The sequence below is a fragment of the Dendropsophus ebraccatus genome, chromosome 1 (genome assembly GCF_027789765.1).
Source record: "Dendropsophus ebraccatus isolate aDenEbr1 chromosome 1, aDenEbr1.pat, whole genome shotgun sequence".
Taxonomy (NCBI): Eukaryota; Metazoa; Chordata; class Amphibia; order Anura; family Hylidae; genus Dendropsophus; species Dendropsophus ebraccatus.
The window spans coordinates 47395761-47467849 of record NC_091454.1 but is presented as its reverse complement, the minus strand read 5'-3'; the positions used below and the strand labels follow the sequence as shown (position 1 = coordinate 47467849).

The window sequence follows — 72089 nt, the reverse complement described above, 5'->3', positions numbered from 1 at the left end:
TGCAGTGCATTGCATAGCGTCGGCGCCGGGGGCGGGGCTTACCGCGATGGAGGCGGGGCTTACCGGCTTAAGCCCGGTACAGTCGGCAACTTGCAGTGCATTGCATAGCGTCGGCGCCGGGGGCGGGGCTTACCGCGATGGGGGCGGGGCTTACCGGCTTAAGCCCGGTACAGTCGGCAACTTGCAGTGCGTTGCGTAGCGTAAGTGCCGGGGGGCGGGGCTTACCGCGATGGGGCGGGGCTTACCGGCTTAAGCCCGGTACAGTCGGCAACTTGCAGTGCGTTGCGTAGCGTCGGTGCCGGGGGGCGGGGCTTACCGGCTTAAGCCCGATACAGATGGAAACATGCAGTGCATTGCATAGCGTCGGCGCCGGGGGCGGGGCTTACCGCGATGGGGCGGGGCTTACCGGCTTAAGCCCTGTACAGTCGGCAACATACAGTGCATTGCGTGGCGTCGGTGCCGGGGGCGGGGCTTACCGCCATGGGGGCGGGGCTTACCGCGTCATGCCAGGTACAGTGTGCAACTATGGCAACATGCAATGCTTACTGTCACCTTTTCAGCAGACGCAACCCATCATTTCCTTTGGCGCTGAAGCGGCTGCTACTTTTCATGACATAGCACCGCCACTTGTTTTTCAAACATGCCCTCATTTAAATTGCTTTGGAGTAGAGGCAGCACGGTGGCTCAGTGGTTAGCACAGTAGCCTTGCAGCGCTGGGGTCCTGGGTTCAACTCCCACTAAGGGCAAAAAACCAATTGCATTGCAGTGAATTACATAGCATTGGGTCGGCGCAGGGGGCGTGGCTCGCCGGCTTAAGCCTGGTATGATTGGCCACGTCCATTGGGTGGGGGCGGGGCTTACCGGCTTTAGCCTGGTACAGTTGACAACACGCAATGCTTACTGCCACCTCTTCAGCAGACGCAACACTTCGTTACCTTTTGCGCTGGGGCCGCTGTTACTTCTCATGGCATAGCACCGCCATTTGTTTTATTGAACATGCCCGCGCGATGGGGGCGTGGCTTACCGGCTTAAGCCCGGTACAGTCGGCAACTTGCAGTGCGTTGCGTAGCGTCGGTGCCGGGGGGCGGGGCTTACCGAGATGGGGGCGGGGCTTACCGGCTTAAGCCCGGTACAGTCGGCAACTTGCAGTGCATTGCGTAGCGTCGGTGCCGGGGGCGGGGCTTACCGCGATGGGGGCGGGGCTTACCGGCTTAAGCCCGGTACAGTCGGCAACTTGCAGTGCATTGCATAGCGTCGGCGCCGGGGGCGGGGCTTACCGCGATGGGGGCGGGGCTTACCGGCTTAAGCCCGGTACAGTCGGCAACTTGCAGTGCATTGCGTAGCGTCGGTGCCGGGGGGCGGGGCTTACCGCGATGGGGCGGGGCTTACCGGCTTAAGCCCGGTACAGATGGAAACATGCAGTGCATTGCATAGCGTCGGCGCCGGGGGCGGGGCTTACCGCGATGGGGCGGGGCTTACCGGCTTAAGCCCTGTACAGTCGGCAACATACAGTGCATTGCGTAGCGTCGGTGCCGGGGGCGGGGCTTACCGCCATGGGGGCGGGGCTTACCGCGTCATGCCAGGTACAGTGTGCAACTATGGCAACATGCAATGCTTACTGTCACCTTTTCAGCAGACGCAACCCATCATTTCCTTTGGCGCTGAAGCGGCTGCTACTTTTCATGACATAGCACCGCCACTTGTTTTTCAAACATGCCCTCATTTAAATTGCTTTGGAGTAGAGGCAGCACGGTGGCTCAGTGGTTAGCACAGTAGCCTTGCAGCGCTGGGGTCCTGGGTTCAACTCCCACTAAGGGCAACATCTGTAAAGAATGTGTATGTTCTCTCTGCGTTTGCGTGGGTTCCGTCTGGGTACTCCTAATTCCTCCTCCACCCAAAAACAAACATTAAACAAAGGAAAACTGCATTGCATTGAATTACATGGCTTTGAGTAGGGGGAGGGACTTACCGCGATGGGGTTGGGGCTTACCGGTATAATCCCGGTACAGTTGGCAACATGCAACGCTTACTGCCACCTCTTCAGCAGACGCAACACTTTATTTCCTTTGGCGGTGGGGGCGGCTGTTACTTCTCATGCACAGCACCGCCATTTTTTTTATCATGCCCCCATTCAAATTGCATTGGAGTTACTTGCATAGCATTGGGTCGGTTATGGGGGCGGGGCTTACCGCGATGGGGGCGGGGCTTACCGGCTTAAGCCCGGTACACTCGGCAACATGCATTGCATAGCATTGGGTCAGCGCCGGAAGGCGGGGCTTACCGGCTTAAGCCGGTAAAGTTGGTCACATGCATCGCAGTTCATTGCATAGGATATGGTGGGCGCCGGGGGCGGGGCTTACCGGCTTAAGCCCGGTACAGTCGGCAACATGCATCGCAGTGTATTGCATAGCATTGGGTCAGCGCCGGGGGGCGGGGCTTACCGCGATGGGGGCGGGGCTAACCGCGTCATGGCCGGTACAGTGTGCAACTATGGCAACATGCAATGCTTACTGCCACCTCTTCAGCAGACGCAACGCTTCATTTCCTTTAGCGCTTGGTCAGCTCTTGCTTCTCATGGCATAGCAACGAAATTTTTTTTACACATGCCCCCATTAAAATTGCATTGCAGTAGAGGCAGCACGGTGGCTCAGTGGTTAGCACAGTAGCCTTGCAGCGCTGGGTTCAAATCCCATTAAGGGCAACATCTGTAAAGAATGTGTATGTTCTCTCTGCGTTTGCGTGGGTTCCGTCTGGGTACTCCTAATTCCTCCTCCACCCAAAAACAAACATTAAACAAAAGAAAACTGCATTGCAGTGAATTACATGGCTTTGAGTAGGGGGAGGGACTTACCGCGATGGGGTTGGGGCTTACCGGTATAATCCCGGTACAGTTGGCAACATGCAATGCTTACTGCCACCTCTTCAGCAGACGCAACGCTTCATTTCCTTTAGCGCTGGGTCGGCTCATGCTTCTCATGTCGGCAACATGCATCGCAGTGCATTGCATAGCATTGGGTCAGCGCCGGGGGGCGGGGCTTACCGCGATGGGGGCGGGGCTAACCGCGTCATGGCCGGTACAGTGTGCAACTATGGCAACATGCAATGCTTACTGCCACCTCTTCAGCAGACGCAGCGCTTCATTTCCTTTAGCGCTGGGTCGGCTCATGCTTCTCATGTCGGCAACATGCATCGCATTGGGTCAGCGCCGGGGGGCGGGGCTTACCGCGATGGGGGCAGGGCTAACCGCGTCATGGCCGGTACAGTGTGCAACTATGGCAACATGCAATGCTTACTGCCACCTCTTCAGCAGACGCAACGCTTCATTTCCTTTAGCGCTGGGTCGACTCATGCTTCTCATGTCGGCAACATGCATCGCAGTGCATTGCATAGCATTGGGTCAGCGCCGGGGGGCGGGGCTTACCGGCTTAAGCCCGGTACAGTTGGTCACATGTATCGCAGTTCATTGCATAGGATTGGGTCGGCGCCTGGGGGCGGGGCTTACCGGCTTAAGCCCGGTACAGTCGGCAACATGCATCACAGTGCATTGCATAGCATTAGGTCAGCACCGGGGGGCGGGGCTTACCGGCTTAAGCCCGGTACAGTTGGTCACATGCATCGCAGTTCATTGCATAGGATTGGGTGGGCGCCGGGGGCGGGGCTTACCGGCTTAAGCCCGGTACAGTCGGCAACATGCATCGCAGTGCATTGCATAGCATTGGGTCAGCGCCGGGGGGCGGGGCTTACCGCGATGGGGGCGGGGCTAACCGCGTCATGCCCGGTACAGTGTGCAACTATGGCAACATGCAATGCTTACTGCCACCTCTTCAGCAGACGCAACGCTTCATTTCCTTTAGCGCTGGGTCGGCTCATGCTTCTCATGTCGGCAACATGCATCGCATTGGGTCAGCGCCGGGGGGCGGGGCTTACCGCGATGGGGGCGGGGCTAACCGCGTCATGGCCGGTACAGTGTGCAACTATGGCAACATGCAATGCTTACTGCCACCTCTTCAGCAGACGCAACGCTTCATTTCCTTTAGCGCTGGGTCGACTCATGCTTCTCATGTCGGCAACATGCATCGCAGTGCATTGCATAGCATTGGGTCAGCGCCGGGGGGCGGGGCTTACCGGCTTAAGCCCGGTACAGTTGGTCACATGCATCGCAGTTCATTGCATAGGATTGGGTGGGCGCCGGGGGGCGGGGCTTACCGGCTTAAGCCCGGTACAGTCGGCAACATGCATCGCAGTGCATTGCATAGCATTGGGTCAGCGCCGGGGGGCGGGGCTTACCGCGATGGGGGCGGGGCTAACTGCGTCATGCCCGGTACAGTGTGCAACTATGGCAACATGCAATGCTTACTGCCACCTCTTCAGCAGACGCAACGCTTCATTTCCTTTAGCGCTGGGTCGGCTCATGCTTCTCATGTCGGCAACATGCATCGCATTGGGTCAGCGCCGGGGGGCGGGGCTTACCGCGATGGGGGCGGGGCTAACCGCGTCATGGCCGGTACAGTGTGCAACTATGGCAACATGCAATGCTTACTGCCACCTCTTCAGCAGACGCAACGCTTCATTTCCTTTAGCGCTGGGTCGGCTCATGCTTCTCATGTCGGCAACATGCATCGCAGTGCATTGCATAGCATTGGGTCAGCGCCGGGGGGCGGGGCTTACCGCGATGGGGGCGGGGCTAACCGCGTCATGGCCGGTACAGTGTGCAACTATGGCAACATGCAATGCTTACTGCCACCTCTTCAGCAGACGCAACGCTTCATTTCCTTTAGCGCTGGGTCGGCTCATGCTTCTCATGTCGGCAACATGCATCGCATTGGGTCAGCGCCGGGGGGCGGGGCTAACCGCGTCATGCCCGGTACAGTGTGCAACTATGGCAACATGCAATGCTTACTGCCACCTCTTCAGCAGACGCAACGCTTCATTTCCTTTAGCGCTGGGACGGCTCATGCTTCTCATGTCGGCAACATGCATCGCAGTGCATTGCATAGCATTGGGTCAGCGCCGGGGGGCGGGGCTTACCGCGATGGGGGCGGGGCTAACCGCGTCATGGCCGGTACAGTGTGCAACTATGGCAACATGCAATGCTTACTGCCACCTCTTCAGCAGACGCAACGCTTCATTTCCTTTAGCGCTGGGTCGGCTCATGCTTCTCATGTCGGCAACATGCATCGCATTGGGTCAGCGCCGGGGGGCGGGGCTAACCGCGTCATGCCCGGTACAGTGTGCAACTATGGCAACATGCAATGCTTACTGCCACCTCTTCAGCAGACGCAACGCTTCATTTCCTTTAGCGCTGGGACGGCTCATGCTTCTCATGTCGGCAACATGCATCGCATTGGGTCAGCGCCGGGGGGCGGGGCTTACCGCGATGGGGGCGGGGCTAACCACGTCATGCCCGGTACAGTGTGCAACTATGGCAACATGCAATGCTTACTGCCACCTCTTCAGCAGACGCAACGCTTCATTTCCTTTAGCGCTGGGTCGGCTCATGCTTCTCATGTCGGCAACATGCATCGCATTGGGTCAGCGCCGGGGGGCGGGGCTTACCGCGATGGGGGCGGGGCTAACCGCGTCATGCCCGGTACAGTGTGCAACTATGGCAACATGCAATGCTTACTGCCACCTCTTCAGCAGACGCAACGCTTCATTTCCTTTAGCGCTGGGTCGGCTCATGCTTCTCATGTCGGCAACATGCATCGCATTGGGTCAGCGCCGGGGGGCGGGGCTTACCGCGATGGGGGCGGGGCTAACCGCGTCATGCCCGGTACAGTGTGCAACTATGGCAACATGCAATGCTTACTGCCACCTCTTCAGCAGACGCAACGCTTCATTTCCTTTAGCGCTGGGTCGGCTCATGCTTCTCATGTCGGCAACATGCATCGCATTGGGTCAGCGCCGGGGGGCGGGGCTTACCGCGATGGGGGCGGGGCTAACCGCGTCATGGCCGGTACAGTGTGCAACTATGGCAACATGCAATGCTTACTGCCACCTCTTCAGCAGACGCAACGCTTCATTTCCTTTAGCGCTGGGTCGACTCATGCTTCTCATGTCGGCAACATGCATCGCAGTGCATTGCATAGCATTGGGTCAGCGCCGGGGGGCGGGGCTTACCGGCTTAAGCCCGGTACAGTTGGTCACATGTATCGCAGTTCATTGCATAGGATTGGGTCGGCGCCTGGGAGCGGGGCTTACCGGCTTAAGCCCGGTACAGTCGGCAACATGCATCACAGTGCATTGCATAGCATTAGGTCAGCACCGGGGGGCGGGGCTTACCGCGATGGGGGCGGGGCTAACCGCGTCATGGCCGGTACAGTGTGCAACTATGGCAACATGCAATGCTTACTGCCACCTCTTCAGCAGACGCAACGCTTCATTTCCTTTAGCGCTTGGTCAGCTCTTGCTTCTCATGGCATAGCAACGAAAATTTTTTTACACATGCCCCCATTAAAATTGCATTGCAGTAGAGGCAGCACGGTGGCTCAGTGGTTAGCACAGTAGCCTTGCAGCGCTGGGTTCAAATCCCATTAAGGGCAACATCTGTAAAGAATGTGTATGTTCTCTCTGCGTTTGCGTGGGTTCCGTCTGGGTACTCCTAATTCCTCCTCCACCCAAAAACAAACATTAAACAAAAGAAAACTGCATTGCAGTGAATTACATGGCTTTGAGTAGGGGGAGGGACTTACCGCGATGGGGTTGGGGCTTACCGGTATAATCCCGGTACAGTTGGCAACATGCAACGCTTACTGCCACCTCTTCAGCAGACGCAACACTTCATTTCCTTTGGCGGTGGGGGCGGCTGTTACTTCTCATGCACAGCACCGCCATTTTTTTTATCATGCCCCCATTCAAATTGCATTGGAGTTACTTGCATAGCATTGGGTCGGTTACGGGGGCGGGGCTTACCGCGATGGGGGCGGGGCTTACCGGCTTAAGCCCGGTACACTCGGCAACATGCATTGCATAGCATTGGGTCAGCGCCGGAAGGCGGGGCTTACCGGCTTAAGCCCGGTACAGTTGGTCACATGCATCGCAGTTCATTGCATAGGATATGGTCAGCGCTGGGGGCGGGGCTTACCGGCTTAAGCCCGGTACAGTCGGCAACATGCATCGCAGTGCATTGCATAGCATTGGGTCAGCGCCGGGTGGCGGGGCTTACCGCGATGAGGGCGGGGCTAACCGCGTCATGCCCGGTACAGTGTGCAACTATGGCAACATGCAATGCTTACTGCCACCTCTTCAGCAGACGCAACGCTTCATTTCCTTTAGCGCTGGGTCGGCTCATGCTTCTCATGTCGGCAACATGCATCGCAGTGCATTGCATAGCATTGGGTCAGCGCCGGGGGGCGGGGCTTACCGCGATGGGGGCGGGGCTAACCGCGTCATGGCCGGTATAGTGTGCAACTATGGCAACATGCAATGCTTACTGCCACCTCTTCAGCAGACGCAACGCTTCATTTCCTTTAGCGCTGGGTCGGCTCATGCTTCTCATGTCGGCAACATGCATCGAAGTGCATTGCATAGCATTGGATCAGCGCCGGGGGGCGGGGCTTACCGGCTTAAGCCCGGTACAGTTGGTCACATGTATCGCAGTTCATTGCATAGGATTGGGTCGGCGCCTGGGGGCGGGGCTTACCGGCTTAAGCCCGGTACAGTCGGCAACATGCATCACAGTGCATTGCATAGCATTAGGTCAGCACCGGGGGGCGGGGCTTACCGCGATGGGGGCGGGGCTAACCGCGTCATGGCCGGTACAGTGTGCAACTATGGCAACATGCAATGCTTACTGCCACCTCTTCAGCAGACGCAACGCTTCATTTCCTTTAGCGCTTGGTCAGCTCTTGCTTCTCATGGCATAGCAACGAAATTTTTTTTACACATGCCCCCATTAAAATTGCATTGCAGTAGAGGCAGCACGGTGGCTCAGTGGTTAGCACAGTAACCTTGCAGCGCTGGGATCCTGGGTTCAAATCCCATTAAGGGCAACATCTGTAAAGAATGTGTATGTTCTCTCTGCGTTTGCGTGGGTTCCGTCTGGGTACTCCTAATTCCAAAAACAAACATTAAACAAAACTGCATTGCAGTGAATTACATGGCTTTGGGTAGGGGGAGGGACTTACCGCGATGGGGTTGGGGCTTACCGGTATAATCCCGGTACAGTTGGCAACATGCAACCTTTACTACCGGTTCTTCAGCAGACGCAACACTTCATTTCCTTTGGCGGTGGGGGCGGCTGTTACTTCTCATGCACAGCACCGCCATTTTTTTTATCATGCCCCCATTCAAATTGCATTGGAATTACTTGCATAGCATTGGGTCGGTTACGGGGGCGGGGCTTACCGGCTTAAGCCCGGTACACTCGGCAACATGCATTGCATAGCATTGGGTCAGCGCCGGAAGGCGGGGCTTACCGGCTTAAGCCCGGTACAGTTGGTCACATGCATCGCAGTGCATTGCATAGGATATGGTCAGCGCCGGGGGCGGGGCTTACCGGCTGAAGCCCGGTACAGTCGGCAACATGCATCGCAGTGCATTGCATAGCATTGGGTCAGCGCCGGTGGGCGGGGCTTACCGCGATGAGGGCGGGGCTAACCGCGTCATGCCCGGTACAGTGTGCAACTATGGCAACATGCAATGCTTACTGACACCTCTTCAGCAGACGCAACGCTTCATTTCCTTTAGCGCTGGGTCGGCTCATGCTTCTCATGTCGGCAACATGCATCGCAGTGCATTGCATAGCATTGGGTCAGCGCCGGGGGCGGGGCTTACCGCGATGGGGGCGGGGCTAACCGCGTCATGGCCGGTACAGTGTGCAACTATGGCAACATGCAATGCTTACTGCCACCTCTTCAGCAGACGCAGCGCTTCATTTCCTTTAGCGCTGGGTCGGCTCATGCTTCTCATGTCGGCAACATGCATCGAAGTGCATTGCATAGCATTGGATCAGCGCCGGGGGGCGGGGCTTACCGGCTTAAGCCCGGTACAGTTGGTCACATGTATCGCAGTTCATTGCATAGGATTGGGTCGGCGCCTGGGGGCGGGGCTTACCGGCTTAAGCCCGGTACAGTCGGCAACATGCATCACAGTGCATTGCATAGCATTAGGTCAGCACCGGGGGGCGGGGCTTACCGGCTTAAGCCCGGTACAGTTGGTCACATGCATCGCAGTGCATTGCATAGGATATGGTCAGCGCCGGGGGCGGATCTTACCGGCTTAAGCCCGGTACAGTCGGCAACATGCATCGCAGTGCATTGCATAGCATTGGGTCAGCGCCTGTGGGCGGGGCTTACCGCGATGAGGGCGGGGCTAACCACGTCATGCCCGGTACAGTGTGCAACTATGGCAACATGCAATGCTTACTGACACCTCTTCAGCAGACGCAACGCTTCATTTCCTTTAGCGCTGGGTCGGCTCATGCTTCTCATGTCGGCAACATGCATCGCAGTGCATTGCATAGCATTGGGTCAGCGCCGGGGGGCGGGGCTTACCGCGATGGGGGCGGGGCTAACCGCGTCATGGCCGGTACAGTGTGCAACTATGGCAACATGCAATGCTTACTGCCACCTCTTCAGCAGACGCAGCGCTTCATTTCCTTTAGCGCTGGGTCGGCTCATGCTTCTCATGTCGGCAACATGTATCGCATTGGGTCAGCGCCGGGGGGCGGGGCTTACCGCGATGGGGGCGGGGCTAACCGCGTCATGGCCGGTACAGTGTGCAACTATGACAACATGCAATGCTTACTGCCACCTCTTCAGCAGACGCAACGCTTCATTTCCTTTAGCGCTTGGTCAGCTCTTGCTTCTCATGTCGGCAACATGCATCGCATTGGGTCAGCGCCGGGGGCGGGGCTTACCGCGATGGGGGCGGGGCTTACCGGCTTAAGCCCGGTACACTCAGCAACATGCATTGCATAGCATTGGGTCAGCGCCGGAAGGCGGGGCTTACCGGCTTAAGCCCGGTACAGTTGGTCACATGCATCGCAGTTCATTGCATAGGATATGGTCAGCGCCGGGGGCGGGGCTTACCGGCTTAAGCCCGGTACAGTCGGCAACATGCATCGCAGTGCATTGCATAGCATTGGGTCAGCGCCGGGGGGCGGGGCTTACCGCGATGGGGGCGGGGCTAACCGCGTCATGCCCGGTACAGTGTGCAACTATGGCAACATGCAATGCTTACTGCCACCTCTTCAGCAGACGCAACGCTTCATTTCCTTTAGCGCTGGGTCGGCTCATGCTTCTCATGTCGGCAACATGCATCGCAGTGCATTGCATAGCATTGGGTCAGCGCCGGGGGGCGGGGCTTACCGCGATGGGGGCGGGGCTAACCGCGTCATGGCCGGTATAGTGTGCAACTATGGCAACATGCAATGCTTACTGCCACCTCTTCAGCAGACGCAACGCTTCATTTCCTTTAGCGCTGGGTCAGCTCATGCTTCTCATGTCGGCAACATGCATCGAAGTGCATTGCATAGCATTGGGTCAGCGCCGGGGGGCGGGGCTTACCGGCTTAAGCCCGGTACAGTTGGTCACATGTATCGCAGTTCATTGCATAGGATTGGGTCGGCGCCTGGGGGCGGGGCTTACCGGCTTAAGCCCGGTACAGTCGGCAACATGCATCACAGTGCATTGCATAGCATTAGGTCAGCACCGGGGGGCGGGGCTTACCGGCTTAAGCCCGGTACAGTTGGTCACATGCATCGCAGTTCATTGCATAGGATTGGGTGGGCGCCGGGGGGCGGGGCTTACCGACTTAAGCCCGGTACAGTCGGCAACATGCATCGCAGTGCATTGCATAGCATTGGGTCAGCGCCGGGGGGCGGGGCTTACCGCGATGGGGGCGGGGCTAACCGCGTCATGCCCGGTACAGTGTGCAACTATGGCAACATGCAATGCTTACTGCCACCTCTTCAGCAGACGCAACGCTTCATTTCCTTTAGCGCTGGGTCGGCTCATGCGTCTCATGTCGGCAACATGCATCGCATTGGGTCAGCGCCGGGGGGCGGGGCTTACCGCGATGGATGCGGGGCTAACCGCGTCATGGCCGGTACAGTGTGCAACTATGGCAACATGCAATGCTTACTGCCACCTCTTCAGCAGACGCAACGCTTCATTTCCTTTAGCGCTGGGTCGGCTCATGCTTCTCATGTCGGCAACATGTATCGCATTGGGTCAGCGCCGGGGGGCGGGGCTTACCGCGATGGGGGCGGGGCTAACCGCGTCATGGCCGGTACAGTGTGCAACTATGACAACATGCAATGCTTACTGCCACCTCTTCAGCAGACGCAACGCTTCATTTCCTTTAGCGCTTGGTCAGCTCTTGCTTCTCATGGCATAGCAACGAAATTTTTTTTACACATGCCCCCATTAAAATTGCATTGCAGTAGAGGCAGCACGGTGGCTCAGTGGTTAGCACAGTAACCTTGCAGCGCTGGGGTCCTGGGTTCAAATCCCATTAAGGGCAACATCTGTAAAGAATGTGTATGTTCTCTCTGCGTTTGCGTGGGTTCCGTCTGGGTACTCCTAATTCCTCCTCCACCCAAAAACAAACATTAAACAAAAGAAAACTGCATTGCAGTGAATTACATGGCTTTGGGTAGGGGGAGGGACTTACCGCGATGGGGTTGGGGCTTACCGGTATAATCCCGGTACAGTTGGCAACATGCAACGCTTACTGCCACCTCTTCAGCAGACGCAACACTTCATTCCTTTGGCGGTGGGGGCGGCTGTTACTTCTCATGCACAGCACCGCCATTTTTTTTTATCATGCCCCCATTCAAATTGCATTGGAGTTACTTGCATAGCATTGGGTCGGTTAAGGGGGCGGGGCTTACCGCGATGGGGGTGGGGCCTACCGGCTTAAGCCCGGTACACTCGGCAACATGCATCGCAGTGCATTGCATAGCATTGGGTCAGCGCCGGAAGGCGGGGCTTACCGGCTTAAGCCCGGTACAGTTGGTCACATCCATCGCAGTTCATTGCATAGGATATTGTCGGCGCCGGAGGGCGGGGCTTACCGGCTTAAGCCCGGTACAGTTGGTCACATGCATCGCAGTGCATTGCATAGGATATGGTCAGCGCCGGGGGTGGGGCTTACCGGCTTAAGCCCGGTACAGTCGGCAACATGCATCGCAGTGCATTGCATAGCATTGGGTCAGCGCCGGGGGGCGGGGCTTACCGCGATGGGGGCGGGGCTAACCGCGTCATGCCCGGTACAGTGTGCAACTATGGCAACATGCAATGCTTACTGCCACCTCTTCAGCAGACGCAACGCTTCATTTCCTTTAGCGCTGGGTCGGCTCATGCTTCTCATGTCGGCAACATGCATCGCAGTGCATTGCATAGCATTGGCTCAGCGCCGGGGGGGCGGGGCTTACCGGCTTAAGCCCGGTACAGTTGGTCACATGCATCGCAGTTCATTGCATAGGATTGGGTCGGCGCCGGGGGGCGGGGCTTACCGGCTTAAGCCCGGTACAGTCGGCAACATGCATCGCAGTGCATTGCATAGCATTAGGTCAGTGCCGGGGGGGCGGGGCTTATTGACTTAAGCCCAGAACAGTTGGTCACATGCATCGCAGTTCATTGCATAGGATATGTTAGGAACCGGGGGGCGGGGCTTACCGGCTTAAGCCCGATACAGTCGGCAACATGCATCGCAGTGCATTGCATAGCATTGGGTCATCGCCGGGGGGCGGGGCTTACCGCGATGGGGGCGGGGCTAATCGCGTCATGGCAGGTACAGTGTGCAACTATGGCAACATGCAATGCTTACTGCCACCTCTTCAGCAGACGCAACGCTTCATTTCCTTTAGCGCTTGGTCGGCTCTTGCTTCTCATGGCATAGCAACGAAATTTTTTTTACACATGCCCCCAATAAAATTGCATTGCAGTAGAGGCAGCACGGTGGCTCAGTGGTTAGCACAGTAGCCTTGCAGCTGGGTTCAAATCCCATTAAGGGCAACATCTGCAAAGAGTGTGTATGTTCTCTCTGCGTTTGCGTGGGTTCCCTCTGGGTACTCCTAATTCCTCCTCCATTGCAGTGAATTACATGGGTAGGGGGAGGGACTTGCCGCGATGGGGTTGGGGCTTACCGGTATAATCCCGGTACAGTTGGCAACATGCAATGCTTACTGCCACATCTTCAGCAGACGCAACACTTCATTTCCTTTGGCGGTGGGGGCGGCTGTTACTTCTCATGCACAGCACCGCCATTTTTTTTATCATGCCCCCATTCAAATTGCTTTGGAGTTACTTGCATAGCATTGGGTCGGTTACGGGGGCGGGGCTTACCGCGATGGGGGCGGGGCTTACCGGCTTAAGCCCGGTACACTCGGCAACATGCATCGCAGTTTATTGCATAGCATTGGGTCAGCGCCGGAAGGCGGGGCTTACCGGCTTAAGCCCGGTACAGTTGGTCACATGCATCGCAGTTCATTGCATAGGATATTGTCGGCGCCGGAGGGCGGGGCTTACCGGCTTAAGCCCGGTACAGTTGGTCACATGCATCGCAGTGCATTGCATAGGATATGGTCAGCGCCGGGGGCGGGGCTTACCGGCTTAAGCCCGGTACAGTCGGCAACATGCATCGCAGTGCATTGCATAGCATTGGGTCAGCGCCGGGGGGCGGGGCTTACCGCGATGGGGGCGGGGCTAACCGCGTCATGCCCGGTACAGTGTGCAACTATGGCAACATGCAATGCTTACTGCCACCTCTTCAGCAGACGCAACGCTTCATTTCCTTTAGCGCTGGGTCGGCTCATGCTTCTCATGTCGGCAACATGCATCGCAGTGCATTGCATAGCATTGGCTCAGCGCCGGGGGGCGGGGCTTACCGGCTTAAGCCCGGTACAGTTGGTCACATGCATCGCAGTTCATTGCATAGGATTGGGTCGGCGCCGGGGGGCGGGGCTTACCGGCTTAAGCCCGGTACAGTCGGCAACATGCATCGCAGTGCATTGCATAGCATTAGGTCAGTGCCGGGGGGGCGGGGCTTATTGACTTAAGCCCAGAACAGTTGGTCACATGCATCGCAGTTCATTGCATAGGATATGTTAGGAACCGGGGGGCGGGGCTTACCGGCTTAAGCCCGATACAGTCGGCAACATGCATCGCAGTGCATTGCATAGCATTGGGTCATCGCCGGGGGGCGGGGCTTACCGCGATGGGGGCGGGGCTAATCGCGTCATGGCAGGTACAGTGTGCAACTATGGCAACATGCAATGCTTACTGCCACCTCTTCAGCAGACGCAACGCTTCATTTCCTTTAGCGCTTGGTCGGCTCTTGCTTCTCATGGCATAGCAACGAAATTTTTTTTACACATGCCCCCAATAAAATTGCATTGCAGTAGAGGCAGCACGGTGGCTCAGTGGTTAGCACAGTAGCCTTGCAGCTGGGTTCAAATCCCATTAAGGGCAACATCTGCAAAGAGTGTGTATGTTCTCTCTGCGTTTGCGTGGGTTCCCTCTGGGTACTCCTAATTCCTCCTCCATTGCAGTGAATTACATGGGTAGGGGGAGGGACTTGCCGCGATGGGGTTGGGGCTTACCGGTATAATCCCGGTACAGTTGGCAACATGCAATGCTTACTGCCACATCTTCAGCAGACGCAACACTTCATTTCCTTTGGCGGTGGGGGCGGCTGTTACTTCTCATGCACAGCACCGCCATTTTTTTTATCATGCCCCCATTCAAATTGCTTTGGAGTTACTTGCATAGCATTGGGTCGGTTACGGGGGCGGGGCTTACCGCGATGGGGGCGGGGCTTACCGGCTTAAGCCCGGTACACTCGGCAACATGCATCGCAGTTCATTGCATAGCATTGGGTCAGCGCCGGAAGGCGGGGCTTACCGGCTTAAGCCCGGTACAGTTGGTCACATGCATCGCAGTTCATTGCATAGGATATTGTCGGCGCCGGAGGGCGGGGCTTACCGGCTTAAGCCCGGTACAGTTGGTCACATGCATCGCAGTGCATTGCATAGGATATGGTCAGCGCCGGGGGCGGGGCTTACCGGCTTAAGCCCGGTACAGTCGGCAACATGCATCGCAGTGCATTGCATAGCATTGGGTCAGCGCCGGGGGGCGGGGCTTACCGCGATGGGGGCGGGGCTAACCGCGTCATGCCCGGTACAGTGTGCAACTATGGCAACATGCAATGCTTACTGCCACCTCTTCAGCAGACGCAACGCTTCATTTCCTTTAGCGCTGGGTCGGCTCATGCTTCTCATGTCGGCAACATGCATCGCAGTGCATTGCATAGCATTGGGTCAGCGCCGGGGGGCGGGGCTTACCGCGATGGGGGCGGGGCTAACCGCGTCATGCCCGTTACAGTGTACAACATGGCAACATGCAATGCTTACTGCCACCTCTTAAGCAGACGCAAAGCTTCATTTCCTTTAGCGCTTGGTCGGCTCATGCTTCTCATGTCGGCAACATGCATCGCAGTGCATTGCATAGCATTGGGTCAGCGCCGGGGGGCGGAGTTTACCGGCTTAAGCCCGGTACAGTTAATCACATGCATCGCAGTTCATTGCATAGGATTGGGTCGGCGCCGGGGGGCGGGGCTTACCGGCTTAAGCCCGATACAGTCGGCAACATGCATCGCAGTGCACTGCATAGCATTGGGTCAGCGCCGGGGGGCGGGGCTTATTGGCTTAAGCCCGGTACAGTCGGCAACATGCATCGCAGTGTTTTACATTTATTTTCTCTTTTAACCCCTTTTGGAAATAAAAAAATCAAGGCTGGACCAAAATTTAGTGTAAAAAAAATTATAATTTTTACACTAAATCATTGATCTAGTCTTTATTTTTTCATTTTCACAAAGGGTTAAAAGATAAAATAAACACAAACTGTGTAGAGCAATTTCCCCTGAGTACGGAAATACCCCACATACCCCAGAGCCTCTGCCAACCTGAAGTGGTACAGTCAGAGATGACCAAATATAACGGAGCCATTGAAATTCACTAGGCGCTCCTTTGTATCTGAGGCTTGTGGTTGTGTCAAATAGCGCAATAGGGCCACATATGGAGTATTTCTATAAACTGCAGAAACAGGGCAATCAATATTGGGGTGAATTTCTCTGGTAATAAAGCGTCATGTGGGTGCAGGGTATACCTCCAAAGGGAGGGAGTGCCATTTGGCTAGAATGGATGGTGAATGCCATGTCGCATTTACAAAGGCCCTGTGTTGCCAAGACAGTGGAAACCCCTAAAAAGTGACCCCATTCTGCAAACTACACCCCTCAAGGAATCTAACAAGGGGTGCAGTGAGGATATTGACCCCTTGATGATGGGCACATTTGTGCCGTGAAAGTGAAAAAATGAAATCTTTCACTTTCACGTCACATTGTTCCACATTTGTGCCCGTCACCAGTGGAGTCCATATGCTCTTTGCACCCCTTTTTAGATTCCTTGAGGAATTTCCAGAATAGGGTAACTTGTGGGGGTTTACCAATGTCTTGGCAGCATACGGTCTTTGTAAATGAAACATGGCCCTTGAAATCCATTCCAGCCAAATCCAGCCTCCAAAAGCCAAATGGCGCTCCTTCCCTTTGGAGGCCCGTCTTGCAGCCACATGGTGCTTTATGTCCACATGTTGGGTGTTTCCGTACTTGAAACAAACTGCTCTACACGCTTTGAGCTTTTTTTTCTCTTTTAAACCCTTGTGAAAAGGGAAAAAATCAAGTATAGACCAACATGTAGTGTAAAGTTTTTTTTAATTTTTTTCACTAAATCATTGATCTAGACTTGTTTTTTTTTTCATTTTTACAAGGGTTAAAAGCGAAAAAACAAAACAAAATGCGTAGAGAAATTTCCCCCGAGTACGGAAATACCCCACATGTGGACTTAAGGCACTAAGCGGCCGCAAGACGAGCCTCCAATGGGAAGGAGCGCCATTTAGCTTTTTGGGGCTGGATTTCGGTAGAATGGATTTCGAGGGCCATTTTGCATTTAAAAAGTCCCTGTTCTGCCAAGCCAGTGAAAACCCCCAACAAGTGACCCCATTATGGAAACTACACCCCTCAGGAAATGTAACAATGGATGTAGTGAGCATATGGACCCCACTGGTGACGGGTACAAATGTGGAACAATGTGGCGTGAAAATGAAATATTACATTTTTTACACTATAATGTTGGTCTAGCCTTGAATTTTTCATTTTCACAAGGGGTTAAAAGAGAAAAAAGCCACAAAATGTGTAAAACAATTTCCCCCTAGTCCGTAAATACCCCACATGTGGACATATAGCCCCATGTGGGCGCAGGGCAAGCCTCCGAAGGTAAGGAGCGCCATTTGGATTTTGGAGGTTGGATTTGGCTGGAATGGATGATGAACGCCATGTCGCATTTACAGAGCCCTTGTGCTGCCAAAACACTGGAAACCCCCAAAAAGTGACCCCATTCTGGAAACTACACCCCTCAAGGAATCTAACAAGGGGTGCAGTGAGGATATGTACCCCTGGATGACGGGCACATATGTGCCGTGAAAGTGAAAAAATGAAAATTTTCACTTTCACGTCACATTTTTCTACATTTGTGCCCGTCACCAGTGGGGTCCATATGCTCACTGCACCCCTTGTTAGATTCCTTGAGGGGTGTAGTTTCCAGAATGGGGTCACATGTCGGGGGTTTCCAGTGTCTTGTCAGCACGAGGGCTCTGTAAATGCGACATGGCCCTTGAAATCCATTCCAGTGAAATCCAGCTTCCAAAAGCCAATTGGCGCTCCTTCCCTTTGGAGGCTTGCCCTGCACCCAAATTGCACTTTATGTCCACATGTTGGGTATTTCCGTACTTGGGAGAAACTGCGCTACACATTTTGTGTTTTTTTTTTTCTTTCATCCCTTTGTGAAAATGAAAAATTGAAGGCTAGAACAACGTTTTAGTGTAAAAAATAAACTTTTCTTTTTTCACGCCATATTGTTAGGAAAATCTGTGAAGCACCTGTGGGGTCCAAATGCTCACCGCACCCCTTGTTATATTCCTTGAGGGGTCTAGTTTTCTAAATGATGTCCCATTAGGGGTGTTTTTTACGTTTTGGCACCCCAGAGCCTCTGCCAACCTGAAGTGGTACAGTCAGAGATGACCAAATATAACGGAGCCATTGAAATTCACTAGGCGCTCCTTTGTATCTGAGGCTTGTGGTTGTGTCAAATAGCGCAATAGGGACACATATGGGGTATTTCTATAAACTGCAGAAACAGGGCAATCAATATTGGGGTGAATTATGTTTATAAATATGAAAAATATTGGATTACAATAAAATCTCTGCACAGAAAATTTAAATTTTCAAATTTCTTACACACTTAGCTTTTATTTCTGTGACTCTCCTAAAGGGTTAAAACACTTTCTGGATGTGCTTTTTCAGAGTGGGGGGGGGTGCAGTTTCTGAAATGGGGTGCTTTGTGGGGCTTTCTAACATACAGGCCCCTCAAATACACTTTAGACCTGAACAGGTCCCTAAAAATATCTGATTTTGAAATTTTACTGAAAATTTGGAAATTTGCTGCTTATGTTTTAAGCTTTCTATTGTCTAAAAAAAATGAAAGATCGTTTAATAACAACATAAAGTAGACATGTTGCTAATGCTATTTAATATATAATTCATGTGGTATAACCACTTTCTGTATAAGCAAAAAAGTTTCAAAGTTGGAAAAATGCATTTTTTCACAATTTTTCACCTTATTTGGTTTTTTTCCATAAATATTCGTTATAAATATCGACTCCAATTTACCAGAAATGTAAAGTACAATATGTCACGAGAAAACAATCTCATAATCAACTGGATAGGTAAAAGCATCTCGAAGTTATTAATGACTAAAGTGACACAGGTCATTTTCATAAAATTTGTCTCTGTCATTAAGGCCATTTTAGGCTCTGTCCTTAAGGGGTTAAGTACACTGCAAGAGCAGGAATAAAAATAAATGTGTGGTGAAATTGAAAAAAAAAAACGCATTTTGTTTATTTAGGGGGTATGTGTTTTTACGTCATTCGCCCTGGGGTAAAACTGACTTGTTATATATGTTCCTCAAGTCGTTACGATTACAACGATATGTAACATGTATAACTTTTCTTGTATGTGGTTTGTAAAAAATTTTAAACCATTGTTAACAAAAATATGTTCCTTAAAATCGCTGCATTCTCAGGCTTTTAGCGCTTTTATCCTTTGGTCTATGGGGCTGTGTGAGTTGTCATTCTTTGCGCCATGATGTGTTCTTTCTATCGGTACCTTGATTGCGCATATGCGATAGCGTTTTGATTACAATTTTTCTGGATTTGATGCGACTGAAAATGCACAATTGTGCACTTTGAGATTTTTTTGTGCTTACGCCGTTTACTGTGCGAGATTAGGAATGTGATCAATTAAAAGTTTGGGCGATTACGCAGGCAGAGACACCAAACATGTTTATTTATTTATTTTTATTTATAACATGGGAAAAGGGGGATGGTTCAAACTTTTATTAGGGGAGGGGGCTTTTTATTATTAATGACACTTTTTTTTTTTTACACTTATACTAGAAGCTCCCCTGAGGGACTTCTAGTATAAGCACACTGATCTCTCATTACAAACTATTCTGTATAGATATACAGCATAGATCGATAGATAGATATATACATCTATGTATGTATCTAGGCAGCTATATATCTATGCATCTATCGATCTATCTATCTATGCATTTATCTGTTAGATTCATTGATAGATGCTTTCTGCAGTGTGGATGTTGCAGATTCGCTGGAAAGACTTGAATAATCAATGTGATGGTAGTTGGCCAAACAGTCAGGGACACGCTGGGAAGCAAGATCAGACAGGAACACAAACACTGCTAATTAGAGATGAGCGAACCTCGAGTATGCTCGGGTCCATCCGAACTCGAACTTTTGGCAAGTGATTAGCAGTGGCTGCTGAAGTTGGATAAAGCCCTAAGGTTATGTGGAAAACATGGATATAGTCATTGGCTGTATCCATGTTTTCAAGACAACCTTAGAGCTTTATCCAAGTTCAGAAGCCCCAGCTAATCAAATGCCGAATGTTCGGGTTCGGTTGGAGCAGCTTTTGAAGAAGCACAATGCCAGCCCTCTCTAATCAAAGTCGCTAGCTTGGTGAAGTAAACAATGCTCCGCTATTGGCTGGAGCTGTTTGACAGCAGTGTGTCATATGAGTTGCTGATGTGCAAAGGGACCTGGCTGATATGCTAATGTCTGTAAGGGGTTTGTCGTGTACAAAAAACCAGGCCCACTAAGAAACTAAACAGACTAGCCCACAGAGCAAAACAGGCCAGCCCACAGAAGAGACCTAATGCCCAACAGAGCGTGACCTGGATAACATGAGCTTTGTCTCCAAGGGTGCGGGTAGCAGTGGGAGCAGAGGGAGCTGAAGACAATGTGGATGCGACGGAGGGACGTTTTTGGGAACTTCCTGGTTGCAGATGAACAGTAAGAAAGACAAAACAGCACTAAGCAGGTTAGCAATCACATACACAGTTCTATACAACTTTGCATGGACATTCAAATCAGGTGGAATTTTCAAGATCAGGAGTTCCCCTTTAATACCTTGAAAGAGAGAAAGGGAGGGAGGGGCGCTTCCTTGTGTAGTAGGAGAGGACAGGGAGTGTTGTAGCAAGGTGCTGCAAGGGTCCACTCACCTGGACAAGTTGTGCAATATATAGGCACAACTCTATTGAAGGCATATAGGGGTGTATTTCGCAGCTGTTCTAGAGGGTATTACCACCAGTGGTAGGAGGAAAAAGTGCAACAAGGCAATCAAGGCCAATCACCGGACCAAAAAATTCCCACGGTGATCTGACTTGATTGCCTTGTTGCACCTTTAGGGATCAACAGAGCAACGATTCCTTCAACCACAAACACAAGGGTGTGAGGGCGCAGGTCCAACAAAAAATAATAAAACTAAAAAAATATATGTTTAAAATGTATTAAATTTTTTTAAAAATTTTTAATAAATTTTATACATATATTTTTTAGTTTTATTATTTTTTTGTTTGACCTGCGCCCTCACACCCATGTGTTTGTGGTTTGAGGAATTGTTGCTCTATTGATCCCTGGAGGATATCGGGAGTGGCTGCAGTCTGTCTAACATGTGCTTCTGAGTGTTGTGCCTCCTACCTAGCACAACCTTACCAAGTGAGGGTTACCTTGTTTTTCCTCTTTTTCGTTTTGTCTGGTTGATCCTCGCCATGGAGCCGCTGTCTCCTTCTTTTTTGTCTATTGTTGCACCTTTAATACCTTAAAAGTCCACCTCACTGCTATCACAACCTGAATGGCGCTCACTTCAGAGTTCCCTTGGTCTCGATTTTTTCTAGAGCAGTTGCAAAGCTAAGACCAAGTTACCATAGTCCTGTCCCATCAGAGAACCTATGAACACCTATCAGAAGAGCCATTTAAACCCCTCAATGTGGCTAAGTTAAAGTGGCTATCTTTCAAAACCCTCATCTTAATTGCCAATACTTCTACCAGAAGGTTGAGTGAATTACATGCACTATCCTGCAAAGAACCATACTTAAAGTGACACTGTCACCCCCTTTCTGCATTCTGACTTCTCTACACAGGTGTAAAGGGTAAATTTAGCGTTTTTCATACCTTATTTTATATCATACGTTGTGGTGCTTGCTCAAGTAAAAAGTAATCTTTTATCAACTGCAGACTGTGTTAAGTGGGCAGGGCCTCGCGGCAATAGCGCCACTTAACCCCGCCCACCACACCACCATTGTCCCCGCCTCCTTGATGCCCATTGGTGGGCCGACCTAGAGGGGGTGGGGCCTAGACCTTTAGGCCAGCCTGTTCCAATGGCCGACGAGGGGGCAGGGCCAATGGTGGTGTGGTGGGCGGGGTTAAGTGGTGCTAATGCCACGAGGCCCCGCCCACTCGCAAAAAGGAGGTGACAGTATCACTTTAAAGGCTTCTCTCTGACAAAGACGTATTAGGAATTATGCAGAATTTTCTTAAAAGTTTTTCCCACTTTAAGAAATCATTCTTCCACTGATGGATGAGGGTCAATATCAGTCTCTTCAGTTCTTAGACATCAAAAGGTCCATTACTACTTGTCTGGAAAAAAAAAACTGTTGCTTTCAGACAATCTGAAGCCTTATTCATCTAATACCAAGGAGAAAACATGGGAAACAAAGCTAGGAAGTCAACTCCAGCAAATTGGATAAAGGATCTAATCTGTTACTTTTACACTTTAGAGAGCCTTCAATCACCCCTTTCTATAAGAGCACAATCTACAAGATCGACTGCAACATCATCGGCAGATAGGCATAATGTGCCCTTGAATCAAATATATAAAGGTGCAACCTGTTCACCTACTGTACATCTACCTGTCAAGCATCTGAGGTATCAGTATTTTTCATGTTGCATGAGTGTTCTCCATGGAGCCATTATGTCATAATCCCACCTTTATTTTTGTTATTGCTTTGCAAGTTACATTTGTGTGTTGCCAAGGACAATCATCAGGAAGTATAAAATTTACCTGCCTTAAATATTTATTTCCTGGAGTCCGTAGGCAGCATAATAATCCCAAACTCCACCCCCCCCCTCCCCCCAATTAATTTATTGCTGCATACTATACAATGGGCTATGTGTTCCTTCACTCTGTTATAGAGGGTCACTAGGTACAGTTCAATAATCTATTTTGTATTTGTAGTGTTAGATTAACCCTTCTTTACTGGGTCAACATGCTTTTACACAAAGAGATCTGATAGATTTTTTAAGCCAAAGCCAGGAACAGACTATGAACAGGGAACAGGTAATAAAGGAAAGATTGAGATTTCTCCTATTTTTAAGTCCATTCCTTGCTTTGACTTAAAAAAATCTGTCAGATAAATCTCTCTGTGTAAACGCTTCACTAGGGTCCTGGTACACAGGCTGATAGATTAGCACTTATTTACTAGGCCTATTACACGACCTGATAATCGTTAGCGATGTCGGTATAGCCCTTGCCCCAACAGTTATATCTGTTTACGTTCCTGATCTTCTCCTGTGCTCTGTATGCATCCTGGCACCGCATGCTACAGCTTCAGAGCGGCCTGTCTGAGCACACATTCCGCTCAGCACATCACTGGCCAGGACTTCCGCAGCCAGTGACTGGCTGAGTGGCCTGTCAGCTCAGACAGGCTGCTCTGAAGCTGCAGCACACGGTGCTGGGGTGCATACAGAACACAGTAGAAGTATTAACTGGTATTAAGAGGTAAAGTATTAACTGATTAGGCAATCTTCAGCCGTGCATCACTATTATGATTTTAGGTCTGGGCCTAAAGAAACAATCAGTCGATGATTGTTTCATCGGCTGAGCGTTGTCTCTATTAAACAGAGCAATAATCGGCCAAATTGGGACAATTCAGCCAACTATCCCTCTGTTAAATAGGGCCCTTATACATTTGTCTTTAGTATCAACATTGTTGCTCTATTTCAATGGAAAAGGGTTGGCCAAACCAAAGCACTAACTCTGATGTTTGGTTGTCCTGTGTACCACAATTTCTCATCAACTTTCTGTTGAGAAAACAAAAATATTCTATATTGCATTTATAAGAATAACATGGAAAGAGGCCATACTAAGGCTGCATTCACATGTTCCGCACGGAACATGGACGTGGAATGCCTTTAACAGACTTCTCCCCGCAGCTTTGCAGCACCTGTGATAGGATGCTGGGAATGGGGGAACTGTACAGATATGCACCGCGCTGTAATGAATCAGCCACACGGCTCTGTCATTACGGAGCAGTGCATATCTGTACAGTTTCCCGGCTGCCAGCATCTTATCTGCCACAGATGCTGCCCGGGCAGGGCGGAGCCTGACCGCAGAGCAGGATGGTAGCATAGGAGAGCTGCTCTCCCCAGCGACGACTAAGATCCTCTATCCAAGGCAGTAGACCACCTCGAAATGAGCAGAAACAGCAAGGACAAGGGGAAGGAACTCTCTGGAACCCCACGGGCACCCCGAGGGCAATCCGACATGTTTACATTCCTCAGCAAGAAGATGGGTCGCAGCCCCCTGCGCCTAAACAAGATGGCGCAGGCGGCCCCCAGCAACAACGAAAGAGATGAGGAGACCGAAGCAGAGAGCGGCTCAGACATACAAGGTACCGGGGAAACAGCCCAGATAACTAAAGCTTTCCTCTGAAAGACGGTGCAGCAAGCGATAAAACACTCACTGCAGGCCACCCTGGCCCCCATCATGCAGGACCTGGGGGACATAAAGGCGGATATCCGCCATATTGGCAATAGAACGGAGCAACTAGAGACAGTGACCTCTGATACCGTTATGTTCTGTGACTCAGTCCTTCCTCATGATCGAAGATCAGGAAAATAGGAGCAGACGTAAGAACCTGCGGCTGAAGGGGCTACCAAAAACGTATGCAGCAGAGGGGCTGCCCGCCATCATGACGCAGCTCTTTCAACAACTACTGGGTGACAACCGAGTGGCAGAGATAACAATTGAACGGGTAGACAGAGCCCTGAGACCAGTCCCAAAGTCGCACAAACCACCACAGGACATCATCTGTGGCCTCCTGAGATTTGTAGATGCGGCCGCCATACTCAAAGCCCACAGAGAACAAGGTACGCTCCATTTTGAGTCACACCCCATTAAACTGTTCCAGGACCTTGCCGCATCTACCTTAGCAAAACGGTGGGTTATGGCCCCATTGCTCCAAAGGCTGAGAGATGTGAAGGTGCAATATATCTGTGCATACCCCTTTGGCCTCACAATCCTGAAAGAAGGCAAACATATGACGGTCCGTAATCCATCTGACCTAGATGAGCTATGGCCGTTCCTGAATATTGAACCGATCGAGGTCCCCTCCTGGCTTCCGGTCCAACTGTGCCACCAACTGCCAGATGTCCCAAGAATGGTACCATGGAACAAGATAGAAAAGCACAAATCCCCCCGGAACAAGAAATCTGTGATTCGGTCCTTCCGACCAAGAGAAGAGGAACCCGACTGACAAGGACACCAACCTTGATGTGCCTAACAATGACTCCCTTCTCTAATAAGAACGATCTTCCTGTTCTTTGTCTCTTATTCTGTTTTCACGTTTACCAGAGACAAGTGGAAGTTGAAGGGATACCTACCCAGGTTTTCTGCTGTTGAAGTTCATATTACAGTTGAACAGTTCCTACTGTCAGAACAACTCCAGAGTAAGCAGTCGACTTCCCCTTACCCCCCCCCCCCCCCCCACCTCTCCCTGCATCTGACTGCACCATTTAAGCGAATGCGTAGGTACAACACTCTTTTTATTTTATTTTATTTCTCTTTATGTTAATTGTCTTCATTCGTAACTGCCTTGTTGAAATTGCTAAAAATTTTCTCTCTCTCTGTACTCAGAAAAGTTACCGACTACTTACATTGCTTTTTCTTAGTTTTGGATCTTAGCCGTCGCGCTGGCTCAGGACTTTTTTGACCCACCCCACCAATGTCTTATTTCATGCACTGTTATACTGTTGATGTTTTGCATGGCACTTGGGATAACACCCTCCTATCCTAGCAAAGATTCTTCATCCAAGAAGTCTGTGGTCTCTCCAGCAGCTCTTCAACGGCTATTGCTTACACTTAGACGCATGGGACTGGTTGACACATGGCGCACATTTCATCCTAACAAAGTTGACTATACAACCGCACAAAAGTTACCAGAGGCTGGACTATCTCTTTATTCACGACACCCTTATACAAGACGTCTCGTCCACGACCATAGCTCCAATCATCTGCTCTGACCATACTCCCCTACTTACAACCCTGGCCTTGGCCTCCCTGCCCAAGAGAGATTGGACTTGGAGGCTCAACGACTCCCACCTGTATAGGACCATGTGCGATCCATCTCCCAACAGCTTACCTCATTCTTTCAGATTAATCTCTCTCCCGACATGCCGATTACAACAGTGTGGGAAACACACAAAGCATACGTGAGAGGCCTACTGATCTCTCTGGGCACGAGGGATAAGGCAGAAAACAGAAAAGAAATAACAAATCTATAAGAAAAAATAACACACCTAGAAACAACCCACAAGACAGGGGGTGTGGACACAACAGCAGAAGACCTGAATGAGGCAAGAGAGCAACTGAAGGACATCCTAAATAAAGCAACTGCAGCTAAAGCAATGTATTTCAAACAAAAAAATATATGCTCACGGAGATAAAGGTGGGCGTCTCATGTCAGCACTGATAAAGAGAAAAGAGAAATCCTTAATCTCTCATGTCCAGTCACTGTCTGGAGCTAAATTACATGACACAGTAGATATAGCAAAAGAATTTAGCAAATATTACTCATCCCTATATAACCTCAACACCCCGCAAGATACACCACAACATAATAGAGCAATGAACATTAAATCCTTCTTAGACTCATTGAAACTACCCTCACTTTCTGAAGAAAAGAGGGCAACTCTTTTATATCCATTCACAGAAAAAGAAATTAGTGACACCATATTTTCCTTCCCACCTGGATTGAGCCCTGGGCTGGACGGCCTACCGCTGTACTATTATAAAAAGTTCAGCAACATTTTAATCCCACCACTCACATCGCTTTGCAATTCACTAATGACAGGCGACAAGCTCTCCCCCTCCCTTTACATAATGGTGATGGAAACCCTCCTCCAGGAGCTGAGACAGGACAACAGCATAAAGGAAATGGCAGTGGGAGCCCTTACCCACCTCACCGCAGCCTTCGCAGACAACCTCTTGATACTAATTACAAACCCAGACACTGTGCTTCCAAAAATTCAAACCTTATTGGATCACTTTGGTACCCTAAGTAACTTCAAGGTGAATTACAATAAATCAGAAATTTTAAATGTCACGCTAAGCAATGCTCATGCCTCATCACTGAAAGCACACTCGCCATTCCACTGGCCACCCACATCAAGTACCTAGGAGTTCACCTTCCCAAAGATCTGTCACAACTATACAAAATAAATTATCCGCCTCTAGTAGAAAAAATAAAGAAACAACTTCAAAGCTACCACCTACCGTATTTATCATGGATAGGCCGCAGAAATCTCTTACAAACATATATAGTCCCAATAATCCTTTACACTCTACAGATGCTTCCTATGGACCTACCTCGCTCCTATCTGCTCATGGAGGAAATTATTTTCCACTTTTCTCTGGGCACAGGGAAAACCGAAATTGGCATATAGCCTCCTAACCCAAAAGAAGCACAATGGAGGTCTCGGACTCCCAAATGTATAACTCCTATGTAAAGCAATCCACTTCCAACGGTGGGTGGAGATAGCGTCCAGGAAAAGCATACTGGTAGGCCAAGAATTAGAAGAGGTACAACTGGGCCCCAAGGGGATGGCTACGCTATGGCTCCTCACGAAACAAGACATAAGTAAAACACAAAACACTTTGCTTAAGGGAACACTAATGATGAGACACTCCCGCATAACATCAGCAAAATACCCGACCACCCCATCTCCAGTAACACCCAGCACAGTACTACCGTACATAGTGAATCCGTTAACCACATCACACGATCCCATATGGAACGGCCTTGCACACATCCCACTAAAACGACAATTTAGAGCCTCACATCTGACACAGGCTGAGACTGCTTGTGATGGAAAGGCATAGAGGTCAACTGCTAGACACTTGAGAATCCCTCCCCCTTACGGATGTTGGTCTTGTCAGTCAGTATGTCTTCCCCCCCGCGTCTGTCAGTGGTTACCCCACACATGAGGGTTCTTACAACCATCAAAAGTTGTCAGGCCTCACGGGCCCTAGATATTATCCAGCACATTTTATCATTACGATAACGGACTTACCTGTCCTCGTGGATCATGTAACAGAAACCCCCCACCCCCGCAAATAGTTTGTTATTATTTTCACAGTATTACTTGTCTGGATATATCACCTGGATGTTATAATGCTGTCATTTGTTGTTTGTACTCTATACTGTACATCCCTGACAGTTTTTCTGTTTATGTTCTTTTTAAAAAAAAATTAAATAAAGAATTAATAAAAAAACAGATGCTGCCCGGGCAGGGGGAGAAGTCAGTTTCACTCAGTGTGAAAATGATTCAAATGAGCATTATCCAACACTTTAAGGTGTTATCTAGGGCCGCTTTTGTTCATAAACACACCAGTTTAAGTATGGTTTTGTAATTCAGTCCATTAAAATTAAGTTAAGCTGTAAAGTAATAGCCCACACAACCTGTGGCAGGTGTGGTGCTATTTATGCAAGAAAGTAGCCATGTTATTTCTAGTTCGGGATAACCCCTTTAGTCCCCAGGACCAAAATGGGAAGCATGAACTTAGCATGCTTCAAGACTGGGAAGGGAAAACAGCATGCTCCAACAATTAGTCTCCATGAGGAAAACGGCAAGTTACAATTACCAGGATCAATGTGTGTCATATGTTGTTCTCAATTTCAAGCTGGAATTACGTAAAATCACATCCGAGCTGCTCATGAGCCCTCGCTTAACTCTATGCCAGCTCTGATTTCAACTACAACTTATGCATGTTTACAGGCATAAATTGTTATAAAATAAGGGGCAGATTTATGAAAGGGTGTAAATATACACCTGGTGTAAACTGCCCACAGCAACCAATCACAGCTCAGCTTTTATCTCTGGTAGAATAAAAGAGGAGCTGTGATTGGTTGCTGTGGACAGTTTACACCAGGAGTATATTTACACCCTTTCATAAATCTCCCTCTAAGTGTGCATAAAGGCCATACACCCTTTCTGCCCATTGGTGTGAGCATAAATGGTAAAAAGTTGCAAATATTTTGTGCAAAATTGGAGTTTGCACAAAAAATTGGGACTTTTTGCCACCTGATCCTGGTGCACAGCTTCATAAATCCTCTTCGAAGTCTCAAATGAGCAAAATGGCACAGGACATCAGAGAAACCCAGAAGCAGCAGAAATCACTGGGGGTGCAGGAGCATCAGACCAACAGCAGCAGGGAATCAGAGAAGCAAGTATGGCTTCTTTATTATTTTTACACCACCAGTAGCAATATCCCCTTGACAATTAATAACTTTACTTCATACCAAGTACCTAGTATTTAATATTTAATCATATTTTGAAGATCAAAAAATTTACAGCACAACTGTTTTAGAATGTTTCACTGTAATAAAGCAAACTAGCATGATGTTTCATGCAATAATTCTTTAATAGTTGCATAGTAACAATACTCATTGCCAAATAAAACATAAAATATCACAGATTCCACACATCCCTTATAAACATATCTGCTAAAATAAAAGGAACACTAAAAAGGTAAAACTACACAACAAAGACATTCAGCTTAAAAGGGAACCATTCACCCCGTGGCCCCCGGCAGAAACTGACATACAGTGACATAAAGGTCAATATACTTACCACATCGCTCCTGATCCCGTCCCGGATCCCGTTGTTGACACGGAGAAATCGCTGATTCTTCTTCTCCCGCCCATTATGGTAATGAGCTGAGATGAGTTCAACGTCCATAGGAAACGACGGAAGAGTCCAACTTATTCATGAGGTCCTCTTCTCGTCGCCGCCCATCCACGCCTCCTGGAACTTGATTGACGTCTTCAGTCTTCTGACGAATTCCCGCGCAGGCGCCGTTGCGATGGTCTCGTCACCTCTTCTGCGCCTGCGCGGTAAACAGGATACGTGTTCGAGCCAATCGGCGCACGCGTAGTAAACAGTGAGTGAAGCTGCGTAGCGGCTTCAATTGTGAACTGCGCATGCGCCGAAAATGACTGTCACGGCGCCTGCGCGGGATCCGGCGAGAAGAAAGAAGACGAGGAGGAAGAGGACCCGGCGTCAATCAAGTGTCGGAGGCGGGGAGAAGGCTGGACTTCGGACCCGGCGGCGCTCATTACCATAATGGGCGCGAGAAGAAGAATCGTCGATTTCTCCGTGTCAACAACGGGATCCGGGACGGGACCGGGAGCGATGTGGTAAGTATATTGACCTTTATGTCACTGTATGTCAGTTTCTGCCGGGGGCCACGGGGTGAATGGTTCCCTTCAAAGAGGGTTATCCAGGGTTAGAAATTGCACCAGTCTTGCCCTCAGTTTGTGTGTGGCATTGAAGCTCACCTCCCCTTAAAGGGGTACTTCTGTCCTATCTTACTTCCTGATCAGCTCTGCCGCCAGAAATGTCAGAAACGTCACCGCCCAGCTGTGTTCTAGTGCTGTCATTCTGTGCTGTGCAGTAAGCAGATGCAATAAGCAAGAGTATGGCACACAATTGCCTGAAGCATCTGAAGATAAGGCGTGGCACATCAAGGAAGAGATGCCAACTACAGCTGATGTCATGGCGCAAAATGATGGTGCTGGAACGCCCGAGTACATGTTTAAGTAAATGGATCATCACACACAACTGGAGGAGAGGTGTAGAGAGGTTTTGGAAGAAAGCAGCCATGTTTTTCTAATGATGAATTACCCCTATAACATTAATACCTCCGTTATGCCTAGTGTGTTTCTTTAATAATGATTTTGCTTTCTTTCTTTGGCAATAACTAATAAGTTACAAGACCTACATGCATTAAAGAAGTATGTGCTCACAAATGTCTAGTCTCTAGAGAGGAGCGAGCCTCGAGCATGCTTGAGTCCATCCGAACCCGATCGTTCGGCATTTGATTAGCGGTGGCTGCTGAAGTTGCATAACGCCCTAAGGCTATGTAGAAAACATGGATATAGTCATTGGCTGTATCCATGTTTTCCAGACAACCTTAGAGCTCTATCCAAGTTCAGCAGCCACCATTAATCAAATGCCGAACGATCGGGTTCGGATGGACTTAAGCATGCTCGAGGTTCGCTCATCTCTACTAGTCTCCTGTCCATGCTGTACTAGTGTCTTACACTCATGTTCGACTAAACTCAGATGCTTCTCTGGGAAAAATGGACAGTTGAAAGCACAAGACAAGACCAAAAAATAGAAAATAAAAATGTTTGGCAACATTCGTGGATCATCATACTACACATTCTTAAACAGTAAATGTGACAGCAATATGCATTATTATTAATACATTAAATAAAAAGGAGGAATGCATGTCATACAATTATTTAAATCAGGAAAGGAAATAAATAAATAAATCAAGGAAACCAAGACATAAGAAACAAGTATAGGCATTCAACAAATATATATATTCATGTTAACATATCCCAAAGGCAGCAACAACAGAGAGCAGTCCAACAAGCAGTTAAACAGGCATTTTCTCCAGAATCATCTCTTCTTCTCTCTTCTACGACATAAACTAAAAAAGAAAAAGCAAACAGTTAGTCCACTCTTTAAAAAAAACTGTCATATTAGCTCCTAAGAAAGTTTTTTAAAATTTTTAAAATCAAGCAATATAATTGTACAATAACGAAAACACATATCAGGGAAATAAACATATTTATTTATATATTATAAACCAACAAAACACAACAATCACTGAACTCAGGGAGAACAGTGAAAAATTCCAATGGAGTACTCATTTACGAGTCTCCATTGATTGTCCGTGGAGCCTCAGTTACGAGTCTCAAAACACGGGAATAGCCAGATATCCCTCTCTCCAGAGAAGGAAGCCCATTGCCAAGGGGTGCCTCCTAGTGGGGAGAGCACCAAACCACCCTGATATATGTATCATATTATACATTTTTATATATATATATATATATTATACTTTTTTTTTTTTTTTTTTTTTCCCTAATACTATATATAGATAGTGGTGCCTTGTATTACGAGCATAATTCGTTCCGGGACCGTGCTTGTAATCCAAATCCACTCTTATACCAAAGCAAAATTTCCCATAAGAGATCACTGAAATGCTGACAACTGGTTCCACGCCCCAAAAATAATGATTTATTATTCTGAACAACATGTAGAACAGATGAAACAAACAAACAATGAGAAACAGCTGAATATGTCATACTATAAGTTACTGTATAGTATAGCAATCAGCAGGTGCAGTATAATGTATAGTAAGGGCATAAACCTAAAGAAACAGCAGTACTTTGTAGATACAGGATGGAACTGCAGATCCTCATAATGCAGTAGCGTAGTACAACTCCAATTCCACAGTCTATGGAGCGGACTCATTCATTCATTCCTGCATGTCAGCTTACATATATAGCATATTGCTGAAGTGAAGCTCATTGTTCACAGATGTAAGACAACTCTATTGTAAAATCTAAGAAAACTTACCCAAATTCAAAAGAAACAAAACACAAAGATTGCAATTGAAAAGTTCCAATACTCAATTAAGGAGAGAAAGCATTCACAATTCAAAATGGATCTGCAAGAATTCGAAGAAAAAGAGTGAGCATACCAGTTCACAAGCACCCAGATTAGAAATATATCTGCTAGGGAGAGAGGTCCCATCATCAGACATGGGAAAAGGTTCACTGAATTTCACAAAAATGGTGGGACTTACAAGGGTCAAAAGAGCAGCGCTGGTAAAAGGAGGTAAGGGGCTAACAGGAACTACCAGCAGGTTTGTATGTGCAGGAACTGACTGACTATCTCTGGAGTGAATAGATTCAAGGGGTATTCCCCCAAAGAGCTAAAAAATTAAATGTCCCCAAACCTAGCTGGTCTTACTCACCAAGTCCCCCTGAGTATTTTGAGACACTCCCATCTTTCTAGCTGCAGGCGTTCAGGAGTTACAAGTTTTTCTAAAGGCCGATGTATATCCAAGATGGCGCTGGCCAAGAAACTACATTTCGATAATGCAGTGCTTCTCCCTGACCATTCGCATACCTGCCCACTTAGCTTTCTTTCTTGCCCACTGTCTGTCATTACTAAGTTAGACCGTGAACACACGACTGTGTTTACTGTGCAACTGAAAGAGAACAGCCATGACAGAGCAGATGGGTTGACATCAGGGTCCTTCATAATTACTGAACAGTCTCCCTTCTGCTGTTTTGCCCTGATTTGTGCTAATCATGGCAGATTTACAGCAAGGAGACAACAGAGCTCAGAGACTATGTCTGTATTGGGTCTATTATATTCTGCCATAGCCTCTCCCCTTTGGATGGTGGTCAGGGGACTACAGGTGCCAGCTACTGGGGACCTCATTACTAGCTGTCAGCACTGGGAAGCAGGCTACAAAGTGCACAGCTACATCAGATGCTGCAGCAGCCACTGGAGGAGCAAGGGTTAATGGCTCTGGGAGAGAGGGAGGGGCCAAGTAGGATGCAGAAAGGCCTGTGAGCTGCTGACCTGTGCTCTGCTCCTGTACTTTACACAGAAGGTACAGATAAGAGAACCCGGAAGTTAAGATAACAGCTGCTGGGAGTCACAGATGCAGAGTGAGGGGGACAGTGTCGGCTAGGGCCGGGAGGGAAGTTTAGCTCACAGCGGCTGTGAAGGGACCTGTACTGTCAGGGTATAACATGTCCTCCCTCTCTTTAGTGGGCAGGGTAAGTAGAGCTAACCGTCCACATTGAAGAGATGGAGGACAAGTGTTCCTCAACAAAGAAGGTGGGGGCCAGGAGGAAAGAGTATGACAAAGATGACTTTATGCATCCATAGGGGGTGAGTCCAGCAAAAAAGCTGCAAAAAGGTGCAAAGGTCACAATAAGTTAATTTTAGAAAGATAAAAAGCTATGATTGCATGATTACTTAATGCAAAATGATTTTGTGTGTGTGTGTGTGTGGGGGGGGGGGGGGGATACCTCTATAACATAGAACGCAGAAATCAGGAAATGATCCTCCAACCCTTTCTACTCTCCTTACCCTCATACTTTAGAGATACAGTGGTTCATTTACTGAAAATGTAGGGTATAGAGATAGAAGAATATTTGCTTCTATAGATGTAGAGGCACTATATAGTCCTATGCAGCATGAATTAAAGGGGTTATCCACCACTACAAAAACATGGCCACTTTTCCCCCTCTCGTCTCCAGCGTAAATTGACATGGGCGGATCCGCAGCGGATTTCTCACTGTGAATTTGCAGTGAGACCTGCTGCAGATCCCTGCCCTGTAGACCCTATGGACAGACAAACTCGCAGTAGGATGGACATCCCACTGCGAGTATGTCAGCAGCCTGCCCCGTTAACCCCCAGTCGCCGCAGCGTATACATCACCTGGTCCCCGCTCCGGCTTGCTTCAGGTTCTGCAGGTCCTGCTCGGCCAATCAGTGCATTGCCCGGCCACAGCGCACTGGTTGGCTGAACGGGAAGTGAATACACCGGGAGCCCCGAAGCAAGCAGTGGCGGGACCCAGGTGAAGTGTAGGCTCCGGCGGCAGGGGGGTTAACGGGGCAGGCTGCTGACAAACTCGCAGCGGGATGTCGATCTTGCTGCGAGTTTGTCTGCCCATAAGGGTGTACAGGCCAGGGATCCGCAGCGGGTCTCGCTGCGAATTTGCAGCGAGAAATCAGCTGCGGATCCGCCCGTGTGAATTTACCTTAAGGCTACAAGCCTAGGGACGCACAGATAATGAGTCATAACCAATTCTTAATCCTTTAAAAAAAGGACACAGGAAAGAGCCTCAAGGACAGAGCCAATTTTTTCCTACTCTCCTGAAAGTTGAGGCTTTGTTTTTTTCACCTACAGGGCTGGTTAGGATATAATTTTGTGCACTGGTGCTTAGGCAACAAGGCTAACCATTATGCCACCCCAAAATTATATGTGTGGTGAAATTGAAAATAAAACAATTTTTTTTATTTTTATTTGTGGGGGTTTTGTTTTTACACCATTTGTCCTAGGGTAAAACTGACATGTTATATATGTTCCTCAATCAGTTAGATCCCAACGATATGTAACTTGTGTAACTTTTATTTTATGGCTTTTAAAAACTTAAAACCTTTAAAAAAAAAAAAAAAAAAAAAAAAAAAAAAAAAATGTTCCTTAACCCCTTAGCAACCCATGACGTACCTGGTACATCATAGTGCCGCGGGGGGTGTTCAGAGAGGGGTTCCGCCGGGACCCCGCTCTGAACGGCCCAGCTCCCGGCTGTGCCGGCAATGTGCAGCCGGGCAAACCTGACAGCTGCATTAAAGTGCTTTATACACAACATCCCTGGTGTTTAGTGGGTCGGATCTCCCCCCCGCGATGCGATCGCGGGGGGAGGGGGCAGATCCGTTCTTGTGCCCGTGCCGGGCCTCAGCGTCGCTACGACGCTGATCTTGGCTCGGCAATAGATTGCTGTGGCCTGCAGCAATCAGATCTGATGGATCTTTGCTGTGTATATACACTGCATTGATCTCTATGAGAGATCAGTGTTGTGTATATACAAGTCCCCCAGGGGGGCTTCTAGTTGTAAAAATAAAAGTAAACATTTTTTTTTTGTTAATAAAAAATCCCCTCCCCTAATAAAAGTCCAAATCACCCCACTTTTCCCACTTTATAAATATAAACAAATAAATAAACATGTTTGCTATCGCCGCGCACGTAATCCCCCAAAATATTAATCACATTCCTGATCTCGCACAGTAAACGTCGTAAGCGCAAAAAAATTCCAAAGTGCAAAATTGCGCATTTGTGGTTGCATCAAATTCAGAAAAAAATTAATAAAAAACGATCAAAAAGTCGCACATGCGCAATCAAGGTACCGTTTGAAAGTAAAGATCATGGCGCAAAAAATTACACCTCACACAGCCCCATAGACCAGAGGATAAAAGCGTTATAAGCCGGGGAATAGAGCGATTTTAAAGGAACATTTATTTGTTAACAATGGTTTGAATTTTTTACAGGCCATCACATAATATAAAAGTTACCAAAAAGAAAGAAGAAAAGTACTGAACCAGCACACCCAAAATAATGTATCAAAAATATAATTTATTAAAGCACAAACACAAGACATAAAAACATTTAAAAACATGTGTACATAGTGCTAGCCACAATAAGCTGCACTAGAACCATTGTCCACAAAATGGCAGTTGTGTGCTGCCAAAATCCCACTAATAAGAGAAAGCAGTATGATGATACCTGTATATGGGGGCAAAGTGCAGGTAATGCAAAATAAAGTGTCAAGAGTGCATAATATGCTGCCACTTCCCCCTATAGACAGAGAATAAGCCTAAGTGCAAAAGATACAATTGCCAAAAAAGGCTATACAATACAACCTGCACCGCGGCCTGTATGGAGGGGACAAATGGAGGAAAACCAGTGGTTTCTAGTGCAGCTTATTGTGGCTAGCACTATGTACACGTTTTTTAATGTTTTTATGTCTTGTGTTTGTGATTTAATAAATTATATTTTTGATACATTATTTTGGGTGTGCTGGTTCAGTACTTTTCTTCTTTCTTTTTGGTAAACTGTTTAGCATTTTAGTACTGTAGCACCCCATTAGTCTTTATTTTGTGGTGCCCTCCTTCTTTCCATATTAAATAATATAAAAGTTAGACATGTTATATGTTGTTTTAATCGTAACATGCATAACATATCAGTTTTACTACAGGGTGAACAGCGTAAAAACAAATACCCTCAAAATAAAAAATGCGTTGTTTTTCAATTTCACCACACATTGAATTTTTTTCTCGTTTCACAGTGTACTTAATGCAAAAATTCTGCCTGTCATTGCAAAGTACAATTAGTGGCGCAAAAAATAAGGGCTCATGTGGGTCTCTAGGTGAAAAAATGCAAGTGCTATGGCCTTTTAAACATAAAAGCAAAAGCTCAAAAATAAAAATTGGCATTGACCTTAAGGGGTTAAAATTGCTATATTAATTGCTTAAACACTTATTTTATGTATCAGAGACCTGCACGTGGTACATGAGGCATGGTTTGATCAAATAATATACTAACTTCTGATGTTAGTTTTTAATGTAGCTGAACAAGCTTTAGTATCAACCATGGGTGCGATGTGCAGCCATTTCTGTCCTTTAGGCTTGTGCCTTTTATTTTTTGGTCTATGAGGCTGTGTGAGGTGTCACTTTTTGTGACATGAGTTGTACTTCCTATCGGTACATTGTTTGCGTTTATGTCAGCAGCCCCATATGCAACTTTTTAAATCACTTTTTATCACAATTTTTCTGTATTTGATGCAACCAAAAATACACAATTTTGCAATTTGGATTTTTTTGCGCTTACGCCGTTTACTGTGTGGGATCAGGAATGTGATAATTTAATAATTCGGGCGATTATGCATGCGGTGATACCAAACATGTTTATTTATTTATAAAATGGGAAAAGGAGGGTGATTCAGACTTATTAGGGGAGGGGATTTTTTTTATTAATAATTTTTTTTTTTACTCACGCTTACTAGAAGTATAGCTAGTAGTATAACTACATTGATCTCTATGCAATATATATATATATATATATATATATATATATATATATATATATATATATATATATATATATATATATATAGTAGACATGTCACGGGAGAAGTGTTCGAGGGGGTGTACATCTCACCTAGGTTACTTCATAGCGTGAGACGGTAAGTCCAGGAGGGATCTGTTGCTCAGCAGTGTTCTGCTGCTGAGCTATTATTTACTGTTGCCGGGCCTGGATTTACATGGAATGGCAGGTAGGTTTTGGTAGTGGGACTTGCCACTCGATCCAGTTCAGGTGTTGGGATCAGGTGAGCTCTGACCCTAATCAGCCTGAGAAGGTAAAGGCTCTCACAGTGTGAGGATGGTTGCTCTCAGCCAGGAGTGAACAGCCTGGGTGTCTGTTTGGGAGCAACCTGTGAACATAGCCTCTGCTGGAGCTAATACACACCTTGCGGTATTCAGGCGAAAGACGTCCTGTTTTCAAGTGTTAGATAGGAGAAGAAACTGTCCAAACATTTAATATACATATTACTTATATATATATATATATATATATATATATATATATATATATATATATATATATATATATGTTCTGATATTGTAGGCTAGGTTCACACAACGTAAAATTTCTATTAATCACAGCTATTGTAACAACGGCCGAGATTAATAGAAATTTAAAAAATTTTCAATGAATAGCGGCCGCAGAAAAATTACATGTCAGTTTTCGCTGCGGCCGCTAGTGATCCCTGCCGGAGCGTATACTATGTGTATATGCTCCGGCCAGGATCCCCTTGACTGCAATAAAACTTTAGTTTTGTATTAATCACAGCCGTTGTTGCAAATTGGCAACAACGGCCGAGATTAATATAAAACTTACATTGTGTGAACATAGCGTACAGGATCCGGAGCAGAATTGCAGCAGATTTGATGTGGTGTTCAGTTATTTAGATCAAATCTGCTGTGGATCCTGTGTGTGTGAAGCTACCCTAAACAAGATGCTGTCCTTTACAATTTCGTTTTGATGAACATTTGTTTGAGTGGTGAGCAAACCCAGTTTGGGACTGTGCATCATTTTGGATGCTGTGTACACTGTTCTGAACCTTCCTCTATTCTATCAAATAGTACTAGCGTGTAAAAAGGAATCTAAAGTGTTATACCAATTTCTGCGCATGCTCGGATGAAACAAACATACTAGTTAAACATGTTTTGAAGCGCTCAGTGCATCTGAAGGTTAGATACACAGGCAGACAAAAGGGAGCTATATTACATTTCAGAGTTCTGATTACATTTTTAAACAACCTGGATATGGTACTCCTTGCTAGATTTTGTTGTCAATAGAACATTGCTTTGTATTGTATTCTACTCTTTACATTGTACTATTTATAATACCTTCAACATGCTGCAGAAAATGCTGTGCATACTGTATTTTTGAATAAATATTGCCTAGCGAATGATGGCTCAGACATGCCTATGAGTGTCGGACTCATCTCTGGCAGGGGGGCAAGTAACACTTGAAAAATGCAAGCAAATACTTAAGTCACAAAAAAAGCCCTTACATTTTAAAAATATCCATAAAAACAAAAAAGTAGAAGTGCTCCAAAAAACAAAAGTTTGATGTTCACTATGCTTCTTATAGGACCATTTTATTAAGGACCATAAAAATACATTTTGTGAACATAACAGTGATTTGTTCATCAACATCCCCCCCCCCCCAAAAAATTGGTTTTTTTCCTATCCATTTTCATGAGAAAAAAAAAAAAACTCTTCTTTGGGTTTCCTGTGTGTGTGTGTGTGTGTGTGTGTGTGTGTGTGTGTGCATAACAGACTACACTGTTAGGTTAAATGCACCTTTGCATACCTGTGTTTTTAGGAACTTCCATATATCCTGGTGCTGGAGGTGGATTGCCTTGCCATCCATACTGAGGGTGTCCTTGATAGCCCGGCTGATATCCAGCAGGATTGGGTGGATAACCAGGATATGGAGCTGGGCCACCTTGTGGCTGTCCCTGATAGTCCGGCTGATATGCTGCAGGATTAGGTGCATAACCAGGGTATGGAGCTGGGCCTCCTTGTGGTGGTCCAAAGGGTGGGTAAGGTCCTGGTGGATTAACCCCTGTGTACGGTGGTGGATTTTCGTAATTCATTATCAACTGTAAGCCATAAAAACAGAAATTTAGCTCTCAGACAATATATTATGAAAGGGTGTTCTTTGAGGCCATACTGACAAAACTTATAATATATAACAGAACAGTTATTTTGTATGATGTAAAGCTAGTGAAAAAAATATGGTACTGTACAGCACTCTGAACTTTAATAATGTAGGTTTGGCTCTTCCATATGTTAAATATAGGTATCGTATGTTAACCCCTAGACGACCCTGGGCGTACCCGTGCGGCGGCCCTGCTCTGAACCGCCGCAATCCCAGGTGCTGCTTGTAGACCAGGACCGCAGCTATTAGCAGGCATGGTCCAATCGCTGTGGCCGCTAATTAGCTTTCTAAATGCAGCTGTCAAAGTTGACAGCTGCATTTAAAAAGCAGCTTTTCACTCAACTGGGTCTAGTGGGGGGGGGGGGGGGGCTTTTTTTTTCTAATTTCACCACACAGTTAATTTTTTCTGGTTTTGCAGTGTACTTTATGCAAAGTTAAGCCTGACAGTGCTATGGCCTTTTAAGCACAAGGAGGAAAAACCCTCTAAGGGTTAAAACTGTCAGCAAGAAAAAGACATCTCAAATTGCTTACATGGCTTGATAGCTAAGTAAGCAGCGAGACTATCCATACCTATTATTGCAGTTGCCAGAGGCTGCACTCACCTAAACAATGCTTTTTATTGCAGCAGTGGCATGGCCAGGTGCATTTTTAGGCAACTGCAGCAACTGCTGCATGCATTCCCTGTATGCTCTTTCAGCATCATTCAGCACAGGTAGCATGCTGTAAATGTCCCAAAAATATACATATTGTAGTTCTTCTAGTTTTAACTTTGTCAGGGGTGAAATTATGCAAAAGCATGCTGAAACCAGTACTGTTAGTGACAACACTATATCAGTAAATTCTATATCTTTGGGTGATTGTATTTAAATTAGTATAATCAAAATGTGGAGGAACAGCATCGGCTGGACATAGAACAAATAGCAGAGTGCACGCCTCACCAAACGGGATACCAACCGTCCAGACAAAGTCCAATTGAAAGTGTGGAGACAGCACTTAGGTGAAAAAAATGTGTCTTTAATTAACATCCTACTTCCGCAACCTTTCGGCTGACACAGCCTTTTTCAAGGGTGTCAAAACGCTTTACAAAAGGCTACGTTTCAGGTAAATCTGTTTTAATTATAGAAAAGCAAGTGAAGATGGGTTCTTATGTGTCCATTATATCCTATGAAGGATGGAGGGGCAGAGGGAGATGAGTGAGCAGGAAGACGAGACATGAAGGTCAGCAGTTTGTAGACTGTCTGGGCATCCAAAATGATAAATTCAGAGGTTAGAAAGGTCAGTGCTTATCAAGGAACTTGCTGAGAGACGATTGCAGGGTGTTGTGCTGTGGTGAACTGATATTTCTCTCCTCCGTGCTCACTAACTTCTCTCAACCCCTCCCCTCTCCATACAGCAGAATGAACGCAGAAATCCTGCTTCTTCTAAAGTGAGGGGGAGTTTTTTTTGAGTACAGAAGGAAACACTTTAGCTAAACAAAAACCTATTACAGAGTTTCTTAAAATCGCTTGTAGTATTGATATTTATTGATTTCTGAAAAATTACATTTAAATGACAGTTACGCTTTAAGGCTCGGTTCACACGTTGTAACAGTGCGGCTGTATTTGCGGCTGTAATTGTGCGGCGGTATTTTTGGTGGTTCGTGTGTATGCTTGGAAGTATAGGATATGCGGCTGCACAGTGCACACTATGTCTGAATCTACAGCCCTATCGTAAACGGACCCGTAAAAAATGAACAAGACCATTGTTTGCGGCTGAACATGCGGCCGAGGATTGACAGGCGGTCCGTACGGAGTACTTCAAAAATAGCCGGCAATGATGCCGAATGCCGATGCCTCTAATAGTTAATATATTAAATTAATAAAACACATTCTCTTTGTAATAAAGTCCCTTTCGTTGGTCAATAATTTATTTCTAACGAATCCATCATTTTGCAATTAAATATACTGTCAAAAAATAAATATATATAAATATACATTTATTTATATATTTATTTTAACAGTATATTTAATTGCAAAATGATGGAATCGTTTACATTTAATTATTGACCAACGAAAGGGACTTTATTAGACAGAAAATGTGTTTTATTAATTCAATATATTAACCATGAGAGACATCGGCATTAGTGCAGAGGATCGCAAACCCCGGTAATAGCAATTCATGTAAACTGTGTTCCCTGCTTTCCCAGATGCATCCAGAGGTGTTTGCATCTCTTAACATTTTATTTGTTATTTTTAGTTGAACCAGATTTCCAAGTAAATGACCGTATGTTTTGAGCCGCATGTCTATTTTTTCCCACGGCCGGAGTTTCATCCGCACATTTACAGCCGCATAAAAAATACAGCCGCACAGTTACAGCGTGTGAACCCAGCCTAAATGTGCCTTAACTTGCAGTATAGACAGCATTGTACATGTTACAGGTGTGAGCTTCTCCTCCAGAGTATAGTACCGACAGAAGCTCCTGGAAATACAATGTCCACTCTCCCAACACTCCATAACAATGCAGGCAAAAAATGTTATGCTCTAGTACAGGAAGGACAGGGCAAAAGCAAGGTACTAGACAAATGGCCCCTCTCTCATCCCTGTGTAGCTTGCCTCAACACTAGCCTTTCCCTGATAAAATCAGCCCTCAGCCCACGAGCGTCGGATTACGCAACAGAGTTTCCGTCACTTTTCAGCAGTGTGCACATACCCTCTGTCAGCAAAAAGGGGCAGATTTTTGCCAATGTATTCCCTGCTCGTCCGACGGGCGGACAGGGAGCACAGCAAGGCAGGGAGGGGGTCCGGCCTACTCCCGCATCTGATTTATCATGATTTACACCAAGCAGGGATAAATCTACACCAGCTCCAGATTCGCCTGATTTACTGAGAGGTAAACGTCCTAGTAAATCCAGTGTGAAGCATGTGGGTGGGGATTCTATGTTAGAACAGCATACAGGCACTCCAGTCTTGATAAATTGCCCCCATGTTTTAAAAAGTCCGAGCTGTTTTGGTGCCACAAGAGGGGGGGGGGGGGGGGGGGGGGGGGGGGGAGTTTAAATGAAAACAGACACAAAACACTTTTTTAAAATAAAATACAAATACATTATTTTCAAAAATAGAATGTCCCGTAAAGATTTTATCACCATTAACATCTCAACATGTACTTTTTGAAGGTGAAACAATAATATACACATGCGGCATCTGAGAAAACTACAAATTATCCGACAAAAAAAAAAAAAAAGTTCACGTGTGATCCTTGATCCAAATAATTGTGAGATTAAGACCCCTTAAAGGGACTGCCTAGATAAAAAATAATATTATATATATATATATTATATATATATATTGGTACCTTGGTTTAAGAGTATCTTTGTTTAACCCCTTAGCGACCCATGACGTATCTGATACGTCATGTTGCCGCTCGGGGTGTTCAGAGCTCTGAACGGCGCTGATACGTGCAGCCGGGCAGTGCCTCTGTTAGCCGGCGCGGGTCCCGTTGCCGCGCCGGCTAATTAAGCCTCTAAGTGCAGCTGTCAAACCTGACAGCTGCACTTAGAGGCTTCAGACCTCACGTCCCTGGTGTCTAGTGGGACGGATCTCCCCCCCGCGATGCGATCGCGGGGGGGAGATCCGTTCTTCTGCCCGTGCCGGGCCTCAGCGTCGGAATGACGCTGATCCCGGCTCGGCAATAGATTGCTATGGCCTGCAGCAGGCCATAGTAATCAATGACCGATCTAATCGATCTTTGCTGTGTATATACACAGCATTGATCTCTATGAGAGATCAGTGCTGTCTATATACAAGTCCCCCAGGGGGGCTTCTAGTTACAGTAAAAAAAAAAAGTAAAAAAGTGTTTTTATTAATAAAAAATCCCCTCCCCTAATAAAAGTCCAAATCACCCCCCTTTTCCCATTTTATAAATATAAATTAATAAATAAACATATTTAGTATCGCCGCGCGCGTAATCGCCCGAACTATTAATTAATCACATTCCTGATCTCGCACGGTAAACGGCGTCAGCGCAAAAAAATTCCAAAGTGCAAAATTGCGCATTTTTGGTCGCATCAAATCCAGAAAAAATGTAATAAAAAAAGGATCAAAAAGTCGTATATGCGCAATCAAGGTACCGATAGAAAGAACACATCATGGCGCAAAAACTGACACCTAACACAGCCCCATAGACCAAAGGATAAAAGCGCTATAAGCCTGGGAATGGAGCGATTTTAAGGAACGTATATTTGTTAACAATGGTTTGAATTTTTTACAGGCCATCAGATACAATATAAGTTATACATGTTATATATCATAGTAATCGTAACAACTTGAGGAACATGCATAACAAGTCAGTTTTACCATAGGACGGACGGCGTAAATGCAAAACTCCCCGAAATCAAAACAAATTCGTTTTTTTTTCAATTTGACAGCGCAAATGATTTTTTCCCGGTTTTGCAGCATATGTTATGGAAAAATAATGCCTGTCATTGCAAAGTACAATTGGTTTCGCAAAAAATAAGCGCTCATATACATCTCTAGGTGAAAAAATGCAAGCGCTATGGACTTTTAAACTTAAAATGGAATAAGCAAAAGCGCAAAAACGAAAATAGGCTTTGACCTTAAGGGGTTAAAGAGCTCACAGTTTTTCAAAATTGTGTCTTGGTTTAACCGGGCCAATTTTAATTTTTGCGTTTTCGTTTTTCCTCCTTGTGCTTAAAAGGCCATAGCACTTGCATTTTTTCCCACCTAGAAACCCAACACATGAGCCCTTATTTTTTGCACCACTAATTGTACTTTGCAATGACAGGCTGAATTTTTTCATAAAGTACACTTCGAAACCAGAAAAAAAATTCAAAGTGTGGTGAAATTGAAGAAGAAAAAAAAAAACAAAAAAAAAAAACGCATTTCTTTTATTTGGGTTTTTAGTTTTTACACCATACACCCTGGGGTAAAACTGACTTGTTATATATGTTCCTCAAGTCGTTATGATTACAACGATATGTAACATGTATAACTTTGATTGTATCTGATGGCCTGTAAGAATTTAAACCATTGTTAACAAATATATGTTCCTAAAAATCGCTCCATTCCCAGGCTTATAACGCTTTTATCCTTTGGTCTATGGGGCTGTGTCAGGTGTCATTTTTTGCGCCATTAAGTGTTCTTTCTATCGGTACCTTGATTGCGCTTTTCCACCTTTTGGGACTTTGGGATTTTTTTGGCGCTTACGCCATTTACCGTGCTAGATCAGGAATGTGATTAATTAATAGTTTGGGCGATTACGCACGCGGCGATACCAAACATGTTTATTTATTTATTTATATTTATAACATGGGAAAAGGGGGGTGATTCAAACTTATCAGGGGAGGGGGCTTTTTATTAATAACACTTTTATTTGTACTTTTACACTTATACTAGAAGCCCCCTTGGGGGACTTCTAGTATAAGTGCACTGATCTCTGATACAGATATATGCTGCATAGATATGCAGCACAGATCGATGAGATAGGCACATCGATTGCTTCCGGCTGCAGCCGGAAGCAATCGAGTGCCGAGCCGGGATCAGCGCCATTACGGCGCTGACCCCGGACAGGGTAAGATGTGTGGATCACTCCTCCGGGTCAACGTCCCGGAGGAGCGATCCTCCCCACTAGACACCATTAAACGGCTGCATCAAGTAATCGGATGCAGCTGTCAACTTTAACAGCTGCATCCGATTACTGTATTAGCAGGCGCGGCGATCAGACCGTGCCCACTAATAGCCGCGGTCCCCGGGCTACGAGCGGCACCCGGGGCCGCGGAGGTTCAGAGCGCGGCCCCGCTCTGAAAACATGGAGGCGGCCCTGGATGTACGGGTATGTCCAGGGTCGCCTGGGGGTTAAGAGCATTGCTTTGGTTTAAGAGCTCCCTGTACTGCGTGGGAGGGGCATGGTCTGCATAGCGGAGTTTACAGCACTGTACTCTGACCCAGGAAGTCTCCCTTACCTTCCAAATCATAGCACATCCACTTCAGGCTGGGGCTTGCATCATGGGACAGGACTGTAGAGGTCTCTCCATAGCTGTAACCTCTCCCTGGACAGAGAGCACTGCATTTATGTGCCCACATATGTCCTGCTCATTCCTTCATGCTCCCTGCAGTCTCTGTCAGTCCTGATTGGTCCATGCTGAACACACCCCTTCTCCATTGCTGTCATGTGACCACACAGACCTCTGGCAGCAGCCCTACTTCTCTATTCTAGCCTGTTGTACTACACTACTTCATTATGGGGGATCTGCAGTTCCATCCTGTATCTACAAACTGCTTCTGTGTTTTTATTCTTATGCACTAACTATACTTTATACTCAACATACTGATTGCTATACTGTACAGTAACTTATATCACATATTCAGCTGTTTCTAAATGTTTGTTTTATTTGCTTTACAAGTTATTCAAAATATAAAATCATTATTTTTGGGGTGTGGAACCAATTGTCTGCATTTCAATGATTTCTTATGGGAAAATTTGCTTTGGTTTAAGAGTGGATTTGGCATAGATACAACAAGGTGCTGGAAGCATTCCTCAGAGATTTTGGTCCATATTGACATGATGGCATCACACAGTTGCCGCAGATTTGTCGGCTGCACATCCATGATGCTAAAAAGAGTGCCAAGAAAATATTCCCCACACCATGACACCACCACCCTGAACCGTTGATACAAGGCAGGATGGATCCATGCTTTCATGTTGTTGATGCCAAGTTCTGACCCTACCATCCGAATGTCGCAGCAGAAATCGAGACTCATCAGACTAAGCAACGTTTTTCCAATCTTCTACTGTCCAATTTCGATGAGCTTGTGCAAATAGTAGCCTCGGTTTCCCGTTCTTAGCTGAAAGGAGTGGCACCCGGTGTGGTCTTCTGCCTCAAAGTTGGAGGTACTGTGCATTCAGAGATGCTCTTCTGCCTACCTTGGTTGTAACGGTTGGCTATTTGAGTCACTGTTGCCTTTCTATCAGCTCGAACCAGTCTGCCCATTCTCCTCTGACCTCTGGCATCAACAAGGCATTTCCGACCACAGAACTGCCGCTTACTGGATGTTTTTTCTTTTTCGGACCATTCTCTGTAAATCCTAGAGATGGTTGTGCGTGAAAATCCCAGTAGATCAGCAGTTTCTGAAATACTCAGACCAGCCCTTCTGGCACCAACAACCATGCCACGTTCAAAGGCACTCAAATCACCTTTCTTCCCCATACTAATGCTCGGTTTGAACTGCAGGAGATTGTCTTGACCATGTCAGCAACCATGAGTTGCCGCCATGTGATTGGCTGATTAGAAATTAAGTGGTAACATGCAGTTGGACAGGTGTACTTAATAAAGTGGCCGGTGAGTGTATATATATAATATATATATATATATATATATATATATATATATATATACACACATATACACACTAGTGTTGCAAGATGCACCGAAATATCGATACTACTATCGATATTCGGGGCAAAAAAACGATTCGGTATCGATACGTTATATTAAGCTGCGCAATAGCCCAACTTAACATAAAGTATAGTGCAGAGAACATGGCCGGCGGCTAGCTGAGCGCCGGCCATGTTCTGTGTGCTGCCCGCCCGGCTCACCAGCTCTTGCTCCGTGCTGCCCGGTCCCGGGTGTCGTCGTTCCCCCGGCTCACAAGCTTCTGCTGCCCGGTCTGTGAACAGGAGCGGGGCGCTGCAAAGTCAGAGGGTTCAGCGTGGTTCAGCGTGCCACAATCCATGTGACACGGTCGGGGGTTAACTCACTACCCACTGGCCGACCTCTCCTTTGCAACCCGCCGGGTCCGCCCGGGTAGGGCTGCATGCCGCTGTCACCATGGGGCAGTATTCATACTGGGCTGTGTTCCGATGTGACTCCCGGCCCCCGCACACAAGCCGCAGCCTCCTCACTACTTGCTTCTCGTCGCTGTACATCGCCTGCTGTGTACGGAGTGGCTCGGCTGCTGCTGACACTTGACAGCGGCATCTACACAGTTAAATAGCGCTGTCAAAAGTGTCAGCAGCATCCGAGCCGCTCCGTACACAGCAGGCGATGTACAGTGACAAGAAGCAAGTAGTGAGGAGGCTGCGGCTTGTGTGCGGGGGGCCGGGAGTCACAGTGGAGGGGGAAGGGAGGGGGAGTGACGCCGGGACCGGGCAGCATGGAGCAGAAGAGGCTGAGCCAGGATGTGAAGGTTCTGCTCCACTACAGCTATTACTATCCCCAACATACTATACTAGTGCTATGGGTCAGCACTAGTATAGTATGTTGGGGGTAGTAGTTGTATAGCTGACACATAACACTAGTATAGTATGTTGAGGGTAGTAGTTGTATAGCTGTGTGTCAGCCATACAACTACTATCCCCAATATACTATACTGTGCATCTGCCATACTATTATTCCCAACATACTATACTAGTGTTATGTGTCAGCCATAGAGCAAATTCCCCTAACATACTATACTGTGCATCTGCCATACTATACTAGTGCTATGTGTCAGCCATACAACAAATACCCCCAACATACTATACTGTGTCAGCCATACAACTATTACCCCCAACATACTATACTAGTGCTATGTGTCAGCCATACAACTATTACCCCCAACATACTATACCAGTGCTATGTTTCAGCCATACAACTATTACCCCCAACATACTATACTAGTGCTATGTGTCAGCCATACAACAAATACCCCCAACATACTATACTGTGTCAGCAATACAACTACTACCCCTAACATACTATACTAGTGCTATGTGTCAGCCATACAACTACTACCCCCAACATACTATACTGTGTCAGCAATACAACTACTACCCCTAACATACTATACTAGTGTTATGTGTCAGCCATAGATCAAATACCCCCAACATACTATATTGTGCATCTGCCATACTACTACCCCCAACATACTATACCAGTGCTATGTGTCAGCCATATAACAAATACCCCCAACATACTATACTGTGTCAGCCATACAACTACTACCCCTAACATACTATACTGTGTCAGCCTTACTACTACTACCCTCAACATACTATATGGTGTGTCAGCAATGCAACTACTACCCCCAACATACTATGCTGTGAGTCAGCCATACTACTTCTACCCCCAACTACTATAATAAAAATAAAAAAGGGGGAAATATTGGCATCATAGCCTGTGTAAATGCATGTAATGCGTGTAAGTTGTAAATTAAAAGGAACATATATTGTACCTTTGTAATAGTACCGACCTGAAGAATATAGATGACATGTGAGGTATATTACATGGTGAACATTGTATATGCAGTCGGGGGAGTGGGGGTGGGGCACTTTATAGAATTATTATGGGCGGGTTATACGCTAAGTATCGAAATGGTATTGAGTATCAAAATAAAACAGTTGGTATTGGTATCGAACTCAAAATTCTGGTATCGTGACATCCCTAATACACACACACACAAACAGGGGGGCTTCTAGTATAAGTGTAAAAAAAAAATAAATAAATAAAAAAAATAAAAAAAAAGTGTTATTAGTAAAAAGCAGTCTCCCCTAATAGAAGTTTGAATCACCCCCTTTTCCCATGTTTTAAATAAAAGTAAATAAACAAACAAAAAATCCCAAAGTGCAAAATTGCGCATTTTTGGTTGCATCAAATCCAGAAAAAATGTAATAAAAAGCGATCAAAAAGTCGTATATGCGCAATCAAGGTACCGATAGAAAGTAAACATCATGGCGCAAAAAATGACACTTCACACAGCCCCATAGACTAAAGGATAAAAGCGTTATAAGCATGGGAATAGAGCGATTTTAAGGAACGTATATTTGTTGAATTTTTTACAAGCCATCAAATAAAAGAAAAGTTATGTTATATATTGTTGTAATCGTAACAACTTGAGGAACATGCATAACAAGTCAGTTTTACCCCAGGGAGAATGGCTTAAAAACAAATACCCCTCAAATAAAATGCGTTTTTTTGTTCAATTTTACCACACTTTGAATTTTTTTCTGGTTTTGCAGTATACTTTATGCAAAAATTCAGCCTGTCATTGCAAAGTACAATTAGTGACGCTAAAAATAAGGGCTCATGCGGGTTTCTAGGTGGAAAAATGCAAGTGCTATAGCCTTTTAAACACAAGGAGGAAAAAACGAAAACGCAAAAACGAAAAGTGGCTCCGTCCTTAAGGGGTTAAAGTTGAGCCCCACAATAAGGACTTTATACCATATTATCTTACATGGGATATACTGTGTATGTCTCTGTCCAGATTGTTAATTGTGTTACTGCATCATTTTTGTGAAGATGCAGTGAAGTTGCTGCACCTGCTTCTGGCCGGTCAGAGATGGTGAATCACTCAGGGGATTGGGGGATCCAGCTAAGCCTCCTGAGAGATCACGCCTGCCCCCCGTCTGCATCATCAGCCTGTCCTCAGCAATCACACACAATATGAGGCAGAGGCATGGAAGATTTGTCTCCTCAGGGGTGAGAGCAGACGGAGCAGGAGACAATTTGAATTAGCACAGAGGCCATTTTTGTTCACTTCCTATATTTCTATCAGCTACCAGTGTGGAAGAACTGTACAGATACGGTAATAATACATTATATAGACACATCTATATAACTTTTAATGTACTTTTAATAGAAAACAAGTTTTCCTTATGTGGAGTTTCCCTGTAATAGATTGGTGCCTAATCTATTCTATTCCCGAGCCCCACCCCGGAGCACTAGGGGCAGGCAGACCGCCCCCTAGTGTGATGATCTCCTCTCACCTCTCTGGGGCAGGCCGATGCTCAGGAATAAACCAGCACCCTGTGCGGGAACTGGGCAGTGGTTCGGAAAAGTCTGCAACACTGGCATCCCCATGCTGGATCTTATCTATTAAAGGAGTTATCCAGCGCTACAAAAACATGGCCATTTTCTTCCAGAGACAGACCCACTCTTGTCTCCAGCTTGGGCGTGTTTTTGCTGCTCAGTTCCATTGGAGTGAATGGAGCTTAAGAGAGCCGCGTCATACAGGGGAGGGAATTCCCTCCCACTGGGGGCTGCCCGGCCTACCTCCAATGCTTGAGCACCGGCTGGTTCCGATGCACAGAACGGCGCCATGCACAGAAACCGGGCCGAAAAACAGACCGCGGCACCGGCTTCCCAGTGATGGCGTGGTTCGATCCGTGGGTTCAGCTTAAAGAGGATGTACCTGGTGGTACATCCTCTTTAATTGCAAACCACACCTGAGCTTGAGACAAGAGTCTTGTTGTCTCTTAAAGAAAGTGGCCATGTTTTTGTAGCACTGGATAACCCCTTTAAAGTGACTGTACCACCAGGCCCAGGCTGAAGCACAAAAGGCGGGCCGACCCACCCTTAGTGGGAGGAAACCCTAGCCCCTCTATGATAGGGTTCCATTGATTCTAATGGAGTCACGTCATGGAGGGGCTGGAGTTTCTTCCCACTAAGGGTGGGTCAGCCCGTCTCCAGTTCTTCAGCCTGGGCCTGGTGGTACAGTCACTTCAAGCACTAAGCCGATGTGAACCTTTATAGTGTGCATAAAATAATTCAGCTTTTGGGTTACATTAACAACGCATTTACGGTGTATGTTAAACAAATATGCCGGGAAAGATTCTAGTACATACATTGAACATATTTATATGCCGACTTTTATATGGTGGTAGAATGTTATTTTTGATAGAGAAAATTTTGCTAAAATAATAATTAAAAAAAAAAATAAAAAAAAAAATCACACTACGGAGCGTCCGTATTTTTATTTTATTTTTTTACATCGAGGCCTATGCATGACAGATGCCACTAAATCTGCAAACACTAACAAAACATCTGGTCAGTGGGATGTGACTGCTGGCATCTCAACCCATCCTGAAAATGGGGGTCCCGCATCCCCCTGGTAAAGGAAGCAATGGCCAGACATATTACGCTATAGGCCAGAAAAAGATAGCTGAATGCTGTGCTTAGGTGTCAGTCCACATAACTATTCACACACTAGTGTTGCACGATGCACCGAAATATCGATACTACTATCGATATTCCGGGCCGAAAAATGGTTCGATACCAGGATACCAGGAAACTTTATGTTAAACTGCGCTATTATGCAGTTTAACAAAGTATTGCGCAGAGAACACGTCCGGCGGCTATCTGAGCACCGGCCGTGTTCTCTGTGTGCCGCCCCCTGCTCCCACCTGTCATCTCTTCTTTTCCCCCATCGGCACCATATGTAACTATATAGATGCCGCTGTCACACTGACGGGACGGGAGGACTACGAGGTGGGGGCGGCAGGAGTGTGAGGAGGGGCGGGAAACTCCGGAGCAGACATTACCAATGTGGGGGGTTTACAGTCGGCCTGACTCTGACTGGGAAGGGAAGGGGGGGCTGTAACCTGTAGATTAGCATACTCTACTGCTAAATCCAGGTCTCCCTGCTGTGTTAGTGGTCAGCATGCCCTGACAGCAGGAATAGTGAAACTACAGCCCCCATCCTCCCCCCCCCCCCGATAGCAGTTGTGTGTGCGCGCTACATGACTACAACCCCCATCCTCCCCCCCCCCCCCGATAGCAGTTGTGAGTGTGCGCTACATGACTACAACACCCATCCTCCCCCCTATAGCAGTTGTGTGTGCGCGCACTACATGACTACAACCCCCATCCTCCCCCCGATAGCAGTTGTGTGCTACATGACTACAACCCCCATCCTCCCCCCTGATAAGCAGGTGTGTGTTACATGACTACAACCCCCAACCTCCCCCTGATAGCAGTTGTGTTACATGACTACAACCCCCATCCTCCCCCCTGATAGCAGTTGTGTGTTACATGACTACAACCCCCATCCTCCCTCCTGATAGCAGTTGTGTGTTACATGACTACAACCCCCATCCTCCCTCCTGATAGCAGTTGTGTATTACATGACTACTTCCTCCATCACCCCCCTAATATCTGAAGTGTGTGTTACATGACTACAACCCCCATCCTTGGCAGCTGAAGTGTTATTGTCCATACTACCTGTCACCTTCCTGATCACGCACGGTAAACCGAGCAAGCGCATACACCACCCAATTCAGTACCACATAAAAACACGTTACTAAATAAAACTACAGATCACAGCGCAAAAAATGCACCCCCCCCCCCGCCAGACAGGCGGAGAGATTAAAAAAAAAGTGAGTCAAAGTTGGGCAAGTTTTTATTTATTTTAAATAATGGGGACTTTATTTTTAAAGTAATAAAATTAGGGAAACATAAATTGGTTCGTACTGACCTGAACCCGGGAGTGGGGGGGGTGTAATTTCTATTCTTGTGTTTTTGTTTTTTTTTCTTAAATATAATTTATTAAGTATCAAATTGGTATTGAGCATTGAAAAAAAAAAGTTGGTATTGGTATCGAACTCAAAATTCTGGTATTGTGACATCACTAAAACACTTTATTCTGCTTTTTAAGGTGATTGAAGAATACTGTAACCAAAATTCATCAAAACTCTAAGGCCTAGTTTACATAAATCCGGCGATCTGGCGGCGTTTCCTTCCATTGCAGTAGAGAAGCACTGGAGGGAAACGCCTCTCTGAACTGTTTTCAACGGGACAGTTCGGATGATCCGTTCTACAACTGATGCCGCCGGACCACTGGACTGGCCGTACGGCAGAACGCAGCATGCAGAGGGTTCTGACATACGGCCAGGTCAGCTATCCGACACCACATCCACTAAAGTCTATGGGGCGCCGGAGCCATGCAGTGTGCAGACGCATGCATTATGCATCCTCCGGTGCTCCATAAAAAAGTCCCTGTCCCGACATTAAGTGACCCCTGGCCCCCGCAGCTCCTCTATACAGCGCAGCACCATTTAGGACAGGGGTAGGAGCCTTGCCTCTCCAGCTGTTGCACAACTACAACTCTCATCATGTCTGGGATATCCAGGCATGATGCGAGTTGTAGTTTTGCAACAGCTGGAGAGCCAAGGTTCCCTCCCCCTGCTCTAGAGGACTCCCATGTAAAAGTTGTGCACGATATTTTATCTCCTGTTCTGGTGCTGCCCACTATATAGATGGCCCCCTATATACTGTATTTGAAAAAACTGATGACAACTAAAGAAGTAAACTGATTGCAACTGATATTAACTGATGATTTTTCATTAACCTCTTAAGGACGCATGACGTACCCGTACGTCATGCGCCCGCAAGAGGTGCTCAGAGCGGGGCCGCGAACATGACAGCTGCACCCGATTACCGGATGTAGCACTTCCCTGTTGTCTAGTGGGGGAGATCGCTCCTCCGGGACGTTGTCCCGGAGGAGCGATCTCCGTTACTGCTGCCGGCCGGGGACCGCTCCAAGATGGCGACGTTCCAGGCTCGGCACACATTTGTTTTCGGCTGCAGCAGCTGAAAGCAAACAAATGCCTATCTCATTGATCTTTGCTGTATAACTATACAGCAAAGATCTCAATCAGAGATCAAAGTGTATATACTAGAAGTCCCCCAGGGGGGCTTCTAGTATGTGCGTAAAAAAAAAAAGTTTTGATAAGTAAAAAGCCCCCTCCCCTAATAAAAGCCTGAATCACCCCCCTTTTCCCACATTTTAAAAATAAAAGTAAATAAACATGTTTGCCATCGCCGCGTGCGTAATCGCCCAAAATATTAATTAATCACATTACTGATCTCGCACTGTAAACGGCGTAAGCGCAAAAAAATCCCAAAGTGCAAAATTGTGCATTTTTGGTCGCAATAAATCCAGAAAATTTTTTATAAAAAGCGATCAAAAAGTTGTTTATGCGCAATCAAGGTACCGATAGAAAGAACACATCATGGCGCAAAAAATGACACCTCACACAGCCCCATAGACCAAAGGATAAAAGCGCTATAAGCCTGGAAATAGAGCGATTTTAAGGAACATATATTTGTTAACAATGGTTTGAATTTTTTACAGGCCATCAGATACAAGAAAAGTTATACATGTTATATATCGTTTTAATTGTAACAACTTGAGGAACATGCATAACAAGTCAGTTTTACCCCAGGGCGAATGGCGTAAAAACACATTTCCCCCCATATAAAAGAAATGCTTTTTTTTTGTTCAATTTCACCACACTGAATTTTTTTCTGGTTTCGCAGTGTACTTTATGCAAAAATTCAGCCTGTCATTGCAAAGTACAATTAGTGACGCAAAAAATAAGGGCTCATGTGGGTTTCTAGGGGGAAAAATGCAAGTGCGATGGCCTTTTAAACACAAGGAGGAAAAACGGAAAACACAAAAATTGGCCCCGTCCATAAAGGGTTAAAAAAAATTATATAAAACCTGATAATTGATGAGCTTTTTGCCGTCAGTTGTGATATCAGTTGCACTCAGTTTTTTACAAAAACTGGAAACGGATGCATCTTATATTTGTAAACTAGATTTGCATTTCCAGGGAAATACATAGTGCTTGAAAAGAGCGCCCCTTTACCAGTGACTTCCATTTAAACTTTAATCCTGGGTGCCGTCCCTTTAAGAGCGACTTGGGTCCCATCCCTTTAAGAGCAACTTGGCTCCAGTCCCTTTAAGAGCGACATGAGTCACTTTAATAGAGACGTGGGTCCCTTCGCTCTTACAAGGGACCCAGGTCGCTCTTACAAGGGACCCAGGTCGCTCTTACAAGGGACCCAGGTCGCTCTTACAAGGGACCCAGGTCGCTCTTACAAGGGACCCAGGTCGCTCTTACAAGGGACCCAGGTCGCTCTTACAAGGGACCCAGGTCGCTCTTACAAGGGACCCAGGTCGCTCTTACAAGGGACCCAGGTCGCTCTTACAAGGGACCCAGGTCGCTCTTAAAGGAACATATTTTGCTCTAGAAGGGACCCAGGTTGCTCTTGAAGGGACATATTTCGCTCTTAAAAGGACCCAGGTCGCTCTAGCGACTTGGGTCTCTTTAAGAGCGACATGGGTCCCATACCTTTTGGAGTGTCCCATCCGTTTAAGAGCAACTTGGGTCCCGTCCCTTTAAGAGCGACTTGGATCCCTTTAAGAGCTACATGGGACCCTTTAAGAGCGACTTGGGTCCCGTCCCTTTAAGAGCGACTTGGGTCCCGCCACTTTAACAGCGACTTGGGTACCTTTAAGAACGACTTGGGTCACTTTAACAGCGACATGGCTCCCGTCCCTTTAAGAGCAACTTGGGTCCCTTTAAGAGCGACATGGCTCCCGTCCCTTTAAGAGAGACTTGGGTCCCTTTAAGAGCGACTTGCGTTCCTTTAAGGGTGACCTGGGTCCCTTTAAGAGCGATCTGAGTACTTATAATCGTAAAGACCATTGCTCGGTTACCATGACAATCTTACTCATGTCGGGGAGACAAAATCGTTAAGGACCTTCCATATATTAAATCTTCTATTGGCCAATAGTGGACATGTGACTGTGGATGGTGTGATACATTGCATGACGAGACCTTAGAGTTCCTATTGGCTGCTATATCTCAGCTATTTGCATATGTGCTGTGATTGGCTGTCAGCGGTTAGAGTGTGGCCATTATTTGCAATGGGCCATTATTTTCTATGGGAAATTTGGGGCCGTTTAACGTAAATTTCTTAAAAACAACAAATCCGATCGAAACAAAAAATAGATAGCACACCACACACCTCCGAGGGCTTCGAAACGCAGTTTGAACGGAGTGTGTGCACAAAGCGGTTCGGGCTGTATTACGCGCAGAAAAATGGCTGGAAGAAGAAACGGAAGAAGAAGAAGAAGAAGAATACGGATTAGAATATAGTGCTTTTCAAGCACTATAACAAGGCCTAAGAGAATGGCCAAGTAAGGGGATGTTGCCAAGTCACCATTGCAGCAAAATACTTTCACAGTTCCGGATCCGACCACTAGGGGGCAGGAGAAAGTCGCTATACACGATGGCAAACATAGCGGATTTTTGCAGCATCGATTGCGAACGCACAACTGGCCAAATCTGCGTGGGCCGGCTATACAGTAATACAGAGTCTAACCACTAGGGGGCAAAATGGTCCCTCCCTGCCATGGCAAATAGACAGCTGCAAAACAGTACAGAGATCTGCAGCATAGAGAATATCCTGAATACATAGCAATGAGGCTAAATATACAGACTCTGACCAAGGAAGCACAGCGTCCTATTTACACTATCCAACACCGTGCAGAACCGCACCCTGCCGCCCCGGCAGCGCAGCACGTACCTGCTATGTCCAAACCCCGCTGCCTCCTGCATGCAGTGCGCTCACAGGATGGCTGCGTCTAGACTCCAGTTGTTCCTGTTAGGTTGATGACGTATGAGGCACATGGTGCAGTCACGTGATCGCGGCCAGCATTTTCCGTCTAGTCAGTGCAGCGCTGTGTGATAGGAACGAACTGTGTGACCTCGCGGGGGGTGGAGGGAGGACGGGCTGTAATAAGCTGCTGGTGCTCTGGTGATGACAAGTGGCTGGGTGTGCGGAGGAAGACTATATATAGGTGCATGAGGGTGTGTGCATGGCCGCGGAGACATACACTCCTGGGCCATTGCATAAGCTTCTTCTGTATTGTGTAATGTCCTGTACATTATTCTCACTGCAGGGTTATTGTTTGCTCCCCTCACACCCATCAGCCATGTCTGACCAGTCACTCAGCTCCTCACATTTACCCCATATTAAACACTGTAAAGAACAGACTGTTCCCTGCTGCTTGGTGCCTGATCCCCTCACAGGCGTCACTGCCAGACACCTTACCTCTCCGTACACACAGGCGTTTATGCGGTACCAATTGTACTTTGTAATGACAGCCTACAAAACATTACTGCAAAAACTGAAAAAAAAAAAAAAAACAGCAATTTGCAACTTGGAGGGGGGGGGGGGCAGATTGTTTTTGCATTGTTCACCATGTGGTAAAATGGACGTTACCAGCGTTCTCCATGTTAGGAATAGCGATGAGCGAACTTACGGTACAGAATCGCCAACGCTCAGCATTTGATTCCTGATGGTGGGAGAAGATGGATGCAGCCTGTGTCCATCCATGAGGGCTGCCTGGGAAACATGGATACAGCCATAGGCTGAGAACTAGAGATGAGCGAACTGGGTTCGAGTCGATCCGAGCCCGAACGTTCAATATTTGATTAGCCAAAGCTCTAAGGTTGTCTGGAAAACATGGATACAGCCAATGACTATATCCATGTTTTCCACATAGCCTTAGGGCTTTATTCAAGTTCAGCAGCCACCGCTAATCAAATGACGAACGTTCGGGTTCAGATTGACTCGAGCATGCTCCAGGTTCGCTCAGAAACTCACTGCATATCCCGTCCCTGTGTAGTCAATGGCAGGCAAAACCACAGCAGGGATGAACATCCCTGCTGCGAGTTTGTCTGCAGCCCGCCCTTTTAACCCCCCGGCCGCCGGAGCGTATACTTTACCTGATCCCGGCGGTTCCCGGTGTCTTCAGCAAGCCGGAGCGGGGATCAGGTAAAGTATATGCTCCAGCCAGCCGCCGCCCACAGCCTTCTTAACACATCTTGCAGCCCCGGCAGCCCCGATCGTCCCCACGAGCGCCCGATCGGGGCTGCGGGGGGGGGGGGCGATTAGGGCTTTTGGGGTGGGCGAGGGGATGATCGGTGCTGCCGGATGTGATAAAGAGGCTGCGGGCGGCGGCTGGCTGGAGCATATACTTTTCCTGGTCCCCACTCCGGCTTGCTGAAGACACCGGGAACAGCCGGAGCCGGGATCAGGTAAAGTATACGCTCCAGTGGCCGGGGGGTTAAAAGGGCGGGCTGCAGACAAACTTTTGCCTACCATTGTCTACACAGGTACGGGATATGCAGCGAGTTTCACTGCGTTTACGCAGCAAGAAACTCGCTGCATATACGTCCTGTGTGTTTGCACCCTAAAGAAGATTTTAGCAGGATGGCGAGTACCCCACTGTTTTCTACTCTGGATTTGACGGAGGCAGTTTTCATTTTTGTGCTTTAGTTTTTTCCTCTTTGTGTTTAAAAGGCCACTGTGCTTACATATTTTCCCCTACAGACCCACACCAATTATACTTTGCCAACACAGGCTTAATGTTTCTATAAAATATGCTGCAAAACCAGAAAAAAAATCATATGTGCAGTGAAATTGGAAAAAAGGTGCAATTCCTTTTATTTTGAGCGGTTTCGTGTTTACACCATTTGCTCTATGGTAAAACACATGTTATCTATGTTCCTCAAGTCAGTACGATTACGATATGTAACTTGCATGACTTTTATTTTATTTGATGGCTTTTAAAAAATTAATTAAATTAATTAATTGCTCTATTCCCATCCTTATAAGTTTTATTGTTTGGTTTATAGGGCTGTGTGAGGTGTCATTTTTTTACACCACGATCTGTTCTTTCTTTCAGTACCTTGTTTGCATATATGCGACTTTTTGATAAGTTTTTGTTACATTTTTCTGGATTTGATGTAAACAAAAATGCGCAATTTTACACTTCGGCGGGTTTTTGTGATTACACCGTTTACCATGCAAGATCAGGAATGTGATAGTTTAGTAGTTCGGGCGGTTACACACGCGACGATACCAAATATGTATGTTTGTTTATTTATTTTTATTTATTAAATGGGAAAAGGGGGGTGATTTTATACTTTTATTAGGGAGGGGATTTTTTATTAATAAAAAAACACTTTATTTTTTTTTACATACAGCAATTAGAAGTCCCCTGGGGGATTTCTATATACACAACACTGATCTCTCATTGAGATCAATGCTGTGTATATAATAGAGCACCGATCCATCAGATCATTGCTCTTTTATACTGGTCTGCAGCCGACCAGAATCACTGATTGCCAAGCCCTGGCCAACCCTGGCCAAAGTACAAGGGATCCCCCCACTAGACACCAGGGAGAGAGGCACAGATACTATTTAAATGCAGCTGTCATTTAAACAATTAGCCGGGAACGGCGATTGGCTGTGCCAGCTAATACCCGCGGTCCCCAGCTGCACATAGCAACTGGGAACCGCAGGCTGCAGAGAGGGCTCACGCCGGAATCCCTCTCTGTTTATACTCGTCATGCGTCGTTAAGGGGTTAAAAAACGATCGTTGTTGCAAACTTGCAACAATGGCCGTTGTTTAATCAAAGAATATGTTGTATGAATGTGGCCTAAACCTGGTTTGACTTATACTGTATGTGTATTAAGAGATTTCTGTCTATTCAAATGTGCTGATGTCAACATGTGTAAATTATGATATGACAACTTTGTATATTTTGATACTGTCCCAGTGTTCTTTGTCTGTTTCAGCTACTATGTGTGACTTGGCAATATGAGTATGGGCTTAGTAAGCGCTTTATTGGCAATACATAACAGGGCTCCAGATGGCGACCAAAATGGTCGCCAATGCGACTGACATCTTGCAAATGGCGCCCAGATTTATTAATCTGGGCGCCATTTGCGACTGGCCCCGGCGGCGGCGCGCTGTCTCTTTAAGCACAATGACCGCCTTCCGCACGCTGCACCGAAGCGTGTCCCCGCACACTGGGGACACGCTTCTCCAGTGACGTCATCCAGCACGTCCGTCATTCATTGGACGGACGGCCGCAGAGGCGCCACACTCCTCCAGCACCTCTCTCCCGCCTCTCCTCACCCGGCGGTTCTTCAAGTTCACCCCAGCGGCACCAAGCTTAGATTGTGGGTGAGTACAACCGGAGGGACGGCAGGGGTGGCGGCCGGCCAGTAATGTGTGTGGGGGGACCGCGGTCTGGGCGGGGGATTGGTAGCATATATTGGGGCATATACACTGCACAGTACCACTTCCCTCACTGTCTGTATGTATATACACTGCACAGTACCACTTCCCTGTGTGTGTGTGTGTGTGTGTGTGTGTGTGTGTGTGTGTGTGTGTGTGTGTGTGTGTGTGTGTGTGTGTGTGTGTGTGTGTGTGTGTGTATGTATGTATGTATGTATTGTGGACATGTCACTGGTAAAGTGTGCGAGGGGAGGTACATCTCACCCAGGCTACTGCTTACGGTGAGATGGTAAATCCGGGAAAGATCTCTTACTCAGCAGTGTTATGCTGCTGAGTTGTTCTTTACATTTTCCGGGCCGGATTTACTGGAATGGTGGGTAGGTTGGTAGTGGGACCTGCCATTCCCTTCCCCCCGATCCAGTTCGGTTGTTGCAATCAGGTGTGCCCTGATTAGCCTGCAACAACTTAAAAGCTTCACAGTGCTACAGGGGATTGCTCTCAGCCAGGGGTGAACAGCTTGTATGCTGTATCTCCTGGGAGCAACGAATACTGCCGCCGCTGGGGCCTATTCATATCCTGTGATACTGCCTACTGAAGAGTCAGATAGGAGACCTGTGTTAGTAAGTGCCCAGACGGGCAAGGACCTTTTTGTTTTTGTTTTGTTCTGAAAAGCATGGTATTGCTACATTTCTGTTGAGGACTGTTTATGCAGCTAATAAACACCCAGTTGTTTTTTATAAGTCCAAGTTTGCTGTCTGAACTGTGTCCAACCACACCATCCCCCGGGAAGATCCCTACAATTGGTGCTGCGGAGCGGGCAAAACGGTTGCTAGGGGCAACGGTGTGCATGAACTTGGCTACAACTGCTTATGTCCTGGGTGAAGGCTGCTGCTTCACTCCAAAAACAGCCAAGCAACATGGAGGAGATGATGAAGCAGTTAATGCAAGTGAGTTTGCAGCAACAACAGGCTCTAACAGACGCTAACCTGCGCCATGAACAGACAATGGCAGCACAACAGAGACTTATTGAGCACCTGATAGCAAAGCAGGAAGCGTCTGCAGGTGCTAATCCCCAGCTGGTGGCAGCAGCCGCGCCAGAGACTTTGTCTGTGAAAAGAGCCGTGCAGCGTGCGCTGCAAAAGATGACTGCTGATGATGATATTGAGGCCTACTTAACTGTCTTTGAGCGGGTGGCGGAGAGAGAGAAGTTACCCTCCACTGAGTGGGCAGAAGTGATTGCGCCTTATTTAACAGGCGAACCTCAAAAGGCCTATTATGACCTCAGTGAGCAAGAGGTCAAAGACTATCCTCGGCTAAGAGCAGAGATACTCGCCCGACTAGGAGTTACTGCTGCTGTCCGTGCCCGGAGGGTCCGCAACTGGAGCTACAGTCTGGACAAGTCAGCGAGGTCCCAGATGTACGACCTGATCCATTTGGCAAGAAAGTGGTTGGAGCCAGACACCTCTACTCCTGCCCAGATCCTAGAGAGGGTTGTGATGGATCGCTACCTCCGTGCACTTCCTGCTGATCTACAACGCTGGGTAGGACAAGGTGACCCTAGGAGTGCCGACGAACTCGTCAGCCTTGTGGAGAGGTTCCAGGCGACCGAGGACTACCTCCGTGATGTTCCTGCAGCACCTTCACCTCCACGGAGTGCCAGATCTGTGCCATCATCTGGTAAGAGACTTCCATCTATTGGGGGAGTGTGGAGGGGTGCTGATAGAGGGAAGAGCGCTCAGGAGGTGTCTCAAGGGCAAAAGACTGGTGATGGTCCCAGGTGGCTAAGTGGCCCTAAAAAGGACTCCTTGCCAAGGAGACCAGGCCCTATCCAGTGCTGGAGATGCCATGAGACGGGACATGTGTCTGCCCATTGCCCTCTTACCGCTGAGCCCATGGAGTGTGACGCTAGCCGGCGTCAGTCGCTATTTGCGGAACCGTCTTTTGTTGCGGTCACTGGACTAAAGACTGAACCGCAAGTCTGCCACATTACTGTCAATAACTTCCCTGTTAAGGCGTTGCTGGACTCAGGAAGCCTTGTCACCTTGGTGCATGCCAGCCTGGTGACTGGGGACTTTGTGCCAAAAAGACATATGAGTGTGGTATGCATACATGGTGATACAAAGGTTTACCCTATAGTACTGGCTAATGTCGGGACTGAACTAGGCGCTGTACAATATGAAGTGGGTGTGGTTAAAAACCTTATGCATAATGTGATATTGGGGCGTGATTTTCCATTGTTCTGGGCTCTATGGGGAAAACAACAATCCCCTGAAAGGAGTGAGGAGACCCCTAAGTCTATGGCATTACCCACGGTAAATGATAAAAATGTACAGGATGAAAATGATGCTTTTCCTTTGCAGGTCCTGGCTGGTGAGGAAGAGGCTCCTCCCACTGAGCAGAATGTTCCAGACTTAGAGGTGTCTAGGGATAATTTTGGTACTGCACAGTTGCAGGACCCCACTCTCAAAAATGCGAGAGAGCAGGTCACTGTTATGAATGGGGTACCTCAGGAACCAGAAGCTGAGAAAAAGTTTCCACATTTTTCTGTGACTAACGATCTCTACTATAGAGTCACTCAAATTAATGATGAGGTTGTGGAACAGCTTCTGGTGCCTAAGTCGTACCGGCGTCAGGTACTCGACATGGCCCATAATCATGTCCTTGGGGGCCACTTGGGGACAGATAAAACGCAGGAGAGAGTCCTCCAGAGGTTTTATTGGCCTGCGATTTATGCTGACATAAAAAAATACTGTGAGTCCTGCCCCACATGTCAGCTTAGCGCCCCAGTGTCGCATTTCCGCAGTCCGTTGGTTTCGCTCCCCATTATAGAGGTACCTTTTGACCGCATTGCAATGGACTTAGTGGGTCCCATTGTAAAGTCGGCAAGGGGACACCAGTACATTTTGGTAGTCTTAGACTACGCAACCCGCTATCCTGAGGCTGTCCCCTTAAGAAACACTGCATCCAAAACAATTGCGCGTGAATTGTTTTATATGTTTTCCAGGGTGGGGATCCCCAAGGAGATTTTGACCGACCAAGGTACCCCGTTTATGTCAAAGGTGATGAAGGATGTATGCAAACTGTTTAAAATCTCACACCTACGTACCTCTGTATATCATCCCCAGACAGATGGATTAGTGGAGAGGTTTAATAAAACCCTAAAACATATGTTAAAGAAAGTGGTGGAAAAAGATGGTCGGGATTGGGATCACTTACTTCCTTACCTGATGTTTTCTATTAGGGAAGTACCCCAAGCGTCCACAGGGTTCTCTCCCTTCGAGTTGGTCTATGGTCGTCACCCTAGGGGTTTGTTGGATATAGCGAAAGAGACATGGGAAAGTGAGTCCACCCCATACAAGAGTGTTATTGAGCATGTAGCACAAATGCAGGACCGTATAGCCACTGTAATGCCCCTAGTAAGGGAACACCTCCAGAGGGCGCAAGAGAGCCAAAGCAGAATTTACAATCGTTCTGCGAGAATCAGGACATTTAGCCCAGGTGACCGGGTACTCATTCTTGTTCCCACTGTAGAAAGTAAATTCTTAGCAAAGTGGCAGGGTCCCTATGAAATTGTAGAAAAAATCAGTGAGGTAAACTACAAGGTACACCAACCAGGTAGAAGGAAGCCTTTTCAAGTTTTATCACATAAACTTGATCAAACCCTGGAAAGACAGGGAATCCTTGGTGGCGACAAACTCTATTAATAATTTGTCACAACCAATCCCTCCGGTCAAGATTGGTGATACTCTATCAGTGTCACAGAAGCAGGAGACTAAAGAGTTTTTACAGAAAAATAAAGACAAGTTTTCTGACCTTCCAGGGCGTACGCATCTCATTCACCATCACATTGAAACTGAGCCTAGAAGCAGGGTAAACCTTAAGCCCTATAGGATACCAGAAGCACGGAGGGAGGCGGTGTCAGCCGAGGTAAAACGTATGCTTGACCTAGGAGTCATTGAGGTGTCCCAGAGCGAGTGGTCCAGCCCGATTGTGTTAATCCCAAAGCCCAATGGAACTTGGAGGTTCTGTAATGATTTTAGAAAGTTAAATGAGATCTCCAAGTTCGATGCCTACCCCATGCCCAGGGTAGATGAGTTGATTGAAAGAATGGGTAATGCCAGGTACATAACCACCCTCGATCTCACAAAAGGCTACTGGCAGATCCCACTCACTCCTGAGGCTAGAGAGAAGACTGCATTCTCCACCCCTGATGGGCTCTTCCAATATGTAGTGATGCCATTCGGGTTACATGGAGCCCCTGCCACTTTTCAGAGGTTGATGGACTTGATTCTGCGACCACATCGTGATTACTCCGCTGCCTACCTCGATGATGTGGTCATTTTTAGCCCTGATTGGGAAAGTCACCTCTGTAAAGTCCAGGCGGTGTTAGAGGCCATAAGTGATGCAGGGTTAACTATCAATGCAGAGAAGTGTGCACTAGCCTTAGAGGAGGCCAAATACTTGGGCTACATTATTGGGAAGGGGTTAATCAAACCACAGCTAAATAAAATCGAGGCAATACAGAATTGGCCTCAACCCCTCACAAAGAAACAGGTCAGAGCTTTCCTGGGTATTACGGGCTATTACCGTAGGTTTGTGCCAAACTTTGCCACAGTTGCAGCCCCGCTAACTGACCTGACAAAGGGAGGTAAGTCCGCAATGGTGACATGGACTCCAGAGGCCGAGAAGGCTTTTCAAAGCCTTAAATCTGCCTTGTGTCAACAACCTGTACTAATCACCCCTGACTTTAGGCAAGAGTTTCTGGTCCAGACAGACGCCTCTAATACAGGGTTAGGCGCCGTTCTCTCACAGATCGTGAATGGCGAGGAGCACCCGGTGATGTACTTAAGCAGGAAGCTATCCCCGGCCGAAAAAAACTACGCCATTGTGGAGCGAGAATGTCTGGCAGTGAAATGGGCCCTAGAGTCCCTGAGGTATTACTTGCTAGGCAGAAAGTTCAAGTTAGTGACCGACCATGCCCCCCTAACATGGATGAAGGTTAATAAAGAGAAAAATGCGAGGGTGACTAGATGGTTTCTGTCCCTCCAAAACTTTAATTTTACCGTGGAACACAGGCCAGGAAAGTTACAGGCAAATGCGGACGCCCTATCAAGGGTACACTGTCTGTGGGGACAAAATGCTCAGCCCTCCGGTCTGAAAAAGAGGGGGGGGATATGTGGACATGTCACTGGTAAAGTGTGCGAGGGGAGGTACATCTCACCCAGGCTACTGCTTACGGTGAGATGGTAAATCCGGGAAAGATCTCTTACTCAGCAGTGTTATGCTGCTGAGTTGTTCTTTACATTTTCCGGGCCGGATTTACTGGAATGGTGGGTAGGTTGGTAGTGGGACCTGCCATTCCCTTCCCCCCGATCCAGTTCGGTTGTTGCAATCAGGTGTGCCCTGATTAGCCTGCAACAACTTAAAAGCTTCACAGTGCTACAGGGGATTGCTCTCAGCCAGGGGTGAACAGCTTGTATGCTGTATCTCCTGGGAGCAACGAATACTGCCGCCGCTGGGGCCTATTCATATCCTGTGATACTGCCTACTGAAGAGTCAGATAGGAGACCTGTGTTAGTAAGTGCCCAGACGGGCAAGGACCTTTTTGTTTTTGTTTTGTTCTGAAAAGCATGGTATTGCTACATTTCTGTTGAGGACTGTTTATGCAGCTAATAAACACCCAGTTGTTTTTTATAAGTCCAAGTTTGCTGTCTGAACTGTGTCCAACCACACCATCCCCCGGGAAGATCCCTACAGTATGTATGTATACACTGCACAGTACCACTTCCCATATACATTGCCACAGGGGCTATATGTCATCGGCTGCCGGGGGCTATATATATATATATATATATATATATATATATATATAGTAGATCATTGCCGGTAAGATGGCAGCTGGCTGAGGGAACACACCGGCAGCAGGGGGGTATATGGTTGTCAAGTTGCAAGTTTCCATGTTGAACGTTTTCAAGCTAAGAAAAGAAAGGATCTAAAGGAGGATGCTGCCGTGGCCTCTGCACACAGTAAGTCCCATTTAACATAACATTAATTTTACATGGTTTAAAATGTTGGCGACCAAATATTCTATTTGGCGCCTAAATTTTTCAGGTTAGGAGCCAATGGCTCCTAGGTAAATTTTTTAGTCTGGAGCCCTGCATAAAGCACATAAGTGGCGTCTGGCCAGCAAGTGTATGAACTGCCAGTGCATTTATATAGTGGTTATACTTAAAAGGAGGGTGCTATTACTTTCCATACCATGTTTTGTGTGTGACGTTCTGCACATACACTCAGGGACACTTTTAGAAAAGCTGTGGCCCTGGGCAAAACTAAAGTGGGTCCCCAAAAATGTATATGTACATCCAGCAGGTATTGTGCATAGTGTGCAGCAGCGTATCCCCAGGCGCAAGTTTTTGTGTAAAACATTGCACATATTAAATAAAGTTTGCCTGCTTCACACAATTTTTACTCAAAAGGCGAAGAAAAAGACAAAATTTGCGTAATCTTGTGTAATTACCCCCCCCCCCCTCCCATGGATAGATAGATAGTCAGACGTAAGATCTTACACATATATAAACATAATATAATATACAGTACACAATATGCACATCACACATACATAGAACAATACAGACAGATAACATTGCACATACATAACACATCACACATAGCACTGCACAGTGTACACAGCATACTTTTCCTGCTGGGTGCAGTCTACAAGGAGTTAAAGAGGATGTACCACCAGGTACATCCTCTTGAATTTAACACACCGATAGAACAGCGTTGTCATGGGGAAGCCGGTGCCGCAGTCCGTTTTTCAAACCGTGGCCCAGTTCCCGTGTACGGCACCGTTCTATCCAGCAGTACCAGGCTGTGCTGAAGCACTGGAGGTCGGCCAGCCCGCCCCCAGTGGGAGGGAATTCCCTCCCCTCTATGACCTGGCTCCATTGGTTCTAACAGAGCCGCGTCATAGAGGGGAGGGAATTTCCTCCCACTGGGAGCCGGCCGATATCCAGTGCTTCAGCACGGCCTGCTACCGCTGAATAGAACGGCGCCGAACACGGGAACCGTTCGAAAAACGGACCGCGGCACTGGCTTCCCCATGACAGCGCCATTCTATCGGTGTGTTAAATTCAAGAGGATGTACCTGGTGGTACATCTTCTTTAAATCAGCAGGCTGATGTAAGGTGTGTGAGGTCTGGCTGTCTCACTTGTGTGCAGAGGTTTGTTGCACAATATTGTCCCTCCATTCTTCCTGTCGTTCCGACTGCTGCTGATAATGTTAGCAGGAAGCTGCAGAGCATTACATGCACGTGAGGTAAGAGGAGGTGGGTCAGATGTTTCTTAAAGTGACTGTACCAACAGGCCAAGGCAGAAGCACTGGAGGCGGGCTGACCCACCCTTAGTGGGAAGAAACCCTAGCCCTTCTATGATTGGGTTTCATTGATTCTAATGAAGTCACGTCATGAATGGGCTGGAGTTTCTTCCCACTAAGGGTGGGTCAGCCCGCCTCCAGTGCTTCTGCCTGGGCCTGGTGGTACAGTCACTTTAAGGTGGCACTGACGGCACACACTGTTGAGTATAGTTAACCTCGGCAGCAATTAGCTTCAGCCAGTTTACTTTTAGATGGTTCAAGCTGCTGCTAGCAAGCCCCTGCCCCGATCAAAGGACATTACATAAGCTGTAGGGGGCCCAGGGCAATTGCCCTATTTAACTCCCCCCCCACCCCGCCCCCCGAAGCTGGGTCTGCATAAACTACATTTATACTATTATAGTAAGGTTTTAAAATAGTTTTATTTTTCCCGTAGGCCTTTAGTTAGATGATTTTATTGAGATAGTGTGTCTACTCTGCCAAGGCGTAGGCAGCAGATAGTACTCAAGATAGACACATATAAGTCATTTTGCCATCAGATCTGCCTACATACTGTAGTCCCCAATTAACCCACCTTAAGGCCATGAATGTGGGCACATCCGTGTGTACCCGCATCCCAATTCACCGCTCCATTATGTGAACTAACATGTTTTGTGTGGCCGCTATTCAATGAATAACAGCTGCAGAAGACTGATATGTCAGTTTTTTCGTGTGGCCTGATGGAATCCCGGCCAGAGCGCATACTATGTGTATATGCTTCGGGCGGGATTCTATTCATTCAAATGCAATGTATCTTTTGCATAAATCACGGCTGTTGTTTCAAATTTCAACAGCGGCCATGATTTATGTAAAACAAGACTGCATGCACACATCTGTGATATATGGTCCATAAGCTGACTGTATATCACAGACATAACTCCTAAAGAACTCCCGGCATCCTAATTTATTATAATGACTGGAGCCCTGGAACAGTTAAAGCTCTGTCAGTTCAGCAACAAAGAAGCTAAGCTGTTTCGGAGATCCTGGCATCATAATAAATTATGACGCCAAGAATTCAATCTGTGATATGGTTTGCATGCAGCCTTACTTTTTAAACACCGAGAAGAATATTATTAGTATCTGGGACACTATAAATGATGAAAAGGAAGAAGGGTGCTTGAGAATTTTGGAGCTTGCAGGGGTGGTGTCAGGAAGAAAACTAATGTATAGTAATTAGAGATGAGCGAACCTCGAGTATGCTCCAGTCCATCCGAACCCGAGCGTTCAGCATTTGATTAGCGGTGGCTGCTGAAGTTGGATAAAGCCCTAAGGCTATGTGGAAAACAGGCATATAGTCATTGGCTGTATCCAAGTTTTCAGAAGACCTTAGAGCTTTATCCAACTTCAGCAGCCACCACTAATCAAATGCCGAACGATCGGGTTCGGATGGACTAGCGCATGCTCGAGATTCGCTCATCTCTAATAGTAATACATTATGTATTTAAATGTACCATTTGAAAGATACAGACCCACTTATACCCCCATGTGCCTGTTGTGTTCAATAATATGTTGCCCTTGATTAAGGCCTCCAGGCATCCACAAGCTTGGGTCACTCATGCCCAGTTCAATCACCTGATCTGTCCCATTAGTACTGGAAGTTGGTTTTCACTTCAAATGCAAGCAAGACGGATAGTGGGAAAGTGTCTGCACTGTTGCATGGCAACAGCAGGGTCACAGTTCAGAGAGTAAACCAGGAAGTGACTAAATCCATGGGGAAGAAAAATAGAACAGGTATGTAAGTTACTTTACTAAAAACAGCACATTTCTTCTCCTTTACGTATATGTATGTGGTACACATCTGATTTTACCTTCTTTGCTTCATGACACCACCTCTTCAACCCTTAGAGGACCGGAACAATTTCAATTTTTGTGTTTTCGTTTTTTCCTCCTTGTGCTTTAAAGGCCATAGCACTTGCATTTTTTTCACCTAGAAACCTACATGAGCCCTTATTTTTTGCGCCACTAATTGTACTTTGCAATGACAGGCTGATTTTTTTCATAAAGTACACTGCGAAACCAGAAAAAAAATTCAGTGTGTGATGAAATTGAAAAAAAAAAACGCATTTCTTTTATTTATTTTTATTTCTTTTCGTTTTTACGCCGCTCGCCCTGGGGTAAAACTGACTTGTTATATATGTTCCTCAAGTCATTATGATTACAATGATATGTAACATGTATAACTTTTATGCTATTTGATGGCTTGTAAAAAAAATTCAAACCATTGTTAACAAATATATGTTCCTTAAAGGGAACCAATCACACTAAAATTGGCCATAAAGCTAAGGAAACATGCTGGTACATCACCCAGCATGCTTCCCAAACATCCCCCTGCACCCTCCGTCCCTGTACATATAGAACGCAAAGTTAGTTTGATAACCTCCTGCGCTCTATATAAATTACCAGCCAAGTAGTCACGGTGGGTGGGTGGCTTGTTCAAGCAGTCACGGTCCTGGGCAGTCACGGTCCACGCTTCGGCGCTGTAATCACACCCCTCTGGGCATGTTGGAAAGCGCCCCATGCTGACATCACTTGGGGGGGCGGCGTTGCACGTCGGCCACGCCGACGTCTTTACTATGCTGCACATTCGCAGTACAGTGGGTGAAGCCGCTGCTGTACTACACTGCACAGGCGCAGTACAGCAGCGTCTTCTCCGGCTGCACTGCGCATGCGCAGCATAGTAAGGACGTCGGCGTGGTCGATGTGCAATGCCCCCCCCCCCCCCCCCGAGTGACGTCATCATGCGGCGCTTTCCAACACGCCCAGAGGGGAGTGATTACAGAGCCAGAGCCAGCTCAGAACCGTGACTACTTTAACAAGCCACCCGCCCACCGTGACTACTTGGCTGGTAATTTACATAGAGCGCAGGAGGTTATTAAACTAACTAACTTTGCGGTCTATATGAACAGGGGACGGAGGGTACAGGGGGATGTTTGGGAAGCGTGCTGGGTGACGTTTCCTTAGCTTTATGGACAATTTTAGTGTGATTGGTTCCCTTTTAAAATTGCTTTATTCCCATGCTTATAGCGCTTTTATCCTTTGGTCTATGGGGGTCCATGATGTGTACTTTCTATCAGTACCTTGATTGCGCATATGTGACTTTTTGATTCAAACATTTATTAGGGGAGGGGGCACGTAGACACGAGAACCCCCCAAAAGTTACAAAATAGCATTTTTATTCCAAATTCACCAATTTTTATTTTAATAAATAATATTTTTGGGGTTATGGCTGATTGATAGGCAGTTATAAAGAACGCGTATTCCGGAAAAAAAACAAGCCCTTACATGGCCCTGTAGATAGAAAAACCGAAAGCGCTATAGCTGTTAGAAGCCAAGGAGGAAAAAACAAAAACGCAAAAATTTTAATTGGCGCGGTAATTTAGGGCTGTGTCAGGAAGGGGTTAAAGGGGTACTCAGACACTTCAAAACTTATTAAGCTGCCCTTATGTAAAGAATAATAAAAACACAATATTCCCTTATGCTTCCACGGTGTCCTGCTGTGGGGTCTCTGGGACCCCTGCTGACTGCAGCCGCCGCCACCATTACTTCCACAGACTAACTCGTGGCAAGCGAGTGGCCGAGTGGGCTGTCACTACCAAGTCAAGTTTGTATATGGAAGCGGTGGCAGGGTTGTTGAGGTAAGTGCAGGAGGACACTGCATGAGAGTGGCACGGCAAGTATAAGAGGTTTATCATGTTTTATATAAGGGCAGCACAATATCAAAAGTTTTTAAGTGCTAGAGTACCCCCTTTAACTTCACTTCATACCAAGCTTGTAGGTCACAGATTTAACACATTAATAATAAACCTCTGTATGTGTTATAATAAAAGCAAAACAAATATTTTCCCTTTGATGTTTATCAAATACTTGTATCAGGAATCATCCCCTCAGGCATAAAACTATGCATTCATTTAAGAAGGACTCTTTTTATTCATTAGCAATAACTTATAAGTAGCAAAAACATACATGCTTTGTAAGAACTGTATAGAAAGATTTGTTATGATGTTCAATTTACATGTCTCAGTTTTTAGGGATAATGGACAATAAGACGCAAACAAAGACCTACTAATAACAAAACATTTAAAACAGTGCTTGCAATATTCACATATCATTACACTGCCCAGACCTGATAGAAGTGACAGTTCTGTGCACTTAAAATAGGAGAATTTATTACAAAATTACCTTCAAGCATATCATTTTAATTTACCGATTTAAGAAAACCAAGTTTTAAGACAAAAAGTACAAGTATTCTGTGTTCTAGCTTTTAATAAAAATATAAACATATTTATGTCAACATGTCCCAAAGGCAGCAACAACAGAGAGCAGTCCAACAAGCAGTTAAACAGGCACCTTCTCCAGAATCATCTCTTCTTCGCTCTTCTACAACATACACTAAAAAAAGGAAAACAAATATTAAATTAGTCCATTCTTTAAAGGACATATTTTTTACATTTTATTTCATTTAAATAATCTAAACAATTCCAAAGAAGAGTGAACAAATCCCAAATGTAACCCTGTATTACATGCTAATAATATGTAAACTTACAATCTAGTAAATTTAATATAATTACTAAACACAAGAGTCCTTTTATCAAAACTGTACCAGGAAAAAAAAAAAAAAAAAAAAAACTGTCCTCCTGGCTTTGTGCGTAGAAACCACAGTCCTGCTTTTCTACAGCATTTTGAA

The 72089-nt window shown here is 46.9% G+C and overlaps 1 long non-coding RNA gene across 1 annotated transcript; it reads right to left on the bottom strand.

The window, feature by feature from the left end:
• Positions 1-29915: 29915 nt before the first annotated feature.
• LOC138773830 (uncharacterized) lies at positions 29916-56594 on the bottom strand. Its single transcript, XR_011360225.1, has 3 exons — positions 56487-56594; positions 39010-39301; positions 29916-31191 (listed from the first exon to the last, which is right to left on the bottom strand). It is a non-coding gene; the product is annotated as an uncharacterized lncRNA (long non-coding RNA).
• Positions 56595-72089: the final 15495 nt, after the last annotated feature.